The sequence below is a fragment of the Notolepis coatsorum genome (assembly GCF_963971535.1).
Source record: "Notolepis coatsorum genome assembly, chromosome: 5".
Classification (NCBI taxonomy): domain Eukaryota; kingdom Metazoa; phylum Chordata; class Actinopteri; order Aulopiformes; family Paralepididae; genus Notolepis; species Notolepis coatsorum.
The window spans coordinates 119,949,280-120,017,673 of NC_140169.1; the positions used below are offsets into that span (position 1 = coordinate 119,949,280).

Sequence of the window (68,394 nt, forward strand, 5' to 3'; positions counted from 1 at the left end):
CAGTTGCTATTGCATGCACTCATCTGTGTTTCACCACACACATGAGTGCATGCTTACCAACTGTCCGTCTGCAACACTACTATCACCAACATCTAAGAAGGGAGATCCCCCCTTGAATGGCCCTTCTAAGGTTTCTCTCCTCCACACTGCCTGTGGAGCTTTTTTCCCTATTGTTAGGTTTTAGTGAGTTTTTTCCTTACCTTCGCGTGGGGTATGTCTGGGAGTGCTTGCATTCTTTCATTTATTTGCATTCATCTAAAAATGTTTGGACCTTATGGTGTTCTTGTTCTGTTCTTGACTTATTGTTATGTTTTCTTCTTGACTTGTTTAAAGAAGACCTGTACGGCCCATGGGGACATTAACGTGTGTTGTCGGGCCCTATAAATAAATTTGATTTGATTTGATTTGATTTGGGGGTGGTGGGGGTGTGGGGGGGGGGGGGTGAGACTGAACTAATAAGCAGTGTTTGGCTTTTTACTCAAATTCTCCTTACTCGCTACTTCTCTCAAAAGTAATGAATATTACGCGAAAATTAGACATTACTCCCTAAAGAATGTAATTCGTTACTTATGTTACACTTAAAACGCTCTGCAATGCGTTCTCACCAAAGAGTTATCTCATTCAATGGGACAGGATGCATTGAGAGAGAGGGCACTTGGCACTTATCTGCTCTTTCACCTTCAGCAGGATGAATTTAGGTTATATCAAACATACAGTACATCAAAAACTATTAAAGGTTTTGTGTCCAGAAAGTTAGTTTTGCCATATTTGTTGTATTTTTGACAAAATCAGTGGCCCTTTTGCTTTTGTGGTATTGGGCTGATTGTCGAATGGAAGAAGGGATCCCAGAATGTTGCACCTTTATTGCCGTGCTTTTTGTATGTGCCTATACAATTCTATATAAATAATAATAAAAAATTATCTTTCCTTCTTACATTTTTCTTTATTTTGTTTGTATTATCTGTATCCATACAATGGGTCAAAATATATAATTATATGGTACAACTTGAATAATGATATATAATATCATATCTACAATATTACCCAAATGCACAAAGGAGAATCTACACATTATGTTATTCTACTTATTATTTGGGTTGCATGCAGACTTTTAAATATAATAAAAAACACAAGATACTTGTTCCCAAATGAGGTGAGGTGAGTCTCATGTTACTCTATTTTCCATTTCTATATCAATCTGCTTGGCAACAAGCAATAATGGCCTCTGATTCATTGACAGACTAAACCAATGCATCATGGGATACATGCTGCCCTCAGTTTAGGCTACAGCTACTGTACCACAAACAGCAACGACAGCAGCTGATTTCAACATGGATATATGAATAAATTATCACAGAAGACATATATCTCAGACATATACAGGTTTTATACCTCAGAGTATACTCATTTCTCACCCAGATGTGCACTTGCAACAAGCGGTAAACTAGGAGGAATTTTGTCGTATTTGAGTTCACAACACAGCAGCAATTCACATACTATATGAATTGAAAATGGGGGACCCTGATGGAAACAAGACAAACGTCTTTCTCAGGTCTGCATCCCCTTAACAATTGTATGTATTGAGCCGTACTGTATTGTACCCATTCTGCAATCTGTTAAATAAAGTTTTCATTCATTCATTCATTCATTCAGCATTATGGTAGCAAATGGAGATGGACAAGGGGATGAAAAGAAGATAGGGAAATGTTTTTTATTCCGGGGGAATGAAATGTTCCGTTTTATCCTCTTCATCACTCGTACTATCGTTTGTGGCCATCTTCTGTAGCTTGTCACTCTGACTGTCTATTCTTCTGATAGCAGGTGTTTAATCAAATATCCCCACTTTCTAGTCTTGCACAAGGACCAATCAGCATGGGTATGGGCGGGTTAATTTTCCATTGATGGGGATTTGATTGGCTGTTTTTAAATAAATTGCGGCCGCAGGATTAATAACATTAACGTTAGTTCGGCCAGAGAAACAAATATACTAATTAAAATAGTTGGACCTGTGAGATTTGTACTTTGTATGTCTGCATTTGAAATGTAAGGAGTAAAAAGTATGTTTTTTTCTCTGAAATGTAATTGAGTAAAAGTACAAGTATACAAACCTAATAATACTTGAGTAAAGTACAAATCCCCAAAAGACAGTACTTAAGTATTGTAACGAAGTACAATTACTCAAGTACTTTACACCCCTGGTTATAAGGTTATGTGGTTGTGCCAATAAAGAGATGAGATAATTGCAGTATCTATTTAAATCCATCACAAATAGAATGGGTAACGTATCTCTCTTTCCCTCTATCTCTCTATAATACAGGCTGTCTTTCAGTGTGCGGATTTAGGAACAAGATGTAGGATTAAGGGGTAACATAGTCTCGCTCCCTCTCTTGCTCTCTAATTTATATTCTCGCTCTTTCTCTCTAATGTATTCTCTCTCTCTAATGTGTACTCTCTCTTTCTCTCTAATGTATACTCTGTCATTCAGATGTGCAAATGGAACAATCTGTAAACCAGGAGCGATTCTAGTTATTAGTGGCAATTGAAGGGGGAAGTCTTACATCCAATCACAATTAAAAAAGAAATTAATTAATAATAATAGAAAAATAAATAAAGTGCGAGACGAGACCGAGACCTTTAAAATGTGATCTCGAGACCAAGACCAGTCTCGAGTCTCAGTAAGGGTACTTACAAACAACACTGCTCCATGTTTTTTGTTGTGTTACAGTATAAACAGTATGTGGGACATGGGGACATGCTGCGGGGACACATAAGCATGTGACGTCATTCTGTCCTTTTAACTCTCCATTTCCCAGTGCCTCTGCTACAAAATCCTCCCATAAACAGAATAAGCACTGAGTGCCTTTCATCTGCACAGCTGGTTGCCGACCGGCCCACAAAATAGTATTTCATATTCCCCTCTATTTTCTCTTACTTGACGAGGCAATGCCATGGTTCCTTTGTGTCGCTTTGACAGAACACCATGGCAGAAAGTCTCTTGCTCATGCTTTACCTTGATGGGCCTTCTGGCTTGAGATTACTCTACTCTTAACTTTGGGATTAAAAAAAGCTCTTTAATTTACATTTGATTCCTCAATTTGGCAACCGTTGTGCAGAAATGCTTTAAGTTGGAATCTTAAGTCTAGAAATGGGCACCAGATCACAGTCCCACAGAGTTAAGCTCATTGCGTGAATCATTTGGGCTCTCTGGGTTTTGCCAATGCGGAACTTTTGAGTCCTTCTTTTAATGCCAATTCACAGGTAAGCTCAGTGGTGAATCGTGTCTGTTGAGAATTTTCTCTAAAATGTGGGACTTTTAGTTTTGCCATATTACATCCTGTAGGCTAGGTATCAGGAATTTCATTATACAGCAAGTATTACTATCCCTGTATGTCTATTGCAGCTATTACGTTTGAGTACCCTTGAGGCAGAGGCACTGAGAACTCAGTGTTCAAGCAATTCCAGAGCATTATGAGTAGAGTGAGTAGAATTAATAGATGAGTATCCAGTTCTAATTCTCCTAGTATATTCTCCCAGGAATATGGATGCTCTGTTTCCTAGCTACAGCACGTTCTCCGTGGCTGGTGAATGCTTATTTACTACCTTCAGACAACCTTTTTTCCCCCTCTGCTGTGGAATTGCCACCTCCCAAAGTCATCTCTAACTTCTTCTCTGTGTTTTGCAGTGTGCAACCCCAATCCCTTGATCTGTCTCAGTGAAATGGACAGAGCCGGGGCATATATAGCTGCTTGAAAGCAATGGTGCGGCAAGGAGGGTAATGCACTCCCCACAATAGCAAAACCTCACAGTGCATCATGGGGTGGAGGAGGGACATCTCTGGGAGAGAGAGTACACAAAAATGTTATCATTAAAGGGGAATTCCACTCTGGGTCTCTCTTGTATTCATAGAAAAGTTGCTTTACTACGGAGTAAAAAGAGCTACAGATATGGCCCTTAAACTATTGCACACGCTCCAACTTATTGCTTTACAAAGGAAAAGGGGCGGGCGTCAGACAATGCCAGTCAAAGGTTGCCACCAATCACAGACTCTGTTACCTGGTGAGAAAGAGAGGGAGAGAGAGAAAGAGAGAGAGAGAGAAAGAGAGAGAGAGAGAGAGAGAGAGAGAGAGAGAGAGAGAGAGAGAGAGAGAGAGAGAGAGAGAGAGAGAGAGAGAGAGAGAGAGAGAGAGAGAGAGAAGGAAGCTGATCGAGAGACAATCGAGGTATCAGAAAACTCCATTGTTGTAGTTCTTCAGAATTGAGTGAGTGTAGAGCTCATTATGCCATATATAGCTCTAACAAATTACCATTTACCACTGCTGATATTTCTGAGCCGAGATCACTTTGACCAGCAACATAGAGAAAAGTAATCAGTTATGCCTCAATGAGGTAAATTAATTGAATGTTGCTTTGCTCTGCTTAGCATGAAATAGAGACCCCCACACCAACACCTACAGGCCTATGTGCTATTTGGTAATCAGTACCATGCACACAAATACACAAGCATGTGACACACACACACACACACACACACATGCACACACGCACGCACGCACGCACACACACACACACACATACACACTGTGAATGAATGAATGAATGAAAACTTTATTTAACAGATTGCAGAATTGGTACAGTACGGCTCAATACATACAATTGTTAAGGGGATGCAGACCTGAGAAAGACGTTTGTCTTGTTTCCATCAGGGTCCCCCATTTTCAATTCATAGACATTTATGACATACACAACATACATGACATTTGTGGCATAGGGACATATAGGTATTTAGTACTGATACATTTGTGACATAATCGGTATTCAAATATACAGTACTGTTACCCCTAGATCCTGACAGAGTATATACATATGATGGGGAGGGGGGACTGTACATTAGGAGGGGGTGGGTGGGTGGGAGGGAAATATACATACGGCGGGGAGGGAATATATACATGCGGTGGGGAGGAGACTGTCTATTAGGAGGTGGTGGGGGTTTTGGGCATTTACGGTGGCCAGTTTCGAATTGCAGCCTCCCGTAGGTGCTCTTTAAGAGCGGTTTTGAATGTGGGCAGGGATTCACATTCTTTTACAGCTTTGGGTAGGGCATTCCACATTGTTGTGGCATAATTGCGAAACGTGTTTAGTCCCTTGTTTGAGCCGAATCTGGGTTTAACATGATTTGTTGAGCTTCCTCTGGTGTAGTGGTTGTGGTATTCACTGACCTTTGGGAAGTATTTTGACATGTACATGGGCACCCCGGTCGTATAGTGTATCTTGTAGACCAGGCCCATTGCAAGTTGCTGTACTCTGTCGTCTACTCTAAGCCATCCTAGGTTGTCAAAGTGGGCAGGGGTGAGGTGGGTTCTGGGGTTCAGGTCAAGTAGTAGTCTGACCAGTTTGTTTTGTGATGTTTGTAATTTTGTTTTAAGCGCCTTTGAGGTGCTTTGGTACCATGAGGTGCACGCAGCATGCATAGTCATAGTACCCTTGAATGAGTGCTCCTGCCAGAGTCTTCAGGGTATTCTTGTTTACCAGAGAGGAGATCCGGTACAAGAATCTAGTTCGTTGGTTGACTTTTTTTATTACATTGGATGCCATTTTGTCACAGGAAAGATTTGCCTCTAGGATGGAACCCAGGTAGGTAATTTCGTCTTTCCTTGTGACAGTATTGTCACCCACTGTAACTGAGAAGCCGTCGGTCTTGCTGAGTTTGTTATTTGAACCGAAGAGAATGGACTCTGTTTTGCCCATGTGTAATGATAGTTTGTTATCCGCGAGCCATATGCAGATTTTGCCTAGTTCCGTGCTGAGGGTTTTTTCACCCTGCAATTTGTTCTTGTCAGAGACCAGCAGGGCTGAGTCGTCCGCAAACAGGAACAAGTTGCAGTCACAGGCTGACGACATGTCATTTGCATAAATTAGGAAGAGTAGTGGTCCTAGTATGCTTCCTTGTGGAACACCACAGCTCACTGTGAGGGGGGGGGATAGAGTACCGTTTACCTCTACCATCTGTTCTCTCCCCTCCAGGTAGGATTGCATCCAGCTCACTGATAAGCTATCAAAACCAAGCTGTCCCTCCTTCCACATGTCTCTCTCTCTCTCTCTCTCTCTCTCTCTCTCTCTCTCTCTATCTCTCTCTCTCACACACACATACACACACACATTTCTGAATATTTCCCCCTTTAACAAACACAAATTTGTGAATACATCTCTCTCTCTCTCTCTCTCTCTCTCTCTCTCTCTCTCTCTCTCTCTCTCTCTCTCTCTCTCTCCCTCTCTCTCTCCCTCTATCCACGTACACAGATCCCAAGAGCTTGCAAAGACAGCACATAACTTACCAGGGTTACCAGATAACAATTTTGTCCTCACTAAGCTATGGGCCACACGGATTATATACTGTGAAAATATATGGGTTTTCCATAGTAATTTATGTAGGATGCGTGACACCAGACAGTGTGTATTATTAACTGACAATTTGCAGAGGAGGGTTACTTTTATTTGCTGGAGCTCTAGTGACATCTAGTGGTCACTTTAGTCATTGCCAGGTGAATATGCACCTGTCCTAAAAATGATCAGTAAGGTTAGTTGTCAATGTGTAAGGTTGTCGTTTTCCACTTACAGTTCTAGTTGTTGGCGATAACAAAGTCAATATATTATCACAAATAAATAATAATCAAATATGGCAAAAATACATCAAGAACAAAGATAATTTACACCTTCATCTCCTGTAGGTCAGACTACTGTAATAGTCTCATTGCAGGTCACCCCCCAAAATAGCACTAAGGCAGCTATACAGCTTATTCAGAATGCCACTGCTAGATTTCTAACAAAGGCTTAGAAAGTTGAAGATATTACACCAGTTCTCGGGTCTCTTTATTGGCTACCACGAGCTCAGTGGTGAATGTCTCTAATAGATGGGGCTTTTAGTTGTGCCATATTACATCCTGTAAGCTACATTATCAGTACATTATGTCTAATGCATCTTGATTCAGTTTGATGACCCTTGAGGCGGAGTTCAGTGCTCAAATATTTCCAGGGCATTATGAGTAGAATGAATAGGTGAGTATCTAGTTGTAATTCATGCAGCATGCGGGGGAACATTTGTAAATAATATAGACGTTCTTGTTCCATGGCTACATTATATGTATCTATTATTAAAGAGATTTGCACTACCTCATTTGCATTTTCACCTTACCTTAAAGTTTTGTACCTCATTTTCTGCATTGTACCTCACTGTTTACTCATTCTTACATTGTATTGTATATTGTATATAATGTATACAATATTGTATATTCCTCTTTACTACTTTATGTTGAAGTGCCACGAAGTGACCCTTTTTGTATTTTGACATCCTGTTCTTTCTCTCTGACTTGTGTCCCTTGTATGATGTAATATATTAAGCATTATAAAGGATTAAATATAAGTATGTATTATAAGCTTGATAACAGGACGAGTAGGCCTCTGATATGACGGATGTCTTTTTGTATACTTATATAACCTGTATAACTATATACACTATAACTATACTACATTTAATGGAATATACACTATATAGTAGAGAAGCCTTCTGTTGCTGTAGGAATGTGGCCTTGAAAACGGCTCCAATGACAATGTGGTTAGAAGTGGTGGAGAGAATAAAAGCTGGCATATAATGGTAGTGTCTGGTTAGGAGCGAGGGATAATGGATGGATTATCCAATGGGGGGTCCGGGAGGGGGGGCGGGTACGAGCTAGAGCATATGTGTGTAGGGTATTAGATAGCAGGTATTAGGGGTATATCCTGTATAAGACATTTAACTAAATGGTGATTTCATTGGATGTGCACTTAATAATGCTTGTATATCTTATAGTGTGTTGTCATGTTTGTTTATATGTTTGTTTAAAAAAATAATTAAAAAATTAAAAAAATTAAATACAAAAAAAGAAAACGGCTCCGAGCAGAGGAGCAGAGGAGGGAATGTGGCAGGGTTAATCCTTGCAGTCCTGAAGCAGAGGGAGAACCTCTGTATGATGTTTTAACACATACAGATACAGCCATAAATAGTCATGGAACAACTGCTTTGGGGCCGTTTTGATGCCGTTTTGCTGGTTAATGTTAACAATGACCAGCGGGGGCGCTCTCATACAGCTGGTGACAACGTGCCGAGGTGCCTGCTCTCTGTTCATTCAAGAAGCTCCGCCCTCGACAAAGGGAGAGAGAGGCTGAGAGAGAATGAGAGCGAATGGCCAAAATGCACTGTGTTCTGACCACATGTTTTGGCTCAAATACATAGTATTATATTGTATGCCTCGTTTTATAAAATATCCTTTGAGCGCAAGCGATTGATAACTGTCAACGTTGAAACGGCACAAGCTCTTATTTATTTTTTAAGCGGGCCGCTTTTATTATGAAATTCGTATTATGAAACAGGAAACACCCCGACCATTGTCTTCAACTTAGCTCACTACGATTCAACCTATTGCGTGGCACCACAGAGAGACGTTGTAGTATCGGCGTCTGTGATTTGCCTAAACGTTCGGCTGAGTCTGCAGCAGCCGTAGTGGACGGGACAGCCAAGTTAGACAGATATCATTAGAATATTATTCTTTTGGTAACGTTTTATTTCTGACTACAGTACAGTATGTATTACTATCTATTACTACCTACTATGGGCCAGCCGTGTATAGGTGTAACAGAGTTATAATAGTTCAATGGTTGTGATGGCGGAGTTAGCGACGTGTTTTATTTACTACTACCTACTATGCTGCTATGTCTATACTACTATCTACTACTACTTTGTATCACAAACAGTACTGTATTTGCAAAACTGATATGTCATAAATGTATAGCTGTAGCAGTACTGTCTACCTGTATGTCATGTATGTCATTATGAATTGAAAATGGGGGACCCTGATGTAAACAAGACGAAAGTAAAAATAAAACGTTCAAACTTCCAACTTGTGTATTGTTTTCATAAAAGTCGACTAAGATTGTACTCTTGTATTTTGCACTGTACAGTATGTCACAGGTGAGCTTGCTAGCCATTTGATTGTTAACGTGATATAGGTGACCATATTTTGATTTCCAAAAAAGAGGACATAGCGTGGAATAAACTCGCCGAAACGGTAAAGTGTGCCACTGGCATGCCGTGATTCCGATCCGCGTGAAAATATTTACGGCCATAGAGGAGACCGTGGGACACCTTTTTGCAACCGAATATGTGTCTCGAATTTGCTCCCACGCGGCGCGCAAAATCGCGCAAGTCTTGTTTACATCAGGGCCCCCCATTTTCAATTCATCATAAATGTACAGTTCCCTCCCCCTTGTATATATTTACTGTATGTCACAAATGTAACAGTACTGCTTTGAGGTCTTTCTCTGGTCTGCATCCCCTTAATAATTGTGTGTATTGAGCTGTACTGTACCCATTCTGCAATCTGTTAATAAAGTTTTCAATCAATCAATCAATCAATCAATCAATCCCGCAGTGCAATACTCCAATTCAGCCATTGGGTGGGATGGTCATGTGACCCAAATCAGCCAATGGAAGCGAGGGTCCTTAAAGTGTGGGTCCTTAAAGTGTTGCGGTCCTGAGAGTGTTGGTGCTCTCGTCCTGCAGCTGGATACTATTGCCTCACAGCTCGGCTGTCAGCGCGGCCCAGAGAGCGCCGCTGGCTCTGCGGCTCTGCAGCTGCATGCTTCTCCGGGAGTCCGGTTGGATAATGCCATGTAAAAAGTCGCATGCCTGACATATCGGCATGTAACTCCAGAACCGAGGCACGGATTGTGGCGATCCAGATGGCATTCGAACGGCAACGAATAGCGCTTTAATTCGGTAATTTATATGTTCGGCGAAAAATGCAGCCCCGAGCCTTCAGATGCTCGCAAAGGGCCGTGAAACTGAAACTGAAAAACAGTGAAACCCCGGACATTTCGATGAATTAATAAACCCCCCCCCGGACGCCCCGGACAGGGCGTGAAAAGAGGACATGTCCGGGCAAAAGAGGACGTTTGGTCAGCCTAACATAGGGGGAACATAGGGGGAACATAGAACCTGGGGAACATAGAACCCTTTTGCGGATGGGGGAACATAGAACCCTTAAAAAAAATACAAATAAAAAAGCGGGGAACATAGAACCCGGGGAACATAGAACCCGGGGAACATTCTCGAAGTCAACTTCCTGCCTGTTGTTGCTACGCAACTGCAGCGTGGGGGGAAACTGCCCCGCCTGGTACATTGTGTACGGTTCATTTAGTGCAGAAACGGATTGTTAAAGCGGCAAATTAAAGACAATCAAGCGGAATTTTCTTCAGTCCTTCACAATGCCAAAGAGCTGCTGTGTTACCCGTTGTACTAATGACAAAAACAGAAATCCAAATCGCAAGTTTTACACCATCATGGAGGAAAAAGTGGCTGTGGCTAACTTTCGGCTAACTCGCTCTGCTGTTGTGGTTGTGGTAGCTACATGCTAAGCTAACGTTAATCACATCATATCGAACCGATAGGAGCTTATCTTATCTAATCTTACGTGGATGTTTGATCGGGTAGTGGCACACGTGGTACCACCACGTAAGATTAGATAAGATAAACTCCTATCGGTTCGATATGATGTGATTAACGTTAGCTTAGCATGTAGCTACCACGACCACAACACCAGAGCTAGTTAGCCGAACGTTAGCCGCCAGCCACTTTTAACTCTGTGATGGTATAAAACTTGCGATTTGGATTTCTGTGTTTGTTTTGTTATTAGTACAAAACGTAACATAGCAGCTTCAATTTGGGTATTCGAGAGTTGGCCATGTCTGTATGTGTTTTGTATGGACATTATGTCACGTCAATCAGGGGGAGCTTCTTTGAATCATATCTCGCCTTAGAATCACCAGAAAGGCTTTCGAAATAGTGAAATGCCATGTTGGCCTCAATATTTTCAAAACAAATCGTATGAAAATGTTATGAAATGAACAAGAATGTGATAAAACATGTAATAAAAACAGACCTCAACACATGCATTTGATACTAGAAATCCGTATGGTCCCCCTATACCAAGATGGCGGCGGTCTCGTGACATCAGAGTGTCTTCGAGAATAGGGATGACCCCGTTTATTCGAGTCTTGACTCTTGACGTACGTGGTTGTAGTAGCTACGGCGTCAAGGGGGCTCTAATCAACATTCGTTCATTGTATCCCCCCCCTCTCCCCTCTCCCCTCCCCTCGCCAATAGTATGCAGCTGCAGAACCACATCGCCCAGCAGGCTGGGGTCCCGCAGGCTGAGCCCCCGCAGGCTGAGGTCCCGGACGCTTCCATTGGCTGATTTGGGTCACGTGACCGTCCCACCCAATGGCTGAATTGGAGTGTTGCACTGCGGGCATTGGCTGATTTGGGTCACGTTGCACTGCGGGATTGATTGATTGATTGATTGAAAACTTTATTAATAGATTGCAGAATGGGTACACGTGACCGCCACAGGCCCTGATTGATTGATTGAAAACTTTATTAACAGATTGTAGAATGGGTACAGTGACCGATTGATTGATTGATTGTTTGATTGATTGATTGATTGATTGATTGATTGAAAACTTTATTAACAGATTGCAGAATGGGTACAGTGACGTCACAGGCCCGGATTGATTGATTGATTGATTGATTGATTGATTGATTGATTGATTGATTGATTGAAAACTTTATTAACAGATTGCAGAATGGGTACAGTGACGTCACAGGCCCGGATTGATTGATTGATTGATTGATTGATTGATTGAAAACTTTATTAACAGATTGCAGAATGGGTACAGTGACGTCACAGGCCCGGATTGATTGATTGATTGATTGATTGATTGATTGATTGATTGATTGATTGATTGATTGAAAACTTTATTAACAGATTGCAGAATGGGTACAGTGACGTCACAGGCCCGGAATGATTGATTGATTGAAAACTTTATTAACAGATTGCAGAATGCAGTACAGCTCAATACACACAATTGTTAAGGGGATGCAGACCATGCAGTACTGTTACATTTGTGACATACAGTAAATATATACAAGGGGGAGGGAACTGTACATTTATGATGAATTGAAAATGGGGGACCCTGATGTAAACAATTGTTTATTGTTTATTGTTTAAAAAGGATCCCCATTAGCTGTCACCTAAGTGGCGAGCTAGTCTTCCTGGGGTCCACATAGAAAGACAACACAAAACATAACAACATAAGATACATATGACAATCACAATTAACAATGATAATCTAAAAACAGTAAAACATTGTAGACATCATTATCTAAAAACATTGTAACATTATCTAAAAACAGTAAAACATTGTAGACATCATTATCAACATCAGAATATATTTCTCACATATTTAAGTAGTGCATTCTCAGGTGGTATTCGAAAGACACTTTACTATTCAATTTACTTATGTTCAGTGGGCAGTTATTCCAATGATTGATGGCACGATAAACAACAGTCCTCTTTAAAGCATTTGATTTTGGACGTGGTAACATAATCTGTCCATCATCAGCTGACCTAGTAAAATAAGAATGAACCTGACTGCATCTGACAATTTGTTTATTTAAGAAAACAGGTTGAGACGAAAAGACAGTGTTCCTGAAAAATTTAACTGTGTTGAAAACCAGCCTATTCTCTACCGTTAACCATGAGAGTTGCCGGTGCATAGTGATGGTGTTTGTTCTCATGGAACAATGTAAAACTAACCTTGCAGCTCTGTTCTGGGCAGTTTGCAATTTCTTTAGTTGACCTTTGGATGCAGAGGACCATACTGGTGCACAATAATCTAGGTGACATAAAATTAAAGATTTCGCCACCTGTCCCACAATATATGTAGGGACATAAGAAAGACATTTCCTCACCATGGAGATACCACTCCCCATCTTCTTCACTATGGTATCAATGTGTTCTGCCCATGACAGCTGGCTATCAATTATTATGCCCAGTAATTTTACTTTATTTACCTGTTCTATGGGTTCATCAGACACGTTCAAACTCATTTTTGGTATTGATGACAATTTATGACTCGAACCCAAGATAATTGATTTGGTTTTTGAGATGTTTAGTACCAACTTATTCCGTTTTATCCAATCAAACACCATATTTAACTCAGCTGATAAAACATTGTCCAGTTCACTGACAGTTTTTGCAGCATAGTACAATGTGGAATCATCAGCATACATTTGTACAGTTGCTTTACACAGAACTGATGGTAAGTCGTTTGTGAAGATGGCATATAGGAGTGGTCCAAGGCAGCTCCCTTGCGGGACCCCACAGTCTAAGACCTTAGAGTGAGACCAGCTGCCAGTGTAATAAACCCTTTGTGTCCTACTTGTGAGATAACTCTTCATAAATATGATGGCTGTTGGACAAAACCCATAGCATTCTAGTTTACCGATGAGCAGATCATGGTCTATGACATCGAATGCAGCACTAAAATCAAGTAATACTGCACCAGTCATCTTTGAGTTATCAATTTCCTTGAGCCAGTCATCTGTCATTACTGTAAGGGCAGAACAAGTAGAATAATTAGGTTTGTAAGCATGTTGAAAACTTGTGTTCAAGCCATTACAGTCAAAGTAATCCTGTATTTGTGAGTGGACTATTCTCTCCATCAGTTTACTGAGAACTGGGAGAATAGCGATAGGTCTACTGTTCTTCCCAGTGAGTGCTAGTCTGCCATCTTTAGGTAAGGGAATAATTTTACCATCTTTCCAGACAGTGGGATAAACACCTTTCATTAAGCATGCATTTAATATATGACATATCGGACCATAAACATAGTCAGCTGCCAGGCCAAGTACCTTACTATCTAGCATGTCAGTACCTACTGAGCTATGTTCAGGAAGGGACTTCAACATCTTCCTTACTTCCCGCTCATCTACACAATTAAACTTAAAAGTGCAACTCTTGTCTAACATCACATTCTTTTTTATGAGCTTTAGATAATAATAATCAGTATTGTCCATCTTCTGCCTTAGTGCATATACCTTATTTATGAAGAAATCATTAAAATTATTTGCTATATCAGATGGTTTTGTCAGAAACGTGCCTTCTGATTCCACAAAGGAAACCCCACCAGTTGTCCTTCTCCCCATTATTTCATTAAGGGTTTTCCAAAGCTCTTTACTATCTTGCTTTACAGCATTTATTCTTTGCATGTAATATTCTTTTTTCATTGATCTATTCAGTTTTGTAACCTGGTTTCTCAGTTGACAGTACATTAACCTGTCCTCCACTAATCCAGACATTACTAATGTAGATTTGGCTTCATCTCTTTCCTTCATGAGGCTCTTTAGAGTTGAAGTTGAAGGAATCTCTTCTGGATGTACAGTGTAGGTCTATGCAAGACAATCTGGTTTTTACAGGGATAGCAGAGAAGGAGAGCAAAGACTGTGAAACAGTCATAAGGGAGTTTATGTCAGACCAGCTAAGACTGCCTAGGGACACTGTTCAGAACATCACATTCTCTAGAGTACACAGAATGGGAAAACCCTCAGGGGACAGACCACGGGCAATAGTGGCTCGTTTTGAGCATCACCAGCAGAAGGAGCTTGTCAAGGGTAGGGGCAGGGAGTTAAAGAACACCACCTTTGGCATGAACGACCAATTTCCTCCCGAGATCAATGGAAGACGTAAGCTATTATATCCTATCATGAAAGAACATCGAAGCCTAAACAAACGTGTCGGTAGATAGACTATATATCAACAACCAACTGTTTAGGGACTCCAGTATCACTCCCTGGTTATTCTGAAACCCATTGAGACTATTGCTTTATGGTCGGTAGGCCTACTGATACTTCCTGTATTAAGCTAGGCTTGCATAGTGCATACGGGTTTGGTTATAGCTCATATCAATGTGTGTAGCCTGAGAAATAAGATACAATAACTTCCTTACAATAACCATATAATATATAAATAGCCAACTAATAGGAAATAGGAGTAATTCCAGATATTGATACATACATTGATGAATACAAAAACGGGGCTAATTGTATGGCAAAACTTTTATTTTATAAACGGAAAGGTCAAAATAAACACAACACATGATGTATTCTTAATCTTACTAATAGGCTACATAAAAGCCTAAGAACAGTTTAATAAACCAATAATATGGCGAATCGACATGGGTTTAATGCGTACACCCCCCTCCCCCCCAGTATCGCTGCAGCATACGATGAATCACAATGGTTTATTCTTTGAAAACAAAACAGTTTCATCCATTATTATTACACAGTAATTAAGATAAATAATTTAATCCAAGCGGCGTGTAATCCTCTTCCGTTCACATCGCACTTTCCCCTCGAAGAGGGCAGCAGGAGGTCGCAGAGGTCAAGAGAGACGGATCGGTTCTCCGTCGCCGTGGTCCAGAGAGGAAGGGAAGGTGTGCGATGTGGACGGAGGGGTTCAGTCCTGCGTCAGAAGAAGCAGCTGAGTGCGTGTAGAGTAGAGGACAGGGCCTGCAGTGCTACCAATTCAGTTTAGTAGTATACGCCATATTCCTGGTGTTCCTCTGTCCAGCGATGGCCTTCTTGGTCATCATCCCCCGATATTCCATCACACATCAGCTGTTCTCTCTGAAACCTTAAAGCGGAAAACAAAAAAGACATTTAGTTTGAAGGTAGAATCTGTAACGTCGCCAAACAGTGACCTCTTCAAGTTCAAGTTTCAAGTTTGTTTATTAGTTGTCATAGTAAAACACAGAATACTTTATCATGAAATGCTTTTTCCTGTATGAGCCCCTGGGAGTGTGCTAGATAAAAATTGATAAAAAGTATCAAATAGAAAAAGTCAAAAGTACATGAAATAAAGTGTTCAGTCAATATATACAATATACAATACAGAGTAAAAAGAGTAACAGTGAGGTACAATGCAGAAATGGGATGAGGTAAAACTTAGGGTAAGGTGCAATGAGGTATGAATTGTAGTGCAAATCTCTTTGTTAATAAATATAAATTAAATTGTGTTAAAGTGTCTAAAGTGGGTGTTAAGGTGAGTGTTTATTTAATTTTTTTTAATTATGTTTTTGGTAGGTTTTTATTTGTTTGTTCCACCGGGCAGTCCGGCAGAGGGAGAGAGAGAGGAAGAACGGGAGACAGAGCGGGGGGAAGACATTCGGCAAAGGACGCCGGGTCCGGGAATCGAACCCGGGTCGGCCGCTTCGCGACGCAGTGCGTTAGATGGGTCGCCACTTGGGTGCCCAAGGTGGGTGTTTATTTAAAGTGAGTGTGTGCATGTGGATGTGTGTGCTATGAGTGTAGTCATGATGGGTTGTTAAAGAGTGTCATTGTCGTTGAGCATCCTGATGGCCTGGGGATAGAAGCTCCTTCTGAGTCTCTCTGTACTGGCCATGAGACTCCGGTAGCGCTTGCCTCTACTGTATCGTATTGCAAGGTGCATTTCTCCAGACCTCTCTTGGCAGAGCCTGAGGTGAGGCCAGCAATGGGAACCCCCCCACCATTCAACTCCAACCCACTCATACAGAACCAAGCATTTCACTGTAATGTACATCAGTGTTGTAGTCGAGTCACAAAATCTTGAGTCCGAGTCGAGAGTCCCCAGTGTTCGAGCACGAGTCCAAGTCCCGAGTCACCAAAGAAGAGCCCGAGTCGAGTCCCCATTACCCTAGTCCGAGTCCGAGTCATCGAGGTTGAGTCCACTCCACTCTGGCAGTCAAAGAGCTGACATGCAAATAAAAAAAGGTCTACGTTAAACATAAATGACACAGCGGTCACCGTTTCAAAGGGAGTTTATTTACTTTGTGACACAATAGCCAAACAAAATGCACTAGCCATCAATATCTTATGGAAAATGATTAGGGTGTAGTGACTGTACATAATTCACAAGGAACTCGTTGGGAATGGTAGTTCCCCCCCGGACGATTTATAGGGTGGCACTTCCTGCCACCGGCATTCTTATTTTACTGTCGACACGACTACGTCGATTTGTTGTTACGCTGATGAATAAAGGAATTAGGTTTAACTTCGAGACACCGCCTCCGACTCCTTCTTCTCAGCGCTACACTGGTGACCCCGACATTAGTCTCGAAGAAGTTTCCGAGACGGAGAATACGACGAACATGGCAAACAACGCTGGTTTTCTCAGACTGCCTGAGTTTTGGGAGCAGTCGGCGGCCGCGTGGTTCGCCCAGGCGGAGGCGCAATTCGCCCTACGGGGAATCGTGGATGACGCCACTCGATACTTCCACGTCGTCTCGAGTCTGAACAACACTACGGCGGCGAGAACGGTAGGCTTCATTACCGCTCCGCCGGCCCGGGATAGATATGAGGCGTTTAAGACGCACCTGCTCAGGATTTTTGAGTTGTCGCCGTCTGAGCGGGCCCGACGCTTGTTGGATATACGGGGCTTGGGAGACAGCAAGCCGTCGGCGCATATGGAGATGATGCTAAATCTACTGGGCGCCGAGCAGCCGAACTTTTTATTTAAAGAGCTGTTCCTCAGACACATGCCGCCACGGGTACAGACGGCGCTGGCCAATACAAACATTGTGGATCCCCGTGCTCTGGCAGAGGAGGCAGATCGGTTCTACCTGGCCACGCAGCACTTAGCCCCAGAGGTGCTGGCCCCGACACGGGCGCACATGCCCAGAGGGGGAGGGGCGAAGATGGAGAGGGGCGCCGCGGCCGACGGCAATAATGACACAGGCCTGTGTTATTTCCATGCACGCTTCGGCGCGAAAGCAACGAAGTGCCGCCCGCCTTGTACTTTTGTCAGGGCGGGAAACGCCAACACCTGCGCCCAGTAGCGGCCGTGAGCGCAGGTACGTCGAACAGGCTACTCTTCATTAAGGACACACTCTCTGGTCGAGAATTCCTCTGCGACACCGGAGCACAGAGGAGCGTCCTACCGGCGGCGGTGGAGGACACCGCCGGCGGGGGGGGGGGGGGGGTCCGCGACTGACGACCGCCAACGGTAACCCGATCCGCACCTACGGCACGAGAACCGTGGAGTTGTGTTTCGGGGGACAGCGGTTCACGTGGGAGTTTGTCACGGCCGACGTCTCGTTCCCACTACTCGGGGCGGATTTCCTCTGCGCACATGGGCTCCTCGTGGACGTGAGGCACGGCCGCCTGGTAGATGCCCAGACGTACGCTTCCTTGATTTGTGTGCGCAATGAAGTGGTATACAGCGGGCTGGCCAGCTCGCTCGCAGAAGGTGACGTGTACCAACGCCTACTGCGGGAGTTTCCCGGCTTGACACAGCCTACGTTCTCGGCCGCGACCACCAAACACGGGGTCGAGCATCACATAGAGACTCAAGGAGCTCCCGTGTACGCTAGGGCCCGCCGGCTCAACCCTGACAGACTAGCAGTCGCTAGGTCAGAGTTCGCCAACATGGAGAAGTTGGGGATTGTCCGACGCTCGGACAGCCCCTGGGCCTCGCCGCTGCACATCGTGCCCAAACCGGACGGGGGATGGAGACCGTGCGGGGACTACAGACGCCTCAACGATGCTACCACGCCAGACCGCTACCCGGTCCCCCACATCCAGGACTTCTCAGGGCACCTGGCGGGTAAGCTGTTCTTTTCGAAAGTAGACCTGGTACGCGGTTACCACCAAGTGCCGGTACACCCCTTGGACGTCCCGAAGACGGCGGTGGTAACACCCTTCGGTCTATTTGAGTTCCTACGGATGCCGTTCGGACTGAAGAACGCGGCACAGTCTTTCCAGAGGCTAATGGACTCGACGCTCAGAGACATGCCGTTTATTTTTGTCTACCTGGACGACATCCTCGTCGCCAGCTCCTCGCCCGAAGAGCACCTGGAGCACCTACGATGCCTCTTTACGAGGCTGGGCCAAAACGGCCTAATCATCAACCCGGCTAAGTGTCAGTTCGGGTTGACCTCCATACGGTTCCTCGGACACCTCATCGACAGGAGGGGGGCCGCCCCCCTCCCGTCGAAAGTGGAGGCCGTTTCCGCTTTCCCACGACCCCCGACGGCCCGGGCGCTCAGGGAATTTCTCGGGATGGTGACGTTTTATCACCGGTTCATCGCCCGGGCGGCCCACACCATGCGGCCGCTTTACGAGGCGCTGAAGGACAAGTCCCCCAACCAGCCGGTCGACTGGACGGCCGAGAGGACGACAGCCTTCGCGGCCACCAAGGCGGCCCTGGCGGGTGCAGCCATGTTAACTCACCCGTCACCGGGGGCCCCGGTCGCCATTACCACCGACGCGTCAGACTACGCGGTGGGCGCAGTGCATGAACAATACGTTGACGGCGCCTGGCAACCGCTGGCGTTTTTCAGCCGTCAACTGACCCCCAGGGAGCGCAAGTACAGCGCATTTGACAGAGAGCTCCTAGGTCTCTGGTTGGCGGTGCGCCATTTTCGTTTCATGCTGGAGGGCCGGGAGTTTACGGCCTTCGTCGACCACAAACCCCTCACGTTCTCCATGTCCAAGGTGGCTGAACCGTGGTCCGCGCGACAACAGCGCCAACTCTCGTACATTTCCGAGTACACGACAGACATACGGCATATCGCCGGGAAAGCCAACGTGGTCGCAGACTGCCTATCCAGGGTCGTCATCGGAGCTGTGCAACTGGGCCTCGACTACGTCGCCATGGGCTCGGAACAGGCCTCCGACCACGACATCCAGGCCCTCAGGACAGCGGATACCAGTCTGCGCCTCAGAGACGTCGCGATTGGCGGCTCGGGCGCGTCCCTGCTCTGTGACCTCTCCACCGGGCAACCCCGGCCGCTGGTCCCTATAGGCTGGCGCAGGCGGGCTTTCGAGGCTGTGCACGACCTGTCTCACCCCGGTAGGAAGCCTTCGAGCAGGTTGGTGTCACAGAAGTTTGTGTGGCGAGGGCTCAAGAAAGACGTGATGGCCTGGGTCGACGCGTGTGTGTCCTGCCAACGGGCTAAAGTGCACCGACATACCAAGGCCCCGCTTGTGACATTCGTGGTTCCCGAGAGGAGATTCGACCACGTCAATGTTGACCTCGTGGGCCCGCTTCCTTCCTCTCACAGGTTTACCTACCTGTTCACTATGGTGGACAGGACCACCCGATGGCCGGAAGCCGTTCCCCTCGCCTCGACGTCTTCTTCCGACGTGGCCCGCGCCTTTATCAGCACGTGGATCGCACGTTTCGGGACCCCGTCTGACCTCTCCTCCGACCGGGGCTCGCAGTTCACCTCAGAGCTCTGGAACGCGGTCGCCAGCGGCCTGGGGGTTAAGCTGCACCGTACAACCGCGTACCACCCGCAGGCCAACGGGCTATGCGAACGTTTCCACCGGTCCATGAAGGCGGCGCTGCGCGCAGGCCTGACGGACGGCAACTGGGTGGATAAGCTGCCGTGGGTCATGCTCGGACTTAGGAGCGCCCCCAAGGAAGACCTGCAGGCCTCGTCCGCGGAACTGTTATACGGCCAGACATTGCGCGTCCCGGGGGATTTCATTCCGGACGCGACAACCCCTTGGTCCGCGGCCAGCCAGCGTTCCACCCTGCGAGAAGCGGCTCAGACCTTCGCCCCGATTCCCACGTCGCAGCATGGTACCCCCGTTTCCCGGGTGCCGCGCAGTCTGCACACGGCGGAGTATGTTTTTGTTCGCCACGATGCGCACCGTGGGCCCCTACGCCCCCCTTACGATGGCCCGTTTAGGGTCCTGCGACACAGTAACAAGGACCTCATGGTCGACATGGGCGGTAGGGCGGAGACCGTGTCAATAGACAGGATCAAGCCCGCTCACGTAGACGTTTCACAGCCTTTGGAGTTGGCCCTTCCCCCCCGCAGGGGTCGTCCGCCGTTGCCCCGGGTGCCACCGCCCACAGGGCCACCGGCGGCCTCACCGATGCCAGCGCCCCCGGGTGTCGGTGAGGGTACGGGCGCTTGCGACGCTTTCCCCTCTCCGCCCCCGGTTTTCCGCGCTCGCCGAGGCCGTTTCGTGCCCCCGGGTGTCGTGGACGGCGCGGGCGCTTATGCCACTCCGCCCTCCCCGCCCCCGGCTTTCCGCACACGCAGAGGCCGGGCAATTGTTCCCCCACGCCGGGGGGATTTTGACTATGGGTGAATTCTGGGGGGGCTTGTGTAGTGACTGTACATAATTCACAAGGAACTCGTTGGGAATGGTAGTTCCCCCCCGGACGATTTATAGGGTGGCACTTCCTGCCACCGGCATTCTTATTTTACTGTCGACACGACTACGTCGATTTGTTGTTACGCTGATGAATAAAGGAATTAGGTTTAACTTCGAGACACCGCCTCCGACTCCTTCTTCTCAGCGCTACAAGGGCCTATTACAATAATTTTTTTAATATAAATAACTGTATTTATCAATTAACCAGTCAGAGCCCTCGTCTGCACCTTCCGAGTCCGAATGCAGTCGATGCTCGAGTCCAAGTCCAAGTCTGAGTCATCAGTGCTCAAGTCGAGTCACGAGTCCTGAAAATCAGTCCAGTACTACAACACTGGTATGTACCTTATATATGTGTGACAAATCAAACAAAACTTGATTTCTGATTCCTGACCCCTGACCTGCATGCTGCTGTAGAGGACGAGACGTGCGGTGACCGGAAGCCCGCTCTTCGTCAGCGCGTCGTAGCCGCCCCCCTCCACCACCAGGAGTCTGAGGGGCGACGCGCTCCTCTTCATCATTGCCACCACCTCCTCGAAGAACTCCCTCTCCACGTTGCGTTCGTTCACCTCCACCACGTCTGGCCCGAGCCCGCTGGCACCACCTGGTGGACGGAACACAGAGCTGCACTCAGAGCTGATTGATTGATTGATTGAAAATTTTATTAACAGGTTGCAGAATGGGTACAATACAGTACGGCTCAATACACACAATTGTTAAGGGGATGCAGACCAGAGAAAGACTTTCGCCTTGTTTACATCAGGGTCCCCCATTTTCAATTCATAAATCAAATTTTCAAATCAAATTTATTTATAGGGCCCGACAACACACGTTAATGTCCCCATGGGCCGTACAGGTCTTCTTTAAACAAGTCAAGAAGAAAACATAACAATAAGTCAAGAACAGAACAAGAACACCATAAGGTCCAAACATTTTTAGATGAATGCAAATAAATGCATAAATGCATAGTGACATTTATGACATACACGACATACAGATATACAGGAGATATACATCATGACATACATGACATACAGGTATATAGTACTGTTACATTTGACACACAAGATATGCAAATATACAGTACTTTAAACAGAGATCCTAACAGAAAATATATACACCGCTCATTTACATTTAGTCATTTAGCTGAACGTTTTTATCCAAGTCAGCAGGAAGGAAGGGTACAACTCTTACAGCTGAGTAACAATGTTCATCAAACAGTGCTGAAACTTGGGTGCTGCAGTGTTGAGTGCATAGTAGTAAACGTAGTAGAAAAGACTCACACACATCCCAAGTATAGTCACGGGTGCTCGACTCAAATAGATATGTAAAGTTGTGGAAAAAAAAGTCAGCACACCGTCTGCCGTGTTCCCAAGTTTAATATACTATAACACAACGTTTCGGCCTGTGGCCTTTGTCAAGTCAAGGACACTTGACAAAGGCCACAGGCCAAAACGCTGTGTTATAGTAAATTAAACTTGGGAACACGGCAGACGGTGTGCTGACTTTTTTTCCACAACCTTGCATAGTAGTAAAGACATATTAGTATAGTAGGAAGAGAGCATGATAGTATAAGACAGTAAGAAGGTTAGTGTTTATTTATAAAAAAAAATCTCATTTCATTGAATTAATTTCATTCTCATATTGATTGAAGAAGTGTGTCGACGGCGACAGTTCAGGCTTCTTCTCACTGGCTTTGCTCCGAGTATCTCGCCAGGTGCAGAGACGCCAGACTATGCTGTTCATGATGATGATAATAATAATAATAATAATAATAATAATAATAATAATAATACACTTTATTCTCCCGTGGTCAGTGAACCCCTGGGGAGAGCAGAGGCATGTCATTGAAGGTGTTGTAAAGATGTTTTTATGTAGATTTTTTACTTATTTTGATCTATGTACGAGTTATCTTACTGGAGGTACCATTGAATACATGTATTATTTCTATATGATAACACTAAAAGTGGACTTAAAGATGCTAAGAGAGAGATAAGGGGAGGGGGGTATACTTGTGTACACTTGTGGAGAAAAGGAACAAAAAATAATTGAAAACCTGACTTGTGTACTGTAAAACCCAATACAAATATTGTTTAAAATAAAAAAACAAGAGCAAGACGCTTAACCCCTAACTGCTCCCGATGAGCAGGTTGGCACCTTGCGTGGTCGCCTCTGCCGTCGGTGTGTGAATGTGGAGGAACAAAAATTGTAAAGCGCTTTGGATAAAAGCTGCTATATAAATGCACCATTTACGATTTAATGTATATATTCATTATGACGTTAGATCATTCTTGGTATAAAAGGCATCCATTATAGATCCAGTATAACAGTATGGAGTAGGGATGCACCGATCCGATATTGATATCGGATATCGGCCCCGAAAATAGCTAGATCGGGTATCGGAGACACTTTAAATATATATATTTTTATTGTTTTTTATATGTTTATATTTAATTTAATAATAAATAACAATTCAGTACATTTATATCTATGTCAAGCCTGATGTTGCCTTGCACAAAATAATGATCCCAGTCTCTTCCACACAGTGAGGCATACAGTTTATTAATTGAACAATGGGTATCGGATCGGTACTCGGTATCGGCCGATACCCAAAGCCCAGGTATATCGGTATCAGTATCGGGACTGAAAGAGTCGGATCGGTGCATCCCTATAGTATGGAGTACCTGGCTAATGAATGTCCCGGGCTCATCCTGAACACAGCCCAGGTGGAACCCGAACCCGGTCTCCTCTCGGTCCAGGACACAGAGTCGGGGACAGGGGAGGGAGACGTCCTCTCTGCCTCTGTGTCCGTTCTGGTCGTCCAGGCGGCGGGACACAGTCTTTACCCCGTCCTCTCTGCCTCCGTGTCCCTTCTGGTCGTCCAGGCGGTGGGACACGGTCTTTACCCCGTCCTCTTTGCCTCCGTGTCCCTTCTGGTCGTCCAGGCGGTGGGACACGGTCTTTACCCCGTCCTCTCTGCCTCTGTGTCCCTTCTGGTCGTCCAGGCGGTGGGACACGGTCTTTACCCCGTCCTCTCTGCCTCCGTGTCCCTTCTGGTCGTCCAGGCGGTGGGACACGGTCTTTACCCCGTCCTCTCTGCCTCCGTGTCCCTTCTGGTCGTCCAGGCGGCGGGACACAGTCTTTACCCCGTCCTCTCTGCCTCCGTGTCCCTTCTGGTCATCCAGGCGGCGGGACACGGTCTTTACCCCGTCCTCTCTGCCTCCGTGTCCCTTCTGGTTGTCCAGGCGGCGGGACACAGTCTTTACCCCGTCGTCCTTCTTTGGCAGGTAGACCTCATGGAACAACAGTGGAGATATGCCCAGCTATACAAGAGGAAGACAGGCGATCAGAGATGAGTTAGACATGTCCTGTTACTTAAACTACTACAGTAGGTAGAGATGTAATGTTATATAATATATTAGACATGTAATGTTATAATACTACAGTATGTTAGAGATGTAATGTTATACAATATATTAGAGATGTAATGTTATAAACGGGGCTACCGTGGACAGGGTGAGCAGCTTCAAGTACCTGGGGGTCCACATCTCAGAGGACCTGACATGGACAACACACATAGACGATAGCGGCACGGTGGTGTAGTGGTTAACACTGTCGCCTCACAGCAAGAAGGTCCAGGGTTCGATTCCCGCTTGGGGACCAGGTTTCCATGATGCCAGTTACCCAGGTGGGGTATCTCCCGGGCCTTTCTGTGTGGAGTTTGCATGTTCTCCCTGTGCTCGCAAGGGTTTCCCCCCCGATAAGATAAACCCAATGGAAAAACATGCACAACAACAGATCGCTAACGCTGTGGCGTCCTTGACGAAGACGGACAGGAGCACTTGGATTGGTCCCCTGGCGCGGCTCACGTTGACGCCTGTCTGCTCCCGGCTGCCCTTGGGGCGGAAGGACGATGGGATGGGTTAATTGCAGATACGAATTGCATGCATGCATCGCATGTGTGCCGATTGATGACCTCTGAGCAGGGCCCTGTTTCTTGTACCTGGATAACTGAGTTAGCCGGATAACTTTAGCTGGATAACTGGGTTAGCCGGACTTTCCGGTTTCATGTACGTGGATTTTCCAAATCACCATGACAACATATCCAAAAGTTTGAGCCTGGTCGAAAGCAGAGTTCAAGTTCAAGTTAGCCTGAACTATCGCCACGCCCCCGCAAAGAAGTGACAGCCCGTTTCCTGAAACTATTCCCACAGTCTACGATCTGCATTATACCATTCTGAATTACGTTTTTGTGCTCCATTCTTCCAGAGGGGGCTTTTGAAATGTAAAATAGACCCAAAATGCTGATATTAAATTCACTTTGTCCTAAATAATGCACGTTATATATACCGTGGCGACGGTGGCGCTCGCTCGTGCGATGTACACATGATGTGGTTATTTTAATTGTAACTGGGATTAAGATGTCTGATGAGATGCGCTGTTTGACGGATTTGAGAAATTGAATGAGCCGTTGACGTCACATTAATGAATGAGGATAAAGAGATAAACTTCATTCAAAACAAAGGATTTTGTTGAGGATGTCATTCTTTATATAGCTCTCAACGTGCACCAAATTGAATTATTCCTATATTGCAAAAAGAAGGAAAAGACTAGGGTCTTGAACCCCGGTCGTCCGTGTGAAAGTCAAAAGAAGAACCCGTTACACCACAGAGAAGATAAGTAAAAGATTGACTATACATCAATCAATGGGTAAGAGAGCCGTATCGTAATTCTGTATAACAGTTAACTAATAATTTTCGCTAGCAAGATCTCATTTGATTATTCAATCCAGCAGGCAAGTTTAAAGAAATATAATCTGATTGATTGAGGTAATGAGGGACTTAGAATTAGCCTATAGATAACGCATTTAACTTGTCGGCGAGGCGATTGAGCCGTATTGCAATCTGTCAATAAAGTCTTAAATCAATTAATCAATCAATGCCGTTGAGAATCAGGATCTCTGCCATCGATACGTGCTGGCTTTTCACCTAAAACGGCCGCGCGCATTTAGCCTGACTCGCAAGTCTGGCTTGAGTTAACGAGACTGAATCCACCTTTGTGAAACAGGAAAATCCCGGCTTCGAACATCGGGTTAACTGAAGCTGGATAATGGACATCTTGATCGACTTAGTTGAACCACGTACATGAAACAGGGCCCAGGTCCTAAATTATTATTATTATTATTAGACTCAGTCGTAAAGAAGGCGAAGCAGCGCCTCTACCACCTGAGACAGTTAAGGAAGTATGTATGTATATACACTCTTTTTCTGGACACTTTTTGTAGCACAAACAGTACTGTATTTGCAAATCTGGTATGTCATAAATGTATAGATGTAGCAGAGCAGTACTGTCTATCTGTATATCGTGTATGTCATATATGTTATGATGAATTGAAAATGGGGGACCCTGATGTAAACAAGACGAAAGTCTTTCTCTGGTCTGTGTATTGTTGAGCCGTACTGTACTGTACCCATTCTGCAATCTGTTAATAAACTTTTCAATCAATCAATCAATGGGTACAGTACAGTACAGCTCAATACACAATTGTTAAGGGGATGCAGACCAGAGAAATACTTTCGTCTTGTTTACAGGGTCCCCCATTTTCAATTCATCATATGACATACAGATAGACAGTACTGCTACATCTATACATTTAAGACATACCAGATCTACAAATACAGTACTGTTTGTGATACAAAAAGAGTCTAAAAAAGAGAGTACACATTTGAGGGGGAAGAAATTGTACATTGGAGGAGGTTGGGTGGGTGGGGGGGCATGTGGTAAACATGTTTATCTTTTAATTTAGTTTTGAATGACCAATTGAAGCTCTGACATACCTGCGGTACAGCGAGGGCGCACTCGTTGTCCAGACGCGGACGGCCGTGTTGCGTTCCGCTCAAAGGGCAGCGTCTTGTAGAGGTGTTGCACCGCCACTCGGGACAATAAAACGGACCGGTCGCGAAGTCACTCCAGAAGTCTCCAATACAGCGCTTGCAGAAACGATGCTTGCACTTCAACGTGATCGGGTCCCGAAATGCATAACTACACAAAGGACACGCCGCAGGGGTGTCCAAAGATGCCCCCATTTTGTTTACGTCTGTTCAGTGTTTATTATAATTTTTTGGTTCCTTTCCGCCGCTCCAAATCACGTGACCCAAATCAGCCAATGGAAGCGAGCGTCCTCAGCCTGCGGGTCCTCAGCCATTGGGTGCAACACTCCAATTCAGCCATTGGGTGGGACGGTCACGTGACCCAAATCAGCTAATGGAAGCGTCCGGGACCTCAGCCTGCGGGAGCTCAGCCTGCGGGACCCCAGAGTAGGGTCCAGCTGCAGCCTCGGAGATTGGTCCAGATTGGGCAACTTCCGCCCAGCCACAAGATTATTTCTCCCGGGACACTAACAGGACAATGTGCGCTGATTGGCGGAAAGTACGGAAGTATCTCGAAGTACGTCTGACGTATCTCGAATTACGTCTGACGTTTCCCTACGTTAGCGAACGTTAAACGTTGTATTCATAAGATAAGATAAATTCAGCAGCATGGGGAGGGCCGGGGGGAGGGGAGGTACAGGTAGTAGAAGACATAGAGGTACAGGTCACATAATTATAGTACAGTGGAGAAGTAAAAATAGAATAAAAAGGCAGTGTAAACAATATACAATATTATTAACTCTAATAATAACACACCTCGCGGGCTCCAGGGTGCGATCCACGGGGGGAGCTGTGGGAGCCATGGCTCCCTTAGATCAGACATCAGCTCACCTGAATACATGATTTGTGAATCTTTGGGGGGTCTCTAAATTACTGAAAATAAATGCTACTTTTGCCATGCATTTCTCATTTTTCTGTAATTTTCTGTATCATCATCGTGTATAATAATAAACGTATGCTATTTTGGATGTATGATTAATGATTTGCGTGTAGTGGCTACTTACTGGGACACAATTCACGGCATTCTAGCCTTTTGTGGTGTTTACTACATCTCCCATGACCCTTAGCGGGGGATGACGTAGTTAAAGAGAGACAGACGAGTGAAGGTTGAATGGAAGTGTTGTTTGTGCGTAATAAACTAGTGTTTTTGCATCGGAACACGACTCCGTCTACGCTATCATTACTGCATTCCTACATTTGTGACCCTTGGACGTATTTCGGAGATTATATCGAACATGTCAACTGAACAACAGAACGCAGAACGCAGAACTTTGAACGCAGTTTCACTCAAGCTGCGCAGAGTGCCAACGCTTGGTTCGCGCAAGCCGAAGCCCAATTCGCTCTCAGGGATATTACCGCGGATGCCACCAAGTACTACTACGTGGTAGCAGCCCTTACGAATTCAACGGCAGCGAGTGGTGAGTTTGCTGGAAAACCCACCTACACATGACAAATATGTGACTATAAAAACACTCTCTGAGTTTTTTTTTTTCAGACCTCCAACACCATCACCCTGAGCATCGGGTCCCCCCAGGGCTGTGTTCTAAGCCCCCTGCTGTACTCACTCTACACACACGATTGTGTGGCCAAGTTCAGCTCCAACTCCATAGTGAAGTTCGCAGACGACACGGTGGTGGTGGGGCTGATCTCGGACAACGACGAGAAGGCCTACCGGGAGGAGGTTGAGGTACTGGAACGCTGGTGCCAGGACAACAGCCTGCTCCTGAACATTGGTAAAACCAAGGAGCTGATCGTGGATTATAGGAGAGGACAGCAGGAGACACACACACCACTGATGATTAACGGGGCTACCGTGGACAGGGTGAGCAGCTTTAAGTACCTGGGGGTCCACATCTCAGAGGATCTGACATGGTCAACACACATAGACACAGTAGTAAAGAAAGCGAAGCAGCGCCTCTACCACCTGAGACAGTTAAGGAAGTTCAGAGTATCGGGGAAGATACTCCAGTCCTTCTACTCAGGAGCTGTAGAGAGCATCTTGACCGGAAACATCACTGCCTGGTATGGAAACAGCACGGCACAGGACAAGAAGGCCCTACAGAGAGTGGTGCGCTCAGCCGAGCGTACCACGGGTATTGCGCTACCTCCCCTGCAGGTTCTATACAACAAGAGGTGCAAATCCAGAGCCTGCAGAATAATGAAAGACCCCCACCACCCCAATAACAGCCTGTTCCAGCTGCTGAGGTCAGGCAGACGCCTGCGAACCCCAGCTACTAGGACGGAGAGGCTTAGGCTCAGCTTCTTCCCCCAGGCAATGTTTTTTTTTTTTTTATTGGATTCTATTATATGTTGTACCACTGTATTTTTATTGGATTCTATTATATGTTGTACCACTGTATTGCACATCATCGCGGGCAAGACCACCCGCATTTCATTGTATACTTGTATGCCGTGACAATTAAAACTCTTGACTTGACTTGACTTGACGTACTTCGAGATACTTCCGTACTTTCCGCCAATCAGCGCATTGTCCTGTCACGGGAGAACTAATCTTGTGGCTGGGCGGAAGTTGCCCAATCTGGACCAATCTCCGAGGCTGCAGCTGGACCCTATTGGGACCCCAGGCTTGCTGATGTGGTTCTGCAGCTGGAAGCATCTCCCCCTCGCTCTCAATACCGGAAGTGTTGCGGTGGTCTCGAAGACACTCTGATGTCACGAGACCGCCGCCATCTTGGTATAGGGGGACCATACGGATTTCTACCATCAAATCCATGCATTGAGCTCCGTTTTTATTACATGTTTTATCACATTCTTGTTCATTTCATAACATTTTCATACGATTTGTTTTGAAAATATTGAGGCCAACATGGCATTTCACTATTTCGAAAGCCTTTCTGGTGATTCTAAGGCGAGATATGAGTCAAAGAAACTCCCCCTGATTACCACGACCACAACATCAGAGCGAGTTAGCCGAACGTTAGCCACCAGCCACTTTTTCCTCTGTGATGGTATAAAACTTCCGATTTGGATTTCTGTTTTTGTCATTAGTATAACGCGTAACACAGCAGCTCTTTGGCATTGTGAAGGACTGAAGAAAATTCCGCTTGAAAGTCTTTAATTTGCCGCTTTAACATCCGTTTCTCCACTAAATGAAGCGTACACAATGTACCAGACTGAACTGGCTCCCCCCACGCTGCAGTTGCCTAGCAACAACAGACAGGAAGTTGACTTCGAGACAGTAGTTGGGCACGCAGGCACCACGAAGGGCACACGGCTCTTCCGTCTCACTGTTTATGGGAAGCGAGGTGGGCGCAGCAGCAGTCGAGGATACAAAGAAACAGCGACCATGTCCGATATATCGTTGTATCTCACCAACGTTAACGTGTCAATAGGGCAAAACATGGATGTGGATAAGGTATGTAGAACTGGGTAGTGCGTCGGTGCAGCTTTCGATTCGTTCGTGTCTCGTTTTACCAGGCGTCCATGCGATCTTTGTTTATGCCTGTCATCGCCCTGTCAGATTGGGTGCGTGTTGGGGTCTAGTTGTCAGCTGCTGTCATGTCGATTGGACGGAAGTAATAACACAGAGTAGTGTAAATGAAATAGCATTTGTCTGCACAATACGTGGCCCATGCTACTCTAAATCAGTTTGACAGGCTATACTTCTTGGTATTCCAGCCATTAATTAGGCTGCTAAACCAAACCAATACATTTGGTTTTAGCCAACCATAGAATATTCCATTTCTAGGAAGCCAGCGGCAGGGCTTTCTTGATGCTGCCACCAATACAACTGTAGATATGTTCAAACTAGGGCTGTCCCTAACTAAATACATGCGTAGCCAACTATTATGTCATATTGTCGATTAATTCAATTCTGTATTTGAGCAACAAATCTATAGCCTATAATTGGGTTTTCCCACATAGTTGATGGACAAAAGGGTCTCTTTAACGTGCCACATGTATTTGTGAAGATCATTGTGATGTACTTACACAGTAGTAGCAGCATAGGGATGTACCATTACATTCTAACATGTTTCAATGTGACAAAATGCAGCAAATCAAGTTGCTTTTGCTTTGATTTCTGACATTTTATGTGGTTCTTGGTACATCAGGGTTTAAGTGTTGGGACAGTGTTCTGATCCTGACCTTGGTTTTAAGCCCAATATGCCTGTATGGGTATCACTATAAGTGCAATGACCTATCAACTAAAAATACTTCTACTGAGACCTGATTAGGTGGCTGATATTACAACTACAGTGCCCGCCGTCTCTGCTAAAGTGCTCTTGAGCAAGGCACTGAATGACCGAACCCCTAAACTGCTCCGGACGGGGTTGCTGCGCTGCAAGTGACCCTGAGCTCTGACCTCTCTGTTGAAACAGTGTGAATGTATAACTAGGAGAGATGTGTAAATTGACAGTAAAGTAAAAATGTATCTTCTTCTTCAAACACATAATATTATCTCCTCCTTATCTCCACCTGTCCCAGTTGACCCTGAACCCAGGCAAGGACTTTGAGAGCGTGGAGCTGGGAGAGCTAGAGAAGAGAGAGGAGGAGCATGAGCAGAGGGAGAAGGCTCCTCGTCGGATCATCCACTTCTCCAGTGGGGAGACCATGGAGGAGTACAGCACGGACGAGGAGGGCGAAGACGACCAGGCGCCTGAGAAGAAGGACCTGCTAGCCTCCCCGGCTGATGCGGTGAGGGTGAGGAAGGGAGGAGGGTGTGTGTGTGTGTGTGTGTGTGTGTGTGTGCTGTGTGTGTGTGTGTGTGTGTGTGTGTACTTGGTTTGGACATTTTAGGGTTAGGAAGGGGGGTTAGGTTTAGATTTAGGTTTAGAATCAGAGTTAGGTTAAAGAGTAAAGCCGGTGTTATTCAAAAATCTTTCTTACTGTCAATATAGCCTATGAAAAGACCAAAACCTACAATACATTTATTCTACTATAATTCTACACCAGATTATAGCTCATATCCAGAAATCTAGAAGTCAAATCCAGACGCTCAATGGAGAAGAATTCCATTGTACTGATTTACTGTCATACTGTTTGTTTTGGTCAGTATACAGTAACTCATCATGTTAAATCATGTCACAAAGCTGTACTGTTTGTTTTGGTCAGTACAACTCATCATTGTGACGAACACAAGCGTCGAACATAAATTACTTTAGGAAATGACAGTGATTCGCTGTCACTTGATAGAGTAGTTCTGGGAAAAGAACTACGATGCCAGCTTGTGTTCCTCACAATAATGAGGAATATACAGACCAAAACAAACAGTACAGCTCTGTGACTTGTTTTAACATGATGAGTTACTGTATACTGACCAAAACAAACAGTACGGCTCTGTGACTTGTTTTAACATGATGAGTTACTGTATACTGACCAAAACAAACAGTACAGCTCTGTGACTTGTTTTAACATGATGAGTTACTGTATACTGACCAAAACAAACAGTACGGCTCTGTGACTTGTTTTAACATGATGAGTTACTGTATACTGACCAAAACAAACAGTACAGCTCTGTGACTTGTTTTAACATGATGAGTTATTGTATACTGACCAAGACAAACAGTACGGCTCTGTGACTTTTTTTAACACATTAATTGCCAGTTAATTGAGTTAACTCGTTATTGCCCGCCATGCGAATATCGCCAAAAAGGAGTTGACTCATTTTTATGATCGTTATTTATTTTATTCGCTATATCTATTCATAATTCATGTCTGCAGCCTCTGCAGACCCTGGTGAATGTGTCTGAGCTGGCAGATGGTCAACACCACCCTCTACTGCCTTGCGGAGCTATTGCACTTCATTGGAAACGGTCTGGTGTGTTTTCTGAGCCGATCTGAGCCGTGGGGGCATGGAACACTAACCCCGCCCACCCGTTCATGTGTAACCAGGGAACAAAATAAGCACCCGCCAAGCGCCAATGGCGGGCAGATTTTAGGTTTGGTGAGGGGCAATGAGAGGTCTGTCTGCCACATGGTGGCCGGGTAACAAAATAGTAATGTAAAATAATTTAAACTGCGGTGTGTTTTGGTCTTACGACAGTCTCCTTTTTTGCAGCCCCCAATCTCTCCTTGCGCGTCTATCTCTCCTTGTTTACCGACGTCACATCCACCAGTGGCCGTTGAGAAAAAAAATCAGTACATTTCAAGTAGATAGGGTATTATGTTGAAGAATACACTTAAATAAGAGGCCAGAGTAAAATTTTAAGCAAATTATTTTAATATATTTATTGATGATTGATTAATCAATACATGTCAATTCAATCTTAAGCTTAAATTGTAACCTACTGTTAAACATCATCAGACTCCTCACTCTACCCTCTATTTAACAGAACATAATAAAATGTGAAGGTTTTATAAACCTAACTTAAACCTCCTCAATCATGTCCTCATCAGAGTCCACAATCTCATTGATTTACTACCGATGACAAACGTGTTGTTTCTGGTTTTCTTTTTAACTTTGACTGTGAGAAAATAATAATCACACACAAAGGGATAATGGCTTATAGCAGACTTAATGATTTTAGAATATTTCAGATAATGAAATGAAATGGTCATCAACTATCCAGTTAGTATTTATAGTGTAACGTTTGGCTTTAAATCATATTGAATGTAGAGAGAGAAAGAGAGCGAGAGAGAGAGAGAGAGGGGGGGGGGGGGGGGGGGAGAGAGAGAGCGAGAAAGAGAGAGAGCCCCCGTCTGAGTCACGTAGTTGATGATGTCACACACACTAGACTAGGATGTCAACAGAACACACAGAGCCTGGATGCATGAAGCGATATAAAGAAACCAATAGCCAATAAATGTGAAGTTATCTTTGAACCCCTGTTGTCAAGCCTCGTTAATATAACCCCCTTCCTCAATAATGGAACTGGTTTTGTGGACTCACTGACGGTGCTTTGAGCGTTTCCAGGATTAGCAGCTAACGCTAATTAGCTTAGCTTAGTCAGCTCATGGTCTGTGGTCTGTCTGTGTCTATAATGAAATGATAGGAAAAGCTCTGCGAAACGGTCTTTTGTTAGGTGGTCCCGCTCTCGCTGCCGCGGTGGGTTTTCTTTTTAGCTGTCGGCTTACTCTTTCCATAGTTCCACATTATTTGTAACCCATTTAAAGTTATTAAGCTAACGTTAGCTCCCTACAGTGCAAGCAGGCGCCACGGGCAGTCAGGACAGAAGAGTAGTGGATGTGACATCGGTAAACAGCCACAAATTAGGCCTATCGTAAGACCAAAACACACTGCAGTTTTAATTATTTTACATGACTATTTTGTGACCCGCCACATGGCGGACAGACCTTTCAGTGGCACTCGCCAAACCTAAAATCTGGTCGCCAATGGTGGCTGGCGGGCTCTAATTTCGGGCCCTGACTGTAACGTTACGCCCACCTGCTATACCGATTAGCTAACGTTAGCTTAATAACGTTAAATGGGTTACAAATATGTGGAACCATATGGAAGGAGTAAGCTGGCCACTAAAAAGAAAACCCACCGCAGCTTTCTCAGACGAAAAGGATGCGCGCCGCGGGACCACCTAACAAAAGAACGTTTTGAGAGGAGTGGATTTTTTTTTATCCACTTTTTCTCCTCCTGTTTTTCTGTGTTTTTCTCCCATCACAATTTTAGTCGTGCCAATTCCCCCTCCCTTTCCTGGTCGTTGCTCGCATGTGCCCCCCACTGGTCGGTCTAGGGAGGGTTGATAGATACTATCGCATGTCCCCTCCGATACATGCAGAGTCAGCCAGCCACTTCTTTTCACCTGCCATCGCGGACTCTCATTTGTGAGGTGTAACGTGTGGGAGGCTCACACTACCCTCACCATCTCCCTTCCTCGCTGTGCAGGCGCCCTGACCGACCTGTAGGAGTCGCTGTTTACAATGACCAGATTACCACCTACCGGCTTCCCTCCCTCTGACTCGGCCAATTGAGCCAGTATGACGACCGGCCAAGCCGGAGGCAACGCTGACAGCCGGATTCGATACCAGTGTCTCTCGCGTTGGTGACGAGCGCTTAGTCCGCTGCGCCACCCAGCCGCCCCAGAGGAGTGGAAGTTTGAAGATCGCGGTATTTCAAGAGACTGGCTAGGCTACTGGGGGCTGTAGTGGTGAGTTGTTAACTTGTTCCGTGTGCCGCAAGTATGTCAAAAAGAAAAACAGAAACAACACATTTGTCATTGTTGTGTTACTTCACAGTACAAATACGTGAGTCCTCTGCTGTGGTTGTGAGTATCCTTTATTAGCTTAACTCCGTAGCAACATCACACAGGTGTATCTCTCTCACCCCTCCCGTACCTACCCCTTGACCCCGAGTACGGTGGCCTGTACACTCTCTCGTATAACGCACACACATTAACATAACACCACTTAAGATTGACTTGTATTGATTAATCAATCATCAATCAATATATTAAAATAATTTGCTTAAAATGTTACTCTGGCCTCTTATTTAACTCTTTATCTACTTGAACGTAATACCTTATCTACTTGAAATGTACTGAAAAAAATGTATATGTGACACAAAAATGCGTTTTTGAATTTTTGGCTGGTAAAAAATCTGCCATGCTGGTCGTTTTTTTTTTTTTTTTTATCTACCAGCCACCTTGGCTGGTAAGCGAAAACGTTAATTTTGTTCCCTGTGTGTAACGCTCGGTAATGTCGGGGACAGGATCGCTGTGAATAACTGGAATGGCGATCAGATAATTGGATTATTTCTTGCATTACATCAGAGACAAGGTAAGAACACTATATATAAAATCTTGCGTTGATCTGATATTTATTTCTTTCTCCCACGATCAAAGCTATCTGTGTGGACCGTGTTGTGCTTTCTACCGTTGGCTGCTACAAGGGCCATTTCATGTATGCACGAGGAGACATAATAATGATAATCTAGCGTTGATTTCAGGATGATTATATAATCAGCCGAAAAATTACAACATGATAACTGGATTACACTAAAATGCCTTTTTCTCGTCCTTCATGTGATTTACTCAGAATCACCCAAACCATACTCATATTCAAAACGGAAATGTACGGATGAAAAAACAATCTGTTTTTTGCATGTTGACCAGAAGCAACTCACTGACAGTCGACGGCGTTACTAGATCCATAGCTATAATATAAAATATAGTTTTAGGACTCGCAAGTTTGGCATTCTAAAACTATATCCATTGAATAAAGACCTGGCGCTGAAGGGGGATCAGCGCCCCCTGCTGCTGGCGGTCAATGTGTTAATGGTTCTTGGACAACAATGGAGTTAATTAACCGTAAGCTATGGTATCTATTTCTACAATATTCTATTATATTGTTATGTCTTTTTTATCTAAGTACAGCTATATATTTTGTATTCACTTATAGGCTAAAACTAAGTCTACTTTTTCCATTGCAGGACCACTTTCTTTTTTAATTACAAAAATGTTTTAATCATTAAATGCGTATGTGTCTTTTCACCTCCATAATATTGCAAAATAAATTAGTGGATAATAATCATAATACTGTGGGAAGTTGAAGGAAGAGGCGATACAATAATGCGCGTGACAGGTCCTTCAGTGACTTCCTACTTTATTCATTCACAGAATCAACACCGTACACACACATGCCACTCCCCTATATCTCCTCCCCTGTGACGCTTCAACTCTGGCGTGAGAGACTCCCTTAATGTGACACCACACAGCCCCCCCCCCCCCCCCGAACACCCAGAGTAGACATACCCTGCAACCAGGGGAGGAAATTAGGCCACTTTACTGGCCAAATGCTAGTATTTTTTACGTTTGGCTGGTAAAAAAAATCAGATACCCGCCAGTTGGCTGGTAAGCCAAAAAGTTAGTTTCCTCCCCTGCTGGCGAGTATACAAAAAAATAAAACATTCTGCAATCACTGCACTGGCAAACGGTGCGCGTCTTCTGAGTGTTCGCTTTAGTTGACAGTTGCCACGAGAGCACTGCACAAGACCACCCGCGGACATATAATGTTTAATAAACGTTTGCGCAGTACTGGCCAACCCGCGGACATATAATAATAAAAGTCCCGCGGTACTAGGCTAGCCATCAGGAGCACTCGCAAACAGATAACGTTAAACACAGCAGAAGATGGAAAACAGACAGACTGACCAACGGGGAACTGCATCCAACCCTAGTACAACCCTCGAGTATAAGTTACTAAGGACACATTTAAATCACAGAGGTGTAATGTTAGTCTACTGGAACTGTATACAGTGGTTAGCTTCTAGTTAGCGTTTTAGCTATAGCTGCTTGCTAGCTAACGTTAGCCCCGTGTGCTCAAAGCAGCCAGCTAGGTGTATCTGTTATGACTATAATGTTTCCAAAAAAGCACCGGACTACGACGTAAGGTTAGACATTTTATTTCATGCTCAAAAGCCCCTGGCTTGCACATCGCAGTCACGAAAGGGGCTAGCTAAGCTCAACCAGTGCACTGTGTACAACAGCACACCAACCCAACTGACGTTACCACAACACTTGACGGTACTTCACAGCACTGTCGTAAGACCACCGTGCTGTCTTAAAGGCACAGTGTGCCTACCCAGATGCATACACAACATTGACGCGGCTTGACATACAAAGAAGTAATTATTTCATTATTATTAATTATTATTTAGTAAAAAAAAAATTGTCTGGTAAAAAATCTGTTTGGCTGGTAAAAAAAATCAGATACTCGCCAGTTGGCTGGTAAGCCAAAAAGTTAGTTTCCTCCCCTGCCTGCAACCCCAACCCATAAAAAAAAAAAAAAAAAAAAAAAACCAAAGTACTCAGCCCCTCGTAGGAGGCCTGACTACCCGACCATAACGACTGCGCTTAACAGTCAGGGGGGAAGGGGGAAGGGCACGAGCCGGCGGCCGTCCGCGTCGGCGGCGAGGCTGGACTGGGGGAGAGTCCGGGGCTGCTGCCGGGGTAGAGGCAGACACGGGCCGCAAACTTGCGGCAGGAGTGGGGTTGGGTGGACGGCCGCGCCGTCGGGGCTGAGCCAGCTCCACCGGCCCGTCCGGGGCCACGTGTGCAGGCTTCAAACGGTCCACCGATATCCGCTCCTGAAGCCCCCCTCTGTCCACCATAAAGCTCTTGGCTCCCGCTTCCAGGACCCGGAAGGGCCCATCGTACGGAGCCTGGAGTGGAGATCGGTGGGCATCGCGGCGGATGAACACATACAGGGCTGACATCAAGTCCTTGGGGATGTAGGACAGGGGAAAACAGTGATGTGCGGGCACGGGAGCGAAAGTGCTGGCGGCGTCTCGGATGGCCAAGCGATGAGTTGCAGCTGACCAGGGGGCTGTGGCACCTGGGAGGAACCCGAGCTCAGCCGAAGATGACTGCAGATCCTCCTTTGGGGCCGAGCACAGGCCTAGCATGACCCACGGCAAACGGTCGACCCAATTACTGTCCGTAAGAGCCGCCCGGAGAGCAGCCTTCATAGTGCGGTGGAAATGCTCACAGAGACCATTTGCCTGCGGGTTGTATGCCACGGTGCAGTGGAGTTTCACCCCCAAACTTTCCGCCACGGCGCTCCACAACTCTGACGTGAACTGGGGCCCTCTGTCCGAAGTTAGATCTGCAGGGGTACCGAAACGGGCCACCCAGGTGGAGATGAACGCCCGAGCGACGTCCGCCGATGTAGTGGATGACAGGGGCACAGCCTCCGGCCACCTGGTGGTCCTGTCCACCATGGTCAGTAGGTGAGTGAACCCCTGGGAGGGGGGCAGCGGGCCCACCAGGTCCACGTTAACGTGATCAAAACGTCTCTCCGGGATGAAAAATTGCCCCAGCGGGGCCTTAGTGTGCCGATGCACCTTGGCGCGCTGGCACGCTACACAAGAGGCAGCCCACCCCTTGACGTCCTTCCTGAGGCCAAACGAACCTAGCCCCCACCAGCTTAACTGATGCCTTCACCCCCGGGTGTGACAAAGCATGTATAGCATCGTAAATGCGGCCGCGCCAGCCCGCAGGGACCATCGGGCGAGGTCGGCCTGTGGAGACATCGCAGAGGAGCGTGGCCTTACTGTCCTGGAACACCACATCCTCCAGTCTCAGTCCTGTCGTGGCCGTCCTGAATGCCTGGATGTCCATGTCCGTGCACTGGTCAACTGCCATGGCTGCGTAGTCCACACCCAGGTGCACAGTGTTGACCCGCACTCTGGAGAGGCAGTCAGCCACCAGGTTGTCCTTGCCCGCCACATGCTGCAGGTCCGTGGTGAATGCCGAAATGGCGGACAGTTGGCGCTGCTGCCGTGCCGACCATGGTTCCGTGGTCTTAGCCATGGCAAAGGTCAGAGGCTTGTGGTCCACGAAGGCGGTGAACTCCCGGCCCTCCAACAGGAACCTAAAATGACGCGTGGTGAGGAAAAGGGCCAGCAGCTCCCTGTCAAACGTGCTGTATTTCCTCTCGTTGTCCCGCAGTGTCCTGCTGAAAAAGGCCAGAGGCTGCCAGGTGCCAGCCACCCACTGATCACACACCACCCCCACAGCATAGTCCGAGGCATCGGTCGTGAGGGCTATTGGAGCGGCCGGGTATGGGTGTGCCAGCATAGTAGCGTTAGCAAGAGCAGCCTTAGCACTATCAAATGCCTGGACCCTCTCAGGGGACCAGTCCACCTCCTGATTGTCCTTCTTGCCCCTTAGTGCCTCGTACAGGGGGTGCATCAAGAGAGCCGCTCCTGGTATGAATCGGTTATAAAAATGTACCATACCAAGGAACTCCTGTAGGGGCTTGATGGTGCGAGGACGTGGGAAGGCAGTGGTCGCCTCCACCTTGGTGGGCAGAGGCACAGCTCCCTGTGAAGAGATGTGATGGCCCAGGAAGTCTATGTCTGGCCGGCCGAACTGACACTTGGCTGGGTTCACAATCAGCCCATGTTCATTCAGCCGCTGAAACAGCTGTCGGAGGTGCAAACAATGCTCTTCAGCAGATGTGCTGGCCACCAGGATGTCGTCTAAATACACAAACAAAAATGACAACCCTCGCAGCACAGAGTCATTAACCGCTGGAAGGTCTGCGCTGCCCCCTTGAGTCCGAAAGGCATCCTTAAAAACTCGAAAAGTCCAAACGGGGTAATAACGGCGGTCTTGGGCACGTCTCTGGGATGGACTGGCACCTGGTGGTAGCCCCGCACCAAATCCACCTTGGAAAAAATGGTGGTCCCGGCCAGGTGAACAGAAAAGTCCTGGATGTGCGGAACAGGGTAGCGGTCATGATCCGTGGCACTATTGAGGCGCCGGAAATCTCCACACGGGCGCCACTTCCCATCAGCTTTCGGAACCATATGCAAAGGCGAGGCCCACGGGCTGTCGGAGCGCCGCACAATGCCGAGCTGCTCCATTGTGTCAAACTTTAGCGATGGCCAGTTTAGCGGCCTCAAGGCGGCGTGCGCGCGCGAAAACTGGCAGACGGGCCGTGGGGATATAATGCTCCACCCCATGTTTTGCGACCATAGCAGAAAACGTGGGCACAGTCAGAGCGGGGAAATCAGCGAGAAGCCGCTGGTACACGTCCGTCCCCCCCCAGAGTGCAGGGGTAAGTGGCAAATGACCCAGATCACGTCAGGGTCACCAATGTGGGAAGTTGAAGGAAGAGGCGATACAATAATGCAAGTTGAAGGAAGAGGCGATACAATAATGCGCGTGACAGGTCCTTCAGTGACTTCCTACTTTATTCATTCACAGAATCAACACCGTACACACACATACCACTCCCCTATATCTCCTCCCCTGTGACGCTTCAACTCTGGCGTGAGAGACTCCCTTAATGTGACACCACAATACCATGATAATTACTCAGACTATAATCCTACCATCAAAATCTCCTACTGTGACATCTCTTTTCAGAATAAGGGGGGAACATTTATAATTAAATGACACAGGCCTTATCCTTAACCCTTTCACTGCTGCACTACCAAACGGTTAACCCTTTTACTGCAACAATACACAGAAGGTTAGGTTAACCCTTTCACTGTCACACAACAGCAGGTTCGGTAGTGTGATAGTAAAGGGTTAACCTTCTGTAGTGTGGCAGTGAAAGGGTTAAAGGTGGGGCTTGGTGATATGGCCAACATTTAATATGATGATACTTAATAGTTTTTCCAATAAAATGGTATTTGACAACATTTAATTTTCTAGTACAAATGACTGACATGGCATATTTCTATGTTGTTATCTTGTAATACAATTGTCATGGTACTACTTAATTCAAAATGGTCTATTTTCCTTAATGTTTCTTAACCTCTTAATCAATGTTCCCTCTAATTTTTTTCGGTCTGAGCAAACACTCAAACCTCCTGAGCAGACATCAGCAACTACTGAGCAACATACATCACCTGCCGATTAACCGGTTAGTTGATAAGCGGCGGTTTGTAAAAAATCTGAGAATCTTAATTTCCCTCAATGTCTAACATAAAAATATACAAATTTTGCTGATACACAGAGAAATAATACAAAAAGGCATATTATATTCCTTAATCAAATATTTATTTAACCATTGATTGACGATACAGAGCAAAGTCCTTACTTTGGCGGCGGCGGTGTGAGTCGTGTCACTAACTTTTGTCTTTTTAGGAGGCTGACTCGTCATTATTTTATTAAGTGAATTATAATGCGACTTCAAGGGTGACCATATTGTGATTTTTTTTTAAAGAGGACACTGCCTTCAGCCTCAAGATACTTAATGATACTCAAAGTTTACTCAAAGATGCCTTATCATTATAATATATTTAAAGTATGCCTCCTCTGTATGGATATAAAATTATTGTTTATATTATTTTATATAACAAAATAATATCTCTCTATAACCAAAGTTACTCAACATGCTGTATTATGCCTAAAGTAATCTATCTGACAAATCTCAAGAAAATAACAATCAACCTATGACAAAATAATATATATTTTCAAGTCTTACTGGACAAAATAAATAACAAGAAAAATATGAAGTAATGTTCTAAATAATACCTCTTCTGTATTAGAAAATCCAGCTTAAAAAATATATCTTTATCTTTTCAATGTAATGTAAATTATAAAACAGTAACCTCACAAAGATACTAATTTAAAAGTGCACTATGCAGTTTCAGATTTGTTGCAATTAGTGTACTAAACTAATTTATTACACACATAATCCTTAGAATGATTGTATCATAACAAGCATCTTATCAAACCAAAACATCATTTTGAGGCATCAAAATAGTTTTCAATTATTTTCTTTCTCTCTGTATAGCTCCATGCTTCAATCAATTCGGTCAACTTTGCCATCAAACTCTTGCCTCGCCCTGCTTTGTTTGTAATGTTTTTCTGTGTCCATGTGAGCTTTGAGATCGCCACCACTTGTATTAGACACAGAAACATATGGTCAAGCTTTGCATGCGTAGCACTCCGCTTCCAATTAGTTTCGACCGGGATGATAAATTGGGAATTTTCTCTGCAGTTAATCTGTAATGTACATTTTCGCGTTTGCATTGTGAGGAGCCAGCGATGCTGGTCGGATCTGTCCGCTTCCTGCTCTGTTGTCTGTGTGAGCGCGCAGTAGCGCCGCCCACAAAGCACTGAAAGCGAGGCTTCTCTTGGTAACGTCACATGCAACAGGTTACCGTAGTATTCGGTGCAACGCACCAGTCAATTTAACTACATGCATATTTTACACAAACGTTTCCGTGCGCGACAGATTTCAGATGTGCACGGGAGCGTTTTGCCATGTGCGTGCGCGCGCATCTTTGTTCCTACTGTGCCACCGCTCTAAGAGATAGGAATGTGTGGCTGTGTTTGCACGGCTATATCTATATTCTATATTATAGCTATGGATACAATACTATGGCACATTTGACATCAACTATCCATCGTTCAATATGTGAAAAATAATAAAAAAAATTCATGTATACGTTTGCGTGTTATACCGTGGTGAATATAAACTACGTTTCAGAGTGATCCTGGCTAATTCCATAAAACGGCGCTATGGAGGAATACGTGAATTTTACTAAAAGCGTTTTTTCCGTTGCTCGCCTAGACACGCTATTATTTCCAAATCAAATGTATATAATAGGTATTATGTTTCATCATGAATGCATGAAAGGGGGGGGGGGGGTCGTTTTTTGATGCTTTGATCGTCACCAACGCCATACGTTCTGGAGTACGCTACACATGGTCGTTGCGATCGATGTGAAATCATGGTTGGATCAAAGCAGGATTGATGTCATATAGTCCTTACCTTCACTAGGAGGTACCCCAAAAAGAATATTCCAATTGTCTGATCGCGATTTCCAGTATTGGTGTCCATCATGTCACCAACATAATCCACCACAACACATGCATTGGGGGCATTGGACGCGTTTCAATGCCATCGAGTGACCCGCTAGACTCGCCTGACCAAAAAAACTGCGCCCGGAGTGAATTAAACGTAACACCGGGTGTGAAGAAAGGGTTTCGAAGGGTGGGCGATACTGCCACCTATCAGGATGCAGCCGATATTGCACTCTAGCGATCTCAGAGTGGTTCCCTATGGTAACCCCGAAGTCCATGTGAGAGAAATGAATAAAAATATAGAATAAAAGAAATAACGATGAAAACCCGACTATACTCTGGTCTGGCGCTGAACGGTTGGCGAGTTAACCCGACTATCCTTGGGTTTGGCACTGATTGAGTTAAGCCCTAGCCATATTTTCAGAAAAGTTGCATAAAAGTACATAGGCCCACCTAAGTAAATGGAAGATTGCTCCACTTCTACAAGGTCCATTAGCATGTTCTTGGTATCTAGGGACATCTATAGACCTCAGGGAATGAATGACCAGTGTCAGAAAGATTGTGTCTGTTACTATGCTTGAGTAAATTGTAATTGTAACCAAAGGAGAATATAATTATTTTTGTATCTTTGACAGTGAATAACACCATGCTAACATTGGGTCTCATTCTCGAACGAAGTTACGACAAAATATTTCGTCTTAGCCAGATTTCGGCCTATTTAAGACATATTAGGGCTGGGAGTGGGAGTCCTCAAATGTTCCTGAGATCTTATTTGAGAGCAGATCTAGTGCTGAGGAGCACACTTAAATATGCTCTCAGCCCACGATCAAATCTCATGATTGATTGACTAATTTAAAATCTTATTATAACTTGACAGACTGTGTTCTCATAGTGATTCCTTCATGTTAACGCTACAGGCCTCATTGGAATTAATTACTTGATCATAATTAAAATAAATATGACAATATTTGTACGATAAGAAATTACGCATTTGATGTCGGAAAAATAAATAATATGGATTCATCTGATCACAGGGCAGCTGGATTAACCATATCTGAACCAGCTATTTTGGACAAATGTATAATTACTTTAATTACTCAGATATTCAAACACAATTATGCAATTATTGTGAAATGATTGAAAATAATAATAATTTAATGCCTTCTGTGGAATTTGCATTTCTTATTTGTTACACATCTGTTTTAATGATTAATTATATACATTTGAAAGAATGCAGGTCAACATGCAATGTATCCAATTGATTGGTATACAATGGGACAGACCTTTGTTTGATTGATTGAAAACTTTATTAACAGATTGCAGAATGGGTACAGTACAGTACAGCTCAATTACATAAGGGGATGCAGACCAGAGAAAGAATTTCGTCTTGTTTACATCAGGGTCCCCCATTTTCAATTCATCATAACATATATGACACACACGACACAGATAGACAGTACTGCTACATCTATACATTTATGACATACCAGATTTGCAAATACAGTACTGTTTGTGATACAAAAAGAGTCCAGAAAAGAGAGTACATTTGACATAGAAACTGTTGGAGGAGGTTGGGTAGGAGGGGTGGTAGACTTACACTGTACAAGCAAAACTGTACATTGGAATATTGACACAACCATACTTAGTAATTTACTGTACATTGGAGGGGGTTGATATAGCTATAAACCTGCATTCCTTCGAATATATCATTAATCAATTAAACTTATATTGAAATACACTATATAGCCTATACACCAACACTGAAATGACAGTGGATAAATAAATAAGAACTAAAGCTAATCGGTGGAAATAGACTGCATTAATATTCCATAACAAGTCTTGTGTGCGCCTACGAATGAACAGTAGCCTATAGGCTTAATTATGGAATAATAAGCCATACTGCGTTCATTCATTACGCCCGCCGGCCCGTAGACTATATATATTATATGTCATTCATTCATTCATTCATATACAGTACTGCGCGCGCGTGTGTGTGTGCGCGCACGCTGCGGCAGGTGTGTACCACGAGCTGTATATGATGCCAATACATTAATCTAATCTAGTTTTGATGGGCGCAAGCGTGATTATGAAACCTAGCCGCATTTCTCGGAGACGCTCTCTCATTGGCACTGACTGACGCTAGGTTTCGTAATCACGCGGCTCTCAAAGCACTTCCGCCATTCCATTTCACAGAGCTGCGTCACCAGTTGCTTTATAAGGACTGTCGGGGGCGTGGTTTGTATGCAAATGACCTGAACGGGAACGCGCTTTGGAGTTTACGACAGAATGCCATTCTCCAAGCAGATATCAGATCATATAATTTCTGCAACCGTTTCAGCCACTTAAGACATATCTCCAGCACATTCAAGACTCAGAGTGTACTTGTCATAGATTATGTCTCAGTGGTTCCAAGATAAGTCTTCCAGAATATATCTTTGAAAAATTTTCTGGAATGAGACCCATTGACCAGACCAGTGAAGAATTGCCACTGAGCTCATTCAGCACCTTCTTGAGATCAAGTGTACAATAAATCTAAGCAAATTAATAAAGGGAAGATGATTTACAGGGGGTAGATACAGTACTGCATTTTGCCATCCAGACACATGCAATTTGAAATATGAATATAGAATATAGAATATCAGGCTTATATAATTACCTTATTATGGCCAAGTCATACATCCTGTGAGATATAATCACGAAAATAACTTAATTTCTACGTCAATCAGCTCCAATTTTGACAAGAGCTGGTGTGAGCTGGGTAGTGTAGTTTTATGAAATTTGTCCATCGAAAGCCCTGGGTCTCCTCTTTCTTAGGACTACAAAGATGAATGACGGCGTAATATCCTCACATCCAGGGTTCGATATTAATGCCGGCTTAGGGCAAAATGCCCGTGAAAATGGACAAAATGCCCTCGAAAATCAGTTAAGGGGGGCACAAAATGCCCCCGACAGTTTACTAATTATATATATATATATTCTGTTGAAGTCCGACATATTTAAATATCTCCGGTCATAATGTCCTGTGAGAATGATTCCCTCGTGACCTGTGTTTTGCTGATGAGAATGGCGGTGCAGCAGCTTGGTGCTGGATTAGCGAGAGGCGTGCAGTTTATCGTTTATCGCTTCGTTGGGAGGCGGAGGTTGTCATTCGTTTACTAATGATATATATATGGAGACATTATTAATGTCATTAACATTACGTTATCAAACATAGTATAAAAATTAATATTACTATTTATTGAACTGACGAGTGAAAGACGTGATTTATTAAATCTGTTTTGATCAGACGCCGATGTCAACGTCACTCTCCCCACCCTCTCACATTAGCAGGTGAGCAGCTCACCAGCATTTGATGGCATTTTGAAGACAGACAAGATGGAGCGTTTTTTATCAAACTATAAAAACACGAAGGAAAAATAGTCTGAGAAGCAGATTCCCCAGGTCCTCAAATAAAAAAATGTAAAGCGGAGTACGATGGAGTCGTGGGGATTAGACTGGGTAGGGGTTGAGGAGGATGCTACCGGTCAACATGTAATTTATTGCAAAGCTTGTCGTGAGACTCCGGCTGCAAACACGGCTAGTGTTCGAGGAGCTTGTGTGGATCTTTTTGTCCGCGGGACGAAGACTGTCAAAAAATGTGGATGTAAGGATGTTTAATAACCGTTTATCATAAAAATTCAGTGCCCCCGAAATACAAAAAAAAGCCCCCGAAAATCAATTAAGGGGGGCAAAAAAAGCCCTTGAATTATTTTTTCTTTTTATCTAACCCTGCTCACATCTATAATCATCCGATTTCTGATGCAATGCACAGAGAATTATATAAACTCTCATTAAGGATCTTTACTCTTGGCTACATTTGGAAAAAAAATGCAACATTAACACTTTGGCTGCCTAAGGTTAAATTCATGATATACCATAGATTGCCAGCGCTATTTGTCTATGGAGAAAGTCCCCTTATTTGCAGGGCTATAACTTTTTAAATTCTATTGCTACATTGCCATTATTAGGGCCCATTCAAAGTCCTATATGTATTGTTCATTGTGTAGCAACGTTAAACTTTTTCATTCACATATTCATAGTAAAGTATGGTCTAATGTATAAGTATGTTTTCATCTCTTTCTGCAGCTTTCTCCAGAACGTGATATATAGCCCCAAATGCATTATATTGATGATGAAATACAGTTTGATGGCAATCAGCGCGATATAAAAAATTCCAACTAGACGTACTTCTAGAAGTTACTACACGTCATCTGATGTTGACCGGATGGGCGAGGGGGCGTTTATAATTCCGTGGGCAGCGTTATACCAATCATCTAATGTGGGTCAAATGTTGATAATAGCAGTTAGTATCGAAGACGGTAACGTTACACGCTGAAACTCACCCCAGTCTCCGCGCGCCGTTGGGCGATCATCGTCGAGTAGAAATCTTATCATTATGGGATATATTTTTACCCGGTCCATCTCCAGCTTGTATAATGGTATATACGTCCAAATCATGTTGTTTATCGAGTTATTGCCAGTTATTGCCAATCGATCACCGTGTAGCGTGACGAGCCAGAGTCCCATAACCTATAGCGAGCGCCCGGAAGTACTACGGTCGTCATGACAACCTCTATTCAACATCCTGTTTGGCGATTGCGCCGATCGGCCACCAGATGGCGCTCCTGAACCGCCAGAGAGCTCAGTGGGTCCTGCTGGTGGATCTCAGGCCAGCGGAGGGGACATATGAATCCGATCGCAGATTTTTGAAATATTGATATAAGGACGACGTAACGCGTCCTCCGGCAACTTTAGCATGGCCAGCAAAGACGTCTAAAGACGGGTCCCGGTAGTCAAAGTGTTAATTAATATGGACTGTATTGATCTATTTATGGCGTGAAATTAATCTCGGCCAAGTACCGGGCCCTTTGGGCTTTTTTTTGTATTAACCAAACATTTTCCAAGCTAGATCCTAAATATGCTCTTTGTCATTGTGTGTTCCAGTCAAAGATGACCTGGGGCCCATACGTGTGGTTTCACATGTGGAGAGCTGCCACATCCACCATCTCAGGTCAGGAGATGGACCTGGAGCTGCGTGGACATTCTGTACATTTCGTTCATATTCCTGCCACAGTACTTCAAATACCTTGTATTATTGTAAAACCAACATGGCAAGTAGCCAAAACGCACCGGGGGGAAATGTACCTATCTCAAACCCCGCCCTCTTGATCGTCCAATCACAACTGTTGTTTCTCTCTGACAAAGTTTGAAAGCAACAGTTGTGATTGGAGGGTCAAGAAAACAGGGCAGAGTTTAAGATAGGTCAATTCCCAGTGCCCAGTAAGTAGTGCAAGTTTAAGTTGCTAAAAATCAAAGTAGCCACATAATGACATGTCAGAAATCAAAGCAGATAGACTTAATTGTCTAATGGAGAAAAATGTATTATAATTTGATTATATCTCAATCATTCCTTCTGTTTAATAAAAGTAATGGATTGGATCATTACTCTGTATCGACTGTATATCCAGAATCAGTGCTGAAAGAGCACATAGCATATCCCTAGATATCAATTCTGCTGTTCTTTTAAACTAGTCATACAATGGAACTTAGGAAAGGTCCCACCATGTCCTTACCTGGGGTCAGCCAACCAAGCTTTTAATTCATACCATTCACTAACTAACGTTATGTTATGACTATAACCAAGTTCTGTTAACACTAGTGGACGCTCAGCGTCTCATTGCATATATCTCGCTTACTGAATACATTTCAAAATGTACCTTTAAATGCCAGCGTTCATCTGGCCACACCCCCATCCGCTTCCCAACAAATTTCACCACAATGAAAAATCAAGGGCCGCAGCGGCGTCTAGACGCTGAGCGTCCACTAGTGTTAACAGAACTTGGTTATAGTCCTAACCTAACGTTCTGTATCACACTAGCTCCCGCTCAGCGTCTCATTGCATAATAGGAGCTGAGCGGGCAGGGGCACCCTCAACCGGTGAACCCGGGAGTTGACACTGCTCCAACACACCAGGGAATCAACCACCTTGGTGTTACCCAATGCGGTGGTTGTTCCTATAACCCCTCAAGAAAAAACTCCAAAACACACCTGCGGGTATACACCGGCTATACCGCAGTACAAGTGTTACAGTTTTCAAAAAAGGGTTAACCCAGGCCTACGGGTCGACGAAACATCACTTCGGACCGGGCCCGGCGATACGGGAAGCACAGGGTCACCAGAGGAGGTCAAAGACCACCCCAACAGGCCCCTCTTCGCCATGCGTGAGAGAGGAGCGAAAAAGAATGGAGAATCAGCCCCAAGCACACCGTACTTGGTATTCCCAGGCGGTCTCCCGACCAAGTACTAACCAGGACCAACCTGTGTAGCGGCCGAGATCTGACGAGATCGAGCGTGTACTAAGGCTGAGCCCGAACGTTCGAACGTTCGTTCGTTACGCTGACATTCGGACTTTAATTAATAGGTTCGAACGTTCGGTGAAAAAAAAATAAAGGATGCGCACGGGGTTGAGGTGATGTGAATGCGAGGCGCTCGGCTCAACCAGTATGGTCTGCCGGGCTGCAGCGGGATACTATTTCTCAACCAGAGCTCTATTTTGATTGACAGGCGATTCTGCCAATTACGTCACACCGCTTGCACCCGCCTCTGCTGTTACCACCAATCGGCAAGCCTCAACAGACTTACCGGGGAGCCGTAGTTAGCTCCCCGCCGAGGAAGTAATCGGTAACAAGGTTTCCGTAGGTGAACCTGCAGATTAGGATCATTAATGAATACCATCCTTTTTCGGCCACGGTCGCGCGAGCTTCATGGCGGGAGGTGGTTGCGTTGGAAACAACAGCAGGCGCACGGTGGACAGACCCGTCCGAGGTAGACGGTGGACGGGTCTGTTGAGCCGAGGCGTGCGCCTCTCCTCCCGGCTCCCCTCCCCGTCGACCAAGAGTGAATACCTGTTACGTGTAAGTTGAACTTGTAACACTAACTATATAACGCTAATGCCACAAAACGAATGCATTTGTTTATCTAGCCCCTTACGTGACTGCAAGGGCTATTGTTTATCATACTTTGATTCAGTAGCTTGATTATTTTCTTCTGAGTGCTTTGTTTAATTACATGTTTACATGAACAGCCACCACTGTAAACAACATGTTTTTCACCAATAGACTATGCAATGCCGCCCTCCGTAGGATCTATAATAATACAATAAAAAAAAAAATTATTATTAAAAAAAAATGAAAAAAAAAATTTATTAAAAAAAAAATTTATTAAAAAATTTAAAAAAACGAACGTTCGAACGTTCGTTCGATAAACCTGGCGAACGTTCGAACCCTAAAAACAGGGTTCGGGCTCAGCCTTAGCGTGTACAGGTTGGCATGGCCGTAAGCCATTACGACAGTGCTGAGTAAAAAATTTACCCAACCAGGGTCTCCATAGCGCTTAACCCTGTGACACCCGGACCGACCTGGCATTTTTCCCCCTGAAAAAAGCCCAAGTCCCTCAGGGTACCAGAACAGCAGATCTGCATCCCCGGCGGACAACAGGTTCAACTGATCCGGACCAGCGTGACCAGAACCAGTCCCGTGCCCTAACCACGCCGACATGCCTACTCCAGGAGAAGGGGCAGATATGCGTGTTGATCTTAAACATGAAAAGAAGGCGCCACCCAGACGTCCAGGGCGAGAGACCCCTCTACATATGTTCAGATCCATTCCGTCATCATCCCCCAGATATGAACGAGAATCCGTCGACAACCAAAACAGGTTGTCGGAAGAGGAAAAACCTCCATCCCAGTTGCTTTATAAAAACGCTGTTTTAACCCCAAGCAACCAATGATCAGAACCGCAAAAAGAAATTTCATCAACGACAAAACTGAGGAAAACAAAAACAAACCCTGCGAACTTTGGAAATTACTCAATAATCAACTAGGCTGCAGTAAAAAACTTAAAACCAGATTCTCAAACATAAACATAAAGACGGACAACACGCTCATCACAGACAAGCTGGATGTAGCCAATTACTTAAACATCTTCTTCACAAACATAGCCACAACACTGGTAAACAAACTACCCTCCCACTCAGGGCATTATGGGGTAGAACACATAGTAGCATACTACAAAAACCTAGGGGTCCACAAAGATGACTTCAAACTTGAAATGGTAACAACCGATGAGGTACTCAAAAAATTGAGCGCCCTCCAACCTAACAAGGCCACTGGCCATGACAACATCCCCTCCAAATTCCTCAGAGACGCAGCAGCCGCCATCACCCCAGTCATCACACACATAATAAACCTCTCTATAAGACAGGGGCACGTCCCCAAGGACTTCAAAATTGCGAGAGTGACCCCTCTACACAAAAAGGGCAGCAAATTAGACCCAGGCAACTACCGCCCTGTTTCTATTCTTACCTCCATCTCGAAAGTCATGGAGAAAATAGTCTACGAACAGGTCGAAAAGTACCTGGCGGAAAAAAACCTAATCTACGAATTCCAATCTGGCTTCAGAACGTCCCACTCCACTGACACATGCCTCCTCTATTTGAACGACCACATCAAACAAGAGGTGGACGCTGGCAAATACTGCGGCATGGTCATGCTGGACCTACAAAAGGCCTTCGACACTGTCAATCACTCCATTCTAATGGACAAGCTAAAAGCAATTGGTTTTGATAGCCTATCAGTGAGCTGGATGCAATCCTACCTGGAGGGGAGAGAACAGATGGTAGAGGTAAACGGTACTCTATCCCCCCCCCTCACAGTGAGCTGTGGTGTTCCACAAGGAAGCATACTAGGACCGCTACTCTTCCTAATTTATGCAAATGACATGTCGTCAGCCTGTGACTGCAACTTGTTCCTGTTTGCGGACGACTCAGCCCTGCTGGTCTCTGACAAGAACAAATTGCAGGTTGAAAAAACCCTCAGCACGGAACTAGGCAAAATCTGCATATGGCTCGCTGATAACAAACTATCATTACACATGGGCAAAACAGAGTCCATTCTCTTCGGTTCAAATAACAAACTCAGCAAGACCGACGGATTCTCAGTTACAGTGGGTGACAATATTGTCACAAGGAAAGACGAAATTACCTACCTGGGTTCCATCCTAGAGGCAAATCTTTCCTGTGACAAAATGGCATCCAATGTAATAAAAAAAGTCAACCAACGAACTAGATTCTTGTACCGGATCTCCTCTCTGGTAAACAAGAATACCCTGAAGACTCTGGCAGGAGCACTCATTCAAGGGTACTATGACTATGCGTGCACCTCATGGTACCAAAGCACCTCAAAGGCGCTTAAAACAAAATTACAAACATCACAAAACAAACTGGTCAGACTACTACTTGACCTGAACCCCAGAACCCACCTCACCCCTGCCCACTTTGCCAACCTAGGATGGCTTAGAGTAGACGACAGAGTACAGCAACTTGCAATGGGCCTGGTCTACAAGATACACTATACGACCGGGGTGCCCATGTACATGTCAAAATACTTCCCAAAGGTCAGTGAATACCACAACCACTACACCAGAGGAAGCTCAACAAATCATGTTAAACCCAGATTCGGCTCAAACAAGGGACTAAACACGTTTCGCAATTATGCCACAACAATGTGGAACGCCCTACCCAAAGCTGTAAAGGAATGTGAATCCCTGCCCACATTCAAAACCGCCCTTAAAGAGCACCTACGGGAGGCTGCAATTCGAAACTGGCCACCGTAAATGCCCAAAACCCCCACCACCTCCTAATAGACAGTCTCCTCCCCACCGCATGTATATTTTCCCTCCCCGCCGTATGTATATTTCCCTCCCACCCACCCACCCCCTCCTAATGTACAGTCCCCTCCCCATCATATGTATATACTCTGTCAGGATCTAGGGGTAACAGTACTGTATATTTGAATACCGCCTATGTCACAAATGTATCAGTACTAAATACCTATATGTCCCTATGCCATAAATGTCATGTATGTTGTGTATGTCATAAATGTCTATATGAATTGAAAATGGGGGACCCTGATGGAAACAAGACAAACGTCTTTCTCAGGTCTGCATCCCCTTAACAATTGTATGTATTGAGCCGTACTGTATTGTACCCATTCTGCAATCTGTTAAATAAAGTTTTCATTCATTCATTCATTCAAGGCGTGCCAGTCAGTCGCCTGATTACAGAACACCCCGATCTAGCACTATGCGTGCGTCGGGACACAACCACATCAATGAATAGGCTATTTAGACCTGTCATTGAATCCCCAAGGCGCCCAGGGGAACGACAAGAGGGGTGTGATACTTCCTAACTCCAACTCTTTTTAAAAGAAAAGAAGGAAGCACCAACAATATGTATGAATGAATGAAAACTTTACTTAACAGATTGCAGAATGGGTACAATACAGTACGGCTCAATACACACAATTGTTAAGGGGATGCAGACCTGAAAAAGACGCTTGTCTTGTTTCCATCAGGGTCCCCCATTTCCAATTCATATAGAATTCATATGTATCCCAGTCTACACGGCCGGGGGTAAAAATTGTTTACATTTTTACATTCCACCACCCTCCCATAGAGAGGAGACGGAAATCCCCAGAGAGACTTCCCATGCGAGCTGTACAGATTGAAAAGAATATATTGCACCTTGAGCCATGTAAAAGTTTGGTTTTAGGGCTCTCCGGGGAGGAGGCACTGAACCCATACACACTCAATAATCGAAATGAATCGAATACACACACAATAGAGTAGGACTCCTTCTTGAGGTTCCACTCACCTTATCAATCTGAGGAGGAGGCTCTGTACTCTGAGGAGGCTCCCTCACATGGAAGGAGAGTCCCAACTCACAGAAGGCCCGAATAGGAGCTTCGTGAGGAGGAGCCCTGACCACCCCGCGTTTTAAACAGATCCATCATATGGACCTGAACAGCACACGGAAGTCCTACCAACAGAGACGCGCACGGTGACGTACTCTATGGCGGGGGAATTTCTGCGGTGCACACGCCCAATATTCCAGGGCGTGGGACCAGGAAACTCCCTCATCATTTTCACATCTGTAATAAACAACCCTATTTGCATGGAGAAGCTAATACCAGTGACAAGACAATTCACACATAACTCGCATCGTATCCTAAATGTAGTGCAGCAACACTCGTTTTGGAAAACATCGTTATTTACAAAACATTTAGAAGGGAAAGCAAGAAGACGTACTCAAGGTCTGGTCCAGACCTTGCCTACCCGGAGCGTAGATCAAGCGAAGTGCAGTCTCAAGGCACCGTAGTAAACACAGCCGTTCTGTGTTGTCGACCTGGGCAGCGTCACCGCTCCATCCCGTCGCTACGGTCCCCCTTGTTGACGCAGTCCTTGCCGTCCTGGCCCAGGGCAGGTTCGACGAACATCCTCTGTGAAAGATGACGTCGTAGTCAAGAGTGTTTAAAACATGTTACAATCAAAGCACGTTCAACAGTGTAGCATTAAGCTAACGGCCGCTCTAACCGTCGGGCGCTACCGCCCCTGCCCGCGAGACGCCGAGCGAACGGTGCACGCGACCAGAGGGGAGACTTCGAATGCCCCCCGCCTCTCCCCGTGAGGGAGAGGGGAGTTGGGAACCGCGGCGGCGCGCGAGGGGCCGGAGCCACCCCGCGCTGGGCCTCGGCCGATAGCAGCAAGCTAACGTTTCCTAGCCTAGCCTAGGTAGGCCACGACTAGCACGCAAGCTAACGTTTCCTGGCCTAGTGATCACAGCAGGCTAGCGCCGCAGCTAACAGCTGACTGGCTAACAGTAGGCCACCACTAGCACGTAAGCTAAGCAGCTATCACCTGAACTTGTACACAATGATATAACACTCACTCAGACAGGCCGCCGTTCTGAAACCCTCCTCACTTTTTAAGAGAAAAGAGAAACAAGATGTTAACACAGTTTTACAACGGTGATTTTACCAACACCCGACGGAGCCAGCACAATACCCAACTGGCCTGTGTAGCTGACTTGAACACAGATCTTCCGCTAATGAACATCCATGCCCATATTTCCTCGTGAGGGAATACTCTCATTTGGATATGAAAGACTGGGGGCCGACACGGTGACAGAGAAAACATCCACTCGTCCAGAAAACACAGGGATCACCAGTGTTAATGGTCGTGGCCCACTAGTTAACTATAATGGGCTTCAGATCAAGGTCTTCCGCTGTTGCCTAAGAGGCTGAACAAAAGACCTTAATCTGGGGCCGGTGTTCGTAAAACATTGTCAGCCAGCCCCCATAGCACTAACAGACAAGTGGAGCCGCAAGCAAAACATCACTCACCAACCTGGAACTCACCGCTTCTCACAACAACGGCGCGTCCTACAGTTCAGCTGTGTCCTGAAAGGTTTTACCGCAACCAGCACAGCAAGGAACTGCAGTTGAGAGGCATGCAGCGGCGTGCTCCCAATACGAAAACCGGTGGAGGATTTTAGAATGATCACCATCTTCCAGACACTCCAGTGACGAAGACAATATCGCCGTATTTTCTCGAAAATAGTGAGAGAGAAAATAAAGATATGATGTCAACGTATCTCTTGTTCTTCCTTTCCTCGTAAACATTGTCAGCCAATATTTTTCTCCACGTCAAGTGGGCATATGAGCAACACGTTGCTTGTGATGAAATTTGAGAAGGAGATGAGTGTGTGGCACCACCGCTGCTTATGTAGGTAAGTGGATGGGGGTGTGGCCAGATGAATGCTGGCATTTAAAGGTACATTTTGAAATTTATTCAGTATATATATGCTGAAGCGAGATATATGCAATGAGACGCTGAGCGGGAGCTAGTGTGATACAGAACCATGTCCCTCCTCTATTAAAGGGGCACTTCATCAAAAACAATGGCGATTTATTATGCTCACAATCTCACACACGTCCAAAAAGCAGTTTTGCATTATTTTAGTTTGACAATAAATTTGTCTGAATATGGCCACCAGTGATGTGATCAGCGACATTGAATCCTTGTTTTGTGTTAATTACAGCACCATCTAATGATGTAGGTGAAAAATAGCAATACCTTGTTTTATAGGGACTGCTACCTTATCATGTCACTAGGCTGTCATTGATGCAACACAAGGATTCAATGTCCCAGATGACATCACTGGTGACCATATTCAAACTCATTCACTCAATAACTGTCAAACAAAATCAATGTGTGCAAAACTGTTTAGAGTTTTGGAATGTGTGAGAGATTATGTACGAAATAAATCTGCATTGTTTTTTGGTAAAGTGCCCCTTTTTAAGATTCAATATGACTTTATTTGTCCCAAGGGAAATTTGCCTTGAACATAATGGCTGCCACATAAAATAAAATAAAAACGCATGCAATTGCAGTAACAGACATAAAGTGCATTCAGGCTTTTCATTTCACCGCCTCCTTGTCACACTTGCCTTCCAGCCTGTGATTACCTGGGAGAGAGGATGGCCTCCCTATTTGGCATCACGTCGGCCAAATATCAGTACGCCATAGACGAGTACTACAGGATGAAGAAGGAGGTATGTGATGATGATAACCAATGGCTGTGCATGAATATCTATAGGGTGTAAAGGTACACGTACACGTATCCGTACCGAACCATTTCAGTACTGGACCTTAGGTTCAGTACAGCTGTGTACCGAACTAATACAACGGTATGTTAACCATTAACCACCGGGGGCTGTTTTTTTTTCCCACAATCTTATATAATTAATAAATGTTTTCGATTATTAATTTTAATATAGAATATGCATTGACAGGCACACTACATCACCCCTGAGTGGAACATGGAAAGTCAAACTTTCCCCCACTGTACCGAAAACCCAATTATTTTTTGTAGGGGGCCCCCAAATCAAAATTCTGCTTACCAATTGATGGACGTTTTCTCCCCGAAGTACCTTATTGTATGATGACACAGCATACATTTTTAGCATGGCATAGCAAGGTGGTTTTACTTATCATTTTAAAAAGGGTTGTATTTTGCACCACGATTTAGAATTTCTAGAAATACATAATTCAAAATAGCAGCACAAAACGAAACACTCGATGTATGGTTTGATGAATCAAACCACATTGGTATTGAAATAGGTTGCATTTCAAGCTACCATTTTGGAGAAAAAAAATCAACTGAGACTGCTTCAGGGACCACCTCTGTTTTGACTGAACAACTCTTATCGAACCCCTAACCATGGCAGTGTTGGTGCCATGCTGTACCTACTGAGCTAGACAGGACCACACACACAATTCCACCATTTCTCCCTTTATCAGAAGGAGGAGGAGAAGGAGGACAACCGCTTGTCGGAAGAGGCGGAGCGATACTTCGACCAGTTACAATCGCGGGAAGATCGGGACGAGCCAATCACAATGACGGACCACCCCGACGTCGCTGCCCCCCACCGCGACGTCATCTATCGGGTTGAGAACGAGAGTCGAGTCACTCCCACCGCCATCACAGTCCCCGCCATCGTCACAGCAACCTAACCGAACCCATAGACCCACACCTTCACATTTGTCTGTTTTGTTTTGACTTGTTAAAGGAGCAGTTCCTTGTTTCTCTAAGCACTGTTTGGTTTTGTGTACTAGGGCACAGCTTTAAAGGGGTGATTCAGCAGCACTGGAGGGGTAGGAGTGGTATATTAAACTGACTTTGTTTTCCGGGTGCCCCTCTGCAGTGGTCTACCAACGGATCTGTGAGGAGGAGGCTTAAATGTTCCCTGCGCCATGCCTCTGATGGAACCGGCCACTTTGTGCCTAAATCACCAACAAAGCTAACTCAGTGCCAGACCTAAGCCAATATTTACTTTAAAATATTTTCAAAAGACATTTGATGTACTTGATTCGATTAGGCCAGACAAAGAAACTTGAACATATCACTTGCCGGATGAGCTTGCACTTGTTTACACACAGTGAGGGTGTAAATACGTTTTTAATAATGTAAACAATAATTGAATGCAATGTAAACAACTTTTGGAGACGCCCGTCATCATTCCATCATTTGTCCTGTTACACAATAATCCAAATCAGTTTTGGGTCACAATAATACTGACCATTGAAACTGGCATCTAAATGCAAGGGCTACAGTGTATGAATGCCATCAAAACAGAATGGGGAAAGATTATGAACTACTATTTATGTGATCGATTCATTCAATGATTGTTTTGTTGATTAATCAGTGCATCTAAACGATTACATTTCAGGGTCTTTTTAGAGCATTTCTTTTCAACAATCTTAGTGCTTCTGAATGAAATTATTCTTCCTCTTTTGCATTTCTGTTAGACCAGACACATTGCGACATTTAACTGCCACCATTTAACTGCACTTTTTAATCCATTTATTTTTGTAATTGATTCAGCCGATAAATCGTGACACCCCTATTGACAAGCAGTCGGAACGGATGTCTCCAACAGCTGCTCGGAAATTACATAATGCTTACGTTGCGTATACTACTACTTTGCCTAGCCCGGGTCCATACAGTGTACTGTAATACAAAAGAAGCCTGTGATAGCTCAAGTCCATCTGTTAAAGGGGAACTATCACCCGAATAAATAAAAGAATGTCCTTGGCCTAAGGAAAGTTCAATCAGTATTTATGAACATGAACTACTCTCTCCCAAAGCCTAGAAACCACAGACATAAGACACAAACTTGTGATGTCATTAGGTATAATGTCTGGAACTGCTCAATAGACAATTGGGAGACCAGTTTTGTGGAGTCACAGCATTTTTGTTTGAGTGTTTATACCCAAATGAGCTTTATTCTGTCGTAGTGAAAGAGCCGCTTCAGACTCTATACCTGATGACATCACATATTTGACTAGTTGTTCATGTTTGCTAATATGTTTTGGACTGTCTCAGACCACAGGAGTAGCATGTACGAATTCTGAAATTGGGCGTAGTTGCCCTTCAAAGGTAGAATCTGTAATGCTGCCAAACAGCGACATCTAGGCCTCTAAGGAGTTCCTCTTGGTGTGCAGGGTGGATCTGAGTGGGTATAGGGTAGGTGTTTGTACTGTTGGCCACACCTCAGAGCCTGGCATGTGTGCCAGCAATAGGAACCCCTCCCGTATAAGCACTAAAATGTTATCCACACATCAAACCAAAACAAAGAAATGTAAACAAAGCGCAGTACCACTCTTTGGCCTAGAGGCCGCTGTTTGACGGCGTTACAGATTCAACCTTTTAATCACTAGTATGCCACTTGTCAGTTTAGTTGTTGTTTTGTACTAATTTCTATGAAGCTTGTAAAGCACTTAAGTGTCTTTTGTGAGAGCACCATGTAGCCTTACTGACATGCAAGTTCTCAAATCTTCTCTGGGCTGTGAAGTCTCTCACTGGGCCACTCTCACTCTCTTTTGTGACTGATTTAAAGTTTTGTTGAGAAAGAAAGGAAACCATGTTTTTTCTATTTGTCTTTACTTTTGTCTTTTTTGTGTTTTTTAAGTAGATGTGGTGTGGAAGTCTTATAATGGTGTAGGGAGTATTTCCTAGTTCTCTCTCTAGAGTCTGAAATTTTTTTATTTATGTTTACACTTGCCACAAGCTTACATTTAGATTTTATTTGAATAGTGTTTTTTATATGTATGCATTTATTTATTTCTCTGTACTGACTGAGCACTTTTGAAAATCGTTTTCTTTTTCAATTGTTTTTGTACGTAACACCTTAATGATGACTTATTAATAAACAACTCATGTATTGCTTTATCACAGCTTCACTTGTCTATTTCTTGGTCCGTCAAAACTAATAGAATTGGATAAAATGAGAATTAATACATTTTTGTGTCTGTAGGGGAGGATTCAGCCCTGTGGATCACCCACTTTTTCTGTGGACTGGAGAAGTAGCGGCACAGTTTAAGCGATCTGATTGGTTTTTTTTTTGTCCCCACGGTAACAAGAGAGTCCAGTGTCACTATGTGCCCAGAGCCGTCTGAGGTCAGCGACCGCTCCACAATGCAGCCATTCTGAGGTTGGGCTAGAGTGACCAACATAACTGACATACTGACCTCACTACTAGTAACCGACGATAACCGCAGTCACTGCTCTGTTGGTGATAGGCCATATGAGCTGAATTTACTGTATCTATATTTACTGTTTAGTTAGCTCCAATGTACATTCAGTAAATGTTTGATCATTTGGAATGAGCAAGTCATTTACTGAGTCTACAGTCTACACGGGCCTTTTACAGGTCGGGAACGAGGAACCATGTTAACTAAATCATGTGCTTTCACTTTGTGAAATTTAAACCTTAATTGGGCTGCATTTAAAATCAATCTACGATCATCACAAAATTACCTGATGTTAGCTAACTCCTAGAATTACATTTTTAGGAAATATTAATTAGTTTAATTTGTAGCCTTCAAAAGTATTCAGCAAAGGTGCAAAGAAATTGTAACTTGGTACTTCTTCTAGTTCTTGTCCAATTTGCTGCATCTCTGTATACGTTATAATTGACATGGGCCCTGATTTAAGGCATACAAAGGGATGCTGTGACATCACTCTTGTTTCTACTCGGTAGTCTGTATAGCCATCTGTTCTACTGCACGCTAGTTTGCAGTCATGCAGTGGTGCAATGATGACACCGCTCATTTCTGCCACTGTGTGCTCTGGTGAAGTCAATCTATATGCCACACAAGGATGGCCTTATCCAAGGTCCAGAACAGACCTCTCTCTGCCAGCTGGCACAGCCAGGCACCCACACAGGCCATGATTCACCGTGCAAATGAAAGAACACACTTCCAGACAGTCAGACAGGGCACATTCTCTGAAGACCAGTAGAATAGAGAGTTATTTTTTCTTTTATGTTACAGTAGGTCAGTATGAAATGTCAAAGACAGCTGTGATTTTGTTTAAGTGGAGATGTACTGGAAGCAAGTTGAGTCGAGGCCAAGCTAGTGTTTTTCCAAACTTGACAGAGAGGATTTTCTTTTTAAGTTGTGAGATTCACATACCAATTGTTGTCGACTCAATTGCAAATGAATTCCCTATATACACAGTAAATTTTACTCAAACTGAGTACATTTTACTCTGCGGAATTTACTGTGTATCTAGATATAGATCTGCTTTATGCCACATGTTAGATATACAAAGGAATTTAGGTTGGGTTTATTTGTAGCCTGCAAAATAATTTTGCAAAGGTGCAAAGTCATTCTAAATGGACACTTTTTCTAGTACTTGTCCAATTTGCTGCATCTCTGTGATATTTGGCAAGGGCCCTGGCTGTATGTTATGGTTTTGGTTGGTTGGTTAATCTTCAAACCATCTGCAGTGGTCCTTAATGAGTCGCAAAATGGGTCACAGGCCTGCTTCTGTTGTCTTTCCGCAAGACAAAAGTATGTACATTTGTTTTCATGAGCATGTGTCCCAGTGCGAAAACTTCTGAAATTGTGTCCTAGCCAGCTTGCAGAATTCCCCATTTATTTTTCAAACATTCAGCCAGTCCAAACAAATAAAACATACTGTGTACATCCACCAGAGGGTAGTATTGTATCATAATATGCAGGAACGTCAGGGTTACTAAAGGACAGTCGGTAGTCAAATGTAAACAATGTGCTGCACTCCACACTTGATTGATTGATTGATTGATTGATTGATTGATTGATTGATTGATTGATTGATTGATTGATTGATTGATTGAAAACCTTATTAACAGATTGCAGAATGGGTACAATACAGTACGGCTCAATACACACAATTGTTAAGGGGATGCAGACCAGAGAAAGACTGTTGTCTTGTTTACATCAGGGTCCCCCATTTTCAATTCATCATAAAAAGCATACAGAGAATCAGACAGACAGAGAGACATCTATACATGCATACAGAGAGATAGACTGACAGAGAGACATATATACATGCATACAGAGATAGACTGACAGAGAGACATCTATACATGCATACAGAGATAGACTGACAGAGAGACATATATACATGCATACAGAGATAGACTGACAGAGAGACATATATACATGCATACAGAGATAGACTGACAGAGAGACATCTATACATGCATACAGAGAGATAGACTGACAGAGAGACATATATTTATACATACATACAGAGATAGACTGACAGAGAGACATATATACATGCATACAGAGATAGACTGACAGAGAGACATATATACATGCATACAGATAGATAGACTGACAGAGAGACATCTATACATGCATACAGAGATAGACTGACAGAGAGACATATATACATGCATACAGAGAGATAGACTGACAGAGAGACATCTATACATGTGTAGCAGGGTGGATTATCCCTGCTTTGTGGGAACGGTTGCTGGCAGTCACAAGGTAGCTGGACGCAGTAGAGCTCCGTCTGACTGCACCCTCGTCTTTGGGCCTGGAGCGTCAAACTGGGGCCCGGTAGTGGGAGTGAATGGGGCCCGGGATTTACCAACCTGGTTTGGTACTCTGGTCTTCCTCGCCTCTCCGGGGCGGTCAGCAGTACTCCCCAACTCGCTCTCACTTCCCTGAATACCTCCGTTAACCCTTCCACACCTAGTGACTGATATGCCTAAATAGATTTGTTCCTCCCGCAAGCAGTACCCTCCCTCGACGACCACTAGAGACCTTAATGACTGGAAGGAGAAAGGGTTAAATAATAATAATATTACCCGCATCAAAAAGGGTTAGGGTTAGACTCAAAAATGGACACGCACACACACAATTCCCGTCTTAGTTAGTTTAGTGTTACTTATACTGGGCAGTGACAAGTATTACTGGCAGTGAGTCAAATGGCATATACTATCATTATTCCTAATTACTAATAATTATAATAATAACACAATTATAACACTTATACAATAATACCTTCCTCTAAGGCTTTACATATTACGGCAGCATTAATGTACCCCAGGAAGAAACAGCTTTAATGAGACGGGAAATTAAGAGGCATGACCATACACGTTATTACACTCAGAAATGAAAAGGTGGGCCCACTTTACCAAAACAAAAGTCCTATACTAATGCCGGCATGTAATGTTTATGGGGTACCCCTATGAACTGTAGTTAGCAACGTTAGCTTCACCCGTAGGCCGCATCACACTGTGTACTGTGCAATAAGATCCTGAGCATCGAAGCTCTATTGTACTCAACCAAGATGGCAGCCTCGCCGCACCACCACTGTCCGGGTAGCAAGATGGCGTCGAACGCTCTCGTCACGGGCGCTAGCAAGCGGGGCTGGAGCAGAGGGAGCAGTAGCGGGCTGAGAGCGCGTGCTGGGTGATGGCGACCTCTGCTGGTCGGGACGAACTCCCGTGCTGGGCTGAAGACAGCCGGTGCAGAGCAGATGTCGAACGCCGGCGAAGACTGGTTGTTGACGGCCGGCGCTGGGTCGACGCGCGACAATACTCTGGCCCTACCTTAACTGAAGCTACTCTGTGGGTCCCAGACAGCCCTCCTGCTATTCGGTTATACTGTTAACGCAACGTGGCTGGCTACACCACCGGTCTCTTCAGCGCCTCGCGCCCGGTGTATACTGGAGTCAATATAGCCGTTAGCAGCATGCTAATACACCGCACACACTGCTACTATAACACGTTATCTATGGACGTTAGTCCTTGGGTTCGGTTTCTCTTACTCACACACTATCAAGGATACTTCTAGGATAACCTGTCCCTAGCAAGTATGTCTCGTCACCCGTTGCTCGCTCCGGCGGGGCTCTCTGGCTTCACTTCTTCAACAGGGCTATTCCAAAGCACCTCCCGTTGTAGCTGCGACCGCTCACGGCTACATCCAACGCCGAAGAGAGCTTCCGGTTCCCCTCACCTCCAGGTGATACCCTCTTCCTCGTTGCTTGCTTCTCTCTCTCGTGCGCTCCGCCTGCCACCTGCCGCCCCCTGCTGGAACCGCCACCTAGCCCCACAGGAAGAGAACTGGATGGATTGAATATGATTCAGCTTACTGTTTATAATCCATATTCCAGCCGTTGAGAGAAGGAGAAACTCGTGTCATTGTTCGAGAGAATATCAATGGAAACTAGTCAACATGTCTTTGTGCACAAAGGGGAGATAAAAGGCAAGTCAGCACTTCTGAATAATAGCCACATATTCATGGTGCTACATTTCCCCCCACTTTGAACTTGCTAAGTCCTCTGCAAGTTAACTCAATGAAACACCAACCAACGCATGCATGAAAACGGTCCTGAGACCAACAGTTTCACACATAGATCGACAATCACACATTATGCCAACAGTTTCACACACTCCTTCATGAATTGTAAACACTGTTCAACAAACACACTCTTCAGCCTGTAGTCCTGGCGATACCGAGCAGGTAGCCAACCTCTGGTGCTCCTCTGGGGCCGGGTTGGTTCGACTCCCCCCCCGTCCGACTCCGCGTCAGATCCTTCAGTGCCTGTTGGCGGGTCATTGACTACGGCCTCGCCCTCTGGGGCCATCGGTTGGCCGCCAGTGGCCCCCTCTTCGCCCCTTGTCTTTGCCGTCCTCTCCCGAGGGGTCCGACTCCACCTCTCCTCCCTCGTCCGGCGCGACTTCAGCGACGACCCGAGGGGCCCGGGTGGGTTACACGCCTTGGGACCTGGTTCCCGAGGACGATAGCCGGCGGGCTCTGCGTCTGTCCCAGACGAGCTCCGCGAGCGCGTAAGAGCCCTCCGGCGGACCCGCGCGCGCCCTTCCCAATCGGAAGTTAGGAAGGAACGGGGCTTACGCTGGTCTCGATATACAGTCCTCTCCGGGCCCCCTTCTTCAGGCCGGACAACGAACACCGGTGTCTCCTCGTGGCTCGGTGTAACCCCCGGATAGGGCGTAGGTTCCCCCCTGGACTTTCGGTCGTGGATCCGCTTCGCTGTGGCTCCCGCGGCCTCCGCAGCAGCCTTCCGTCGCTCCTTCCCCGTAGGTACAGCCTCTGGTTCTGACCGCATCGGGATGCGCGGCCGGGCGCCAGCGCTTCCGTCGGGCCGGCCGCAGTGGTATCGAATCCTACCAATACTACGGCACGCTACCACACCTCCCCCTCAGACCATGGTCTGGCGGTCGCCAGGTCGGACAACCCGCCTGCTGCTGTGTGGGTGGCGTCCTGTACTTGTGGGGGAGGAACCTCACCGCCCGGTGCTTCCGTCTGGCGTGGTTTTCCCATTGCGCGGGGGCACTCGTGGCCGATATGGCCGGGCTGTTGACAGGTGTAGCAGATCAGTCTCCCATCCTCGCTCCGGCGGGGTAGTCTGCGCGGGGTAGAGGGCACGTCTCCCCTCCGTCGGCTTCCGGCGAAGCCTCTCTGGGGCGTGTCTCGCTCCTGTCGAAACGCCTGGAAGAGCTGCTCCAGGCGCGCGCCCAACTGTTCCTGGCCGGCGAAGAGCTGTCGGATGGACTCCTGGAGTGCGGCTATGTCCAGAGGTGGCTCGCGTCTCTCCACGGCGACGCTGTGTATCCTGCCCCGGGCGGCACCCCTCGCGGGGGGCAGGACCACCTCCTCTTCGGACCAGTCGATCGCCGCCAGCATCACTTGGGGGAACGTCCGCGTCCTGTCCTCCCTCACATACCTCCGCACCTCCCGTCTCAGCATCTGGTCCCTCAGGCCGAGCACGAACTGCTCCTGCAGCCGGCCGGCAGGACCGGGGACCTGCCCGGGGTCTCTTTCCTGAAGGCGTCGCATCCGCTCTTGCAGGTCATATGCAAACTCCCGTATGCTCTCCCCATCAGCTTGTCGGCGGTCGAGGAACTCTCCCAGGTGAACACTGACTGGGGTCTTGTCCCCGTACGTCTCCTGTAGCAATCGGAACATGTCGTCCGGCTCTGGGGCGGTCCCTTCCATCACGAAGCGCACCGTCCGTTTAGCCTCGCCTTTTAGATGCTGTTGTACGAACCCCGCCTGTTCGTCGCCGGACACTCTGCTGATCCGGAAATGCGCTTTCATGTCCCGGATCCAGTCCTCCACCGGTGGCTCTCCTCTCTCTTTTCCCCCTCCGAACTCGCTGCACTTTCGGTCCCGTTGGACGTACACGGTGGAGGGGCCGGTGCGGGGTTCGCGGCCGTCCCGGTCGAGAGCGGCTTGGGTCTTTTCCAGGGCCAGCGCCTGTCGGTCCAGGAGGCCGGCTTGTGTGTGGGCTCTGTTCGCCAGGGCCTTCACCTGTGCGGTCAATTCCTCCATGGTTTTGGCCTCCTCCTTCTTTACCTCGGTGGCGGCGTCCTGGCCGTCTCGTTGCTCCTTTAGGGCCGTCTGAGTGTAGCGCTTCTCTTGGAGTGCCTGTTTGGTCAACTCCTTCATCGCTTCGGCTTGCTGCTTTAGTAGTGCCGCCTGAGTCCGACACTCCTCCTGCAGCTCCTCAAACTTTGCCGCCATCTCCTGCGCGGCGTGGGTCTCCTCTTTGGACATCGTGGGTCTCTTTACGGGTCCCGGTCAAGGGAGTAAGTTAGGATGTTGATCCTGTTCGTGACGCCAAATGTAGCAGGGTGGATTATCCCTCCTTTGGGGGAACGGTTGCTGGCAGTCACAAGGTAGCTGGACGCAGTAGAGCTCCGTCTGACTGCACCCTCGTCTTTGGGCCTGGAGCGTCAAACTGGGGCCCGGTAGTGGGAGTGAATGGGGCCCAGGATTTACCAACCTGGTTTGGTACTCTGGTCTTCCTCGCCTCTCCGGGGCGGTCAGCAGTACTCCCCAACTCGCTCTCACTTCCCTGAATACCTCCGTTAACCCTCCCACACCTAGTGACTGATATGCCTAAATAGATTCGTTCCTCCCGCAAGCAGTACCCTCCCTCGACGACCACTAGAGACCTTAATGACTGGAAGGAGAAAGGGTTAAATAATAATAATATTACCCGCATTAAAAAGGGTTAGGGTTAGACTAAAAAATGGCCGCGCACACACACAATTCCCGTCTTAGTTCGTTTAGTGTTACTTATACTGGGCAGTGACAAGTATTACTGGCAGTGAGTCAAATGGCATATACTATCATTATTCCTAATTACTAATAATTATAATAATAACACATATAACACTTATACAATAATACCTTCCTCTAAGGCTTTACATATTACGGCAGCATTAATGTACCCCAGGAAGAAACAGCTTTAACGAGACGGGAAATTAAGAGGCATGACCATACACATTATTACACTCAAAAGAAATGAAAAGGTGGGCCCACTTTACCAAAACAAAAGTCCTATACTAATGCCGGCATGTAATGTTTATGGGGTACCCCTATGAACTGTAGTTAGCAACGTTAGCTTCACCCGTAGGCCGCATCACACTGTGTACTGTGCAATAAGATCCTGAGCATCGAAGCTCTATTGTACTCAACCAAGATGGCGGCCTCGCCGCGGCACCACTGTCCGGGTAGCAAGATGGCGTTGAACGCTCTCGTCACGGGCGCTAGCAAGCGGGGCTGGAGCAGAGGGAGCAGTAGCGGGCTGAGAGCGCATGCTGGGTGATGGCGACCTCTGCTGGTCGGGACGAACTCCCGTGCTGGGCTGAAGACAGCCGGTGCAGAGCAGATGTCGAACGCCGGCGAAGACTGGTTGTTGACGGCCGGCGCTGGGTCGACGCGCGACAATACTCTGGCCCTACCTTAACTGAAGCTACTCTGTGGGTCCCAGACAGCCATCCTGCTATTCGGTTATACTGTTAACGCAACGTGGCTGGCTACACCACCGGTCTCTTCAGCGCCTCGCGCCCGGTGTATACTGGAGTCAATATAGCCGTTAGCAGCATGCTAATACACCGCACACACTGCTACTATAACACGTTATCTATGGACGTTAGTCCTTGGGTTCGGTTTCTCTTACTCACACACTATCACGGATACTTCTAGGATAACCCGTCCCTAGCAAGTATGTCTCGTCACCCGTCGCTCGCTCCGGCGGGGCTCTCTGGCTTCACTTCTTCAACGGGGCTATTCCAAAGCACCTCCCGTTGTAGCTGCGACCGTTCACGGCTACATCCAACGCCGAAGAGAGCTTCCGGTTCCCCTCACCTCCAGGTGATTCCCTCTTCCTCGTTGCTTGCTTCTCTCTCTCGTGCGCTCCGCCTGCCACCTGCCGCCCCCTGCTGGAACCGCCACCTAGCCCCACAGGAAGAGAACTGGATGGATTGAATATGATTCAGCTTACTATTTATAATCCATATTCCAGCCGGTGAGAGAAGGAGAAACTTGTGTCATTGTTCGAGAGAATATCAATGGAAACTAGTCAACATGTCTTTGTGCACAAAGGGGAGATAAAAGGCAAGTCAGCACTTCTGAATAGAGCTGCCGCGATTACCGCATTACCGCGGTATCGCTGTTAC

At 45.6% G+C, this 68,394-nt stretch overlaps 1 protein-coding gene across 2 annotated transcripts; it reads left to right on the plus strand.

The window, feature by feature from the left end:
- Positions 1-30,251: 30,251 nt before the first annotated feature.
- On the plus strand, positions 30,252-59,852 carry LOC311228001 (protein FAM177A1-like). 2 transcript variants are annotated; one of them, XM_084313888.1, is made up of 5 exons: positions 30,252-30,382; positions 31,453-31,668; positions 48,168-48,234; positions 56,576-56,673; positions 57,422-59,852. In XM_084313888.1, exons 1-5 carry the CDS (start codon positions 30,314-30,316, stop codon positions 57,632-57,634), a joined length of 663 nt encoding a protein of 220 aa, XP_084170014.1. In that variant the 5' UTR covers positions 30,252-30,313; the 3' UTR covers positions 57,635-59,852. The 2 variants fall into 2 exon arrangements, with proteins under 2 accessions (XP_084170014.1, XP_084170015.1); XM_084313889.1 differs by having other exon boundaries at positions 31,453-31,662.
- The last annotated feature ends 8,542 nt before the right edge of the window (positions 59,853-68,394 follow it).

Excerpts from the sequence above, each read along its gene's own strand:
- LOC311228001 (XM_084313888.1), top strand. The coding sequence starts at position 30,314 with ATGTCCGATATATCGTTGTATCTCACCAACGTTAACGTGTCAATAGGG. Across the intron at positions 31,669-48,167 it reads CCCCGGCTGATGCGGTGAGG|TCAAAGATGACCTGGGGCCC; the intron begins GTGAGGAAGGGA and ends TGTGTGTTCCAG. Across the intron at positions 48,235-56,575 it reads TGCCACATCCACCATCTCAG|CCTGTGATTACCTGGGAGAG; the intron begins GTCAGGAGATGG and ends CTTGCCTTCCAG.